The 66,409-nt window shown below is 47.2% G+C and overlaps 2 protein-coding genes and 1 long non-coding RNA gene across 3 annotated transcripts; 1 reads left to right on the top strand and 2 right to left on the bottom strand.

The window, feature by feature from the left end:
- Positions 1 to 33,058: 33,058 nt before the first annotated feature.
- LOC109759941 (uncharacterized) lies at positions 33,059 to 33,842 on the bottom strand. The gene is made up of 2 exons (XM_020318768.4): positions 33,466 to 33,842; positions 33,059 to 33,386 (listed from the first exon to the last, which is right to left on the bottom strand). Exons 1-2 carry the CDS (start codon positions 33,770 to 33,772, stop codon positions 33,346 to 33,348), a joined length of 348 nt encoding a protein of 115 aa, XP_020174357.1. The 5' UTR covers positions 33,773 to 33,842; the 3' UTR covers positions 33,059 to 33,345.
- Positions 33,843 to 35,528: 1,686 nt separating this feature from the next.
- LOC109759936 (uncharacterized) lies at positions 35,529 to 43,347 on the bottom strand. Its single transcript, XM_020318766.4, has 14 exons — positions 43,023 to 43,347; positions 41,350 to 41,795; positions 41,157 to 41,220; positions 40,689 to 41,045; positions 39,280 to 39,404; positions 39,072 to 39,180; positions 38,847 to 38,992; positions 38,694 to 38,767; positions 38,226 to 38,331; positions 38,037 to 38,130; positions 37,883 to 37,958; positions 36,517 to 37,793; positions 36,227 to 36,418; positions 35,529 to 36,138 (listed from the first exon to the last, which is right to left on the bottom strand). The coding sequence occupies exons 1-14, from the start codon at positions 43,029 to 43,031 to the stop codon at positions 35,947 to 35,949; spliced, it is 3,267 nt and encodes a 1,088-aa protein (XP_020174355.1). The 5' UTR covers positions 43,032 to 43,347; the 3' UTR covers positions 35,529 to 35,946.
- Positions 43,348 to 46,674: 3,327 nt separating this feature from the next.
- On the top strand, positions 46,675 to 50,091 carry LOC141023305 (uncharacterized). The gene is made up of 3 exons (XR_012184235.1): positions 46,675 to 47,058; positions 48,450 to 48,521; positions 49,854 to 50,091. It is a non-coding gene; the product is annotated as an uncharacterized lncRNA (long non-coding RNA).
- Positions 50,092 to 66,409: the final 16,318 nt, after the last annotated feature.

Below are 66,409 nucleotides of genomic sequence, written 5' to 3'. Positions count from 1 at the left end.
GCTTTCCTTGATATTTTTTTTGCTCATAAAATGCCTATGCATGGGAATTATGTTAGACTTAGGTGTGTTTATCATGTGTTTTATGATTCTCTCTTTGTGCTCCAATTCTTGTCTTTCATGTGAGCATCATCAAAATTATCAATGCCTGGATAAAAAGGCTTTAAAGAAAAGCGCTTGTTGGGAGGCAACCCAATTTTAGTTTTGTTCCTTGCTTTTTGTTCCTGTTTAGTAATAAATAATTCATCTAGCCTCTGTTTAGATGTGGTTTTATGTTTTAATTAGTGTTTGTGACAAGTAGAACCTTTGGGAAGACTTGGGTGAAGTCTTTGTGATCTTGCTGTAAAAAAACAGAAACTTTAGCGCTCACGAGATTAGCTGCCATTTTTTACTGGAGAGTGATTTTAGGTTGATTCTTTTTGAAGATGATCAATAGATAAATTCCACACATCCACCAATTTATTTCAGAATTTTTGGAGTTCCAGAATTATACGTTTGATACAGATTACTACAGACTGTTCTGTTTTTGACAGATTCTGTTTTTTGTGTGTGTGTTGATTGCTTATTTTGATGAATCTATGGCTAGTATCGGGGGGTATGAACCATAGAGAAGTTGGAATACAGTAGGTTTAACACCAATATAAATAAATAATGAGTTCATTACAGTACCTTAAAGTGGTGGTTTGTTTTATTTCGCTAACGGAGCTCATGAGATTTTCTGTTGAGTTTTGTGTTGTGAAGTTTTCAAATTTTTGGGTAAAGATTTGATGGATTTTAGAACAAGGAGTGGAAAGAGCCTAAGCTTGGGGATGCCCAAGGCACCCCAAGGTAAAATTCAAGGACAACCAAAAGCCTAATCTTGGGGATGCCCCGGAAGGCATCCCCTCTTTCGTCTTCGTCTATCGGTAACTTTACTCGATGCTATATTTTTATTCACCACATGATATGTGTTTTGCTTGGAGCGTCTTGTATTATTTGAGTCTTTGTTTTCTAGTTTACCACAATCATCCTTGCTGTACACACCTTTTGGGATAGACACACATGAATCGGAATTTATGAGAATACTCTATGTGCTTCACTTATATCTTTTGAGCTAGATAATTTTGCTCTAGTGCTTCACTTATACCTTTTTAGAGCACTGTGGTGATTTTATTTTATAGAAATTATTGATCTCTCATGCTTCACTTATATTATTTTGAGAGTCTTTTAGAACAGCATGGTAATTTGCTTTGGCTATAAAATTAATCCTAATATGATAGGCATCCAAGATAGGTATAATAAAAACTTTCATATAGGGTGCATTAAACACTATGATAAATTTGATGCTTGATAATGGTTTTGAGATATAAAGGTGGTAATGTTAGAGTCATGCTAGTTGGGTAATTGTGAAATTGAGAAATGCTTGTGTTAAAGTTGGCAAGTCCCGTAGCATGCACGTATGGTAAACGTTGTGTGAAAAATTTGAAGCATGGGGTGTTCTTTGAGTGCTTTCCTCATGAGTGGCGGTCGGGGACAAGCGATGGTCTTTTCCTACCAATCTATCCCTCTAGGGGCATGCGTAGTAGTACTTTGCTTCGAGGGCTAATAAACTTTTGCAATCAGTATATGAGTTCTTTATGACTAATGTGAGTCCATGGATTATATGCACTCTTACCTTTCCGTATTTTGCTAGCCTCTATGGTACCGTGCATTACCCTTTCTCACCTCGAGAGTTGGTGCAAACTTCGCCGGTGCATCCAAACCCCGTGATACGATATGCTCTATCACACATAAGCCTCCTTATATCTTCCTCAAAACAGCCACCATACCTACCTATTATGGCATTTCCATAGCCATTCCGAGATATATTGCCATGCAACTTTCCACCGTTCCGTTTATTATGACACACTCCATCGTTGTCATATTGCTTTGCATGATCATGTAGTTGACATCGTATTTGTGGCAAAGCCACTTTCATAATTCTTTCATACATGTCGCTCTTGATTCATCGCATATCCCGGTACACCGCCGGAGGCATTCACATAGAGTCATATTTTTGTTCTAGTATCGAGTTGTAACATTGAGTTATGAGTAAATAATAGTGTGATGATCATCATTATTAGAGCATTGTCCCATGTGAGTAAATATGGAGACTATGAAAAAAAAGAGGCCAAAGAAGCCCAAACAAAAAATGAGAGAAAAAGAGAGAAGGGACAATGTTACTATCCTTTTTCCACACTTGTGCTTCAAAATAGCACCATGATCTTCATGATAGAGAGTTTCTTATTTTGTCACTTTCATATACTAGTGGGAATTTTTCATTATAGAACTTGGCTTGTATATTCCAATGATGGGCTTCCTCAAAATTCCCTAGGTCTTCGTGAGCAAGCAAGTTGGATGCACACCCACTTAGTTTCTTTTGCTGAGCTTTTATACACTTATAGCTCTAGTGCATCCGTTGCATGGCAATCCCTACTCCTCGTATTGACATCAATTGATGGGCATCTCCATAGCCCGTTGATTAGCCGCGTCGTGAGACTTTCTCCTTTTTTGTCTTCTCACATAACCCCTATCATCATACTCTATTCCACCCATAGTGCTATATCCATGGCTTGCGCTCATGTATTGCGTAAGAGTTGAAAAGGCTGAAGCGCGTTAAAAAGTATGAAGCAATTGCCTGGCTTGTCATCGGGGTTATGAATGATGGGAGCATTTTGTGTGACGAAAATGAAGCATGGCCAAACTATATGATTTTGTAGGGGTAAGCTTTCTTTGGCTATGTTATTTTGATAAGACAGAATTGCTTGGTTAGTATGCTCGAAGTATTACTATTTTTATGTCAATATTAAACTTTTATCTTGAATCTTTTGGATCTGAATATTCATGCCACAATAAAGAGAATTACATTGAAAATTATGTTAGGTAGCATTCCACATCAAAAATTCTGTTTTTATCGTTTACCTACTCGAGGACGAGCAAGAATTAAGCTTGGGGATGCTTCATACGTCTCCAACGTATCTATAATTTTTGATTGTTCCATGCTATTATATTATCTGTTTTGGATGTTTAATGGGCTTTAATATACCTTTTTATATTATTTATGGGACTAACCTATTAACCGAAAGCCCAGTGCAAATTGCTGGTTTTTTTGCCTATTTCAGTGTTTCGCAGAAAAGGAATATCAAACGGAATCCAAACGGAATGAAACCTTCGCGAGGATCATTTTTGGAACAAACGCAATCCAAGAGACTTGGAGTGGACGTCAAGGAAGCAACGAGGCGGCCACGAGGCAGGGAGGCACGCCCAGGGGGGTAGGCGCGCCCCCACCCTCGTGTCCCCCTCGTAGCTCCACCGACCTACTTCCTTCGCCTATATATACTCTTATACCCTGAAAACATCCAAGAGAGCCACGAAACACTTTTTCCACCACCGCAACCTTCTGTACCCGTGAGATCCCATCTTGGGGCCTTTTCCGGCGCTCCGCCGGAGGGGGAATCGATCACGGAGGGCCTCTACATCAACACCATGGCCTCTCCGATGATGTGTGAGTAGTTTACCACAGACCTTCGGGTCCATAGTTATTAGCTAGATGGATTCTTCTCTCTTTTCGAATCTCAATACAAAGTTCTCCTCGATTCTCTTGGAGATCTATTTGATGTAACTCTTTTTGCGGTGTGTCTGTCGAAATCCGATGAATTGTGGGTTTATGATCAAGATTATCTATGAACAATATTTGATTCTTCTCTTAATTCTTATATGCATGATTTAATATCTTTGCAAGTCTCTTCGAATTATCAGTTTGGTTTGGTCTACTAGATTGATCTTTCTTGCAATGGGAGAAGTGCTTAGCTTTGGGTTCAATCTTGCGGTGTCCTTTCCCAGTGATAACAGGGGCAGCAAGGCACGTATTGTATTGTTGCCATCGAGGATAAAAAGATGGGGTTTATATCATATTGCTTGAGTTTATCCCTCTACATCATGTCATCTTGCCTAATGCGTTACTCTGTTCTTATGAACTTAATACTCTAGATGCATGGTGGATAGCGGTCGATGTGTGGAGTAATAGTAGTAGATGCAGAATCATTTCGGTCTACTTGTCACGGACGTGATGCCTATATACATGATCATGCCTAGATATTCTCATAACTATGCACTTTTCTATCAATTGCTCGACAGTAATTTGTTCACCCATCGTAGAATATTCTATCTTGAGAGAAGCCACTAGTGAAACCTATGGCCCCCGAGTCTATTTTCCATCATATTAATCTCCCGTCAACTAGCTATTTTTGTCACCGTTTATTTTGCAATCTTTAATTTTCAATCTATACAACAAAAATACTAGAAATATTTATCCTATTATCTTTATCAGATCTCACTTTTGCAAGTGGCCGTGAAGGGATTGACAACCCCTTTATCGCGTTGGTTGCAAGGTTCTTATTTGTTTGTGCCGGTACTAGGGATTTGCGTGTAGTCTCCTACTGGATTGATACCTTGGTTCACAAAAACTGAGGGAAATACTTACGGTACTTTGCTGCATCACCCTTTCCTCTTTAAGGGAAAACCAACGCATGCTCAAGAGGTAGCATCCACCTTTTGTGATCTCTCATTGCAGCACCAGCAACACACATAAATAGTGCGGAGATTCCTGGAGGTGATGTGTGAGGGAGTCCTGGACTAAGGGGTCCTCGGGCATCCGGCCTATTATCCATGGGCCGGACTGATGGGCTATGAAGACATGAAGACCGAAGACTATACCCATGTATGGATTGGACTCTACTTGGCGTGGAAGGCAAGCTGGGCGATTGATTATGAAGATTCCCTCTTATGTAACCGACCTCATGTAACCCTAATCTCTCCGGTGTCTATATAAACCGGAGAGCATAGTCCGGATAGGACAGATTCATTAACATATACTCATAGGCTAGACTTCTAGGGTTTAGCCATTACGATCTCTTGGTAGATCAACTCTTGTAACACCCATATTCATCAAGATCAATCAAGCAGGAAGTAGGGTATTACCTCCATAGAGAGGGCCCGAACCTGGGTAAACATCGTGTCCCCCGTCTCCTGTTACCATCGATTCTAGACGCACAGTTCAGGACCCCCTACCCGAGATCCGCCGGTTTTGACACCGACATTGGTGCTTTTATTGAGAGTTCCATTGTGCAGTCGATGAAAGGATTCGATGGCCCCTTCGATCGTCAGTAATGACGCCGTCCAAGGAGAAACCTTCCTCCCCGGACAAATCTTTGTGTTCGGCGGCTTCGTACTGCGGGCCAACTCTCTTGGCCGTCTGGAGCAGGTCGATAGCTACGCCCCTAGCCGTCAGGTCAGATTTGGAAGCTTGAACTACGTCGCGGATATCCGCGAAGACTCGATCTTCGATGGATTTGAGACCGCGGCGATCGCTCCCCTTCTCTTCGATGAACATGACTTAAATCTGTCATCAGGGCACACCCAGGAGATGGATCCTGTTACTGCTACGGCCCCAATACCGAAGCAGATCGTCCCCTCCGAGGCCATAAAGTACACGGTGTTGGAGCCGCACACGGACTCCACATCCTGCAATGCCTGCGTCAACGGAACTCCGGACTTGTCTCCGGCTTCACGTTCCGGATCAAGTGCGCCAACGGACACCGAGCTGGATCGGTTACCAATTTTCGAATTTAGCGCCGCAGACATCTTCCAGCATTCGCCTTTGGGTGACGTACTAATTTCTTTGAAGAACTTGTCCTTGGAGGAAGACTCACAGCCGAACTATGTTCGGTTCGAGCTAGAGGCGGACGATGAGGAATTTTGCTTCCCACCCGCCACCCACTTCATAGCCACCGTCGATGACTTAACCGACGTGCTTGACTATGGCTCCGAAGAAATCGACGGCATGGATGACGATGCCGATAGGGAGCAAGGCCAAGACCCGCCATTCACTAAATGTTGGACGGCCACCTCTTCGTACAATGTGTACATGGTTGATACACCTAAAGGATCTGGCGACGACAAAGAAGAGCCGGATAAGAACAAACCCTCTAAGACGCAGTCCAAGCGCCGGCGTCCCAAACGCCGTTCTAAGCCTCGTTGCTCAAAGGATGGCAACACTGGCACCGGAGAAAATAGTACTCCGGGCGACGCCGAAACCAATCAAGACCCTGTCGGCGCTGCATCCGAATAGGAGGTACATGACAACATGCAAGACAACCCTGATGAACAGGCCATAGAAGATAACTCGAAGGACGATAGTTACCATCCTCCCTACGAAGAGGAGACAAGCCTCGACAACGAAGATTTCATCGTGCCCGAGGACCCTCTGGAGCAGGAATGCTTTAAGCTTCAACTCATAGACACTGCAAGGAGCCTAAAAAAGAAACAGCAGCAGCTTCAAGCTGAACAAGATCTGCTCGTCGACAGATGAACTGACGTCCTGACAGCGGAAGAATACAACCTCAAGTGCCCAGCCAAGAGCTACCCGAAACGCAGACTGCTACCTTAATTTTATGAGGAGGCACCGGAACACATATCTCCCTCGCATAATGAGGAGCGACCACCGCATGGCCTAGACAGGGCGGCCGACCGGCCACCCCGCGGCCGGGACAAAGCGACAACTCAGGCTGAACAGCAGCCTGCCCCACCGCCTCGCAAAAATAGAGACGGAAGAGTTCGGGGTCACACATACGACCTCCGGCAAATCCTGGACGACAGAACAGGACACACAAGATCGATCTACGGATCGCGAGGGCGTGTCTCGAGGCACGAAGAAGGCTACCTATTCGGACGTGATAAATCTAACCACACCCGGGCCGAATACCGCAGACGGACTCCATGAGAGCTACGCCACGACTCGGCCCGATATAGAGGCACCGCACACCCTCTCTGCTTCACAGATGAAGTACTGGACCATGAATTCCCCGAGGGGTTCAAGCCCGTCAATGTCGAATCATACGACGGCACAACGGATCCAGCAGTATGGATCGAGGACTTTATCCTCCATATCCACATGGCTCGAGGAGATGATCTCCACGCCATTAAATACCTCCCACTAAAGCTCAAAGGGCCAGCTCGGCACTGGCTTAACAGTCTGCCTGAAAATTCCATCGGCAGCTGGGAGGACTTGGAAGAGGCTTTCCTCGACAACTTCCAAGGAACCTATGTCCGGCCACCAGACGCCGATGACTTAAGCCACAGAGTTCAACAACCTGGAGAATCAGCCAGAAAATTATGGACTAGATTCCTAACCAAAAAGAACCAGATCATTAACTGTCCGGATGCCGAGGCCCTAGCAGCCTTTAAACGCAGCATCCGTGATGAATGGCTGGCACGCCACCTCGGCCAAGAAAAGCCGAAGTCCATGGCAGCCCTCACAGCACTAATGACCCGCTTTTGCGTGGGAGAGGACAGTTGGCTGGCCCGTAGTAACAACACAGCCAACGAGACAGGCCACTCGGAGGCCAAGAATAGCACTGGCAAGCTCCGGCGCAACAGACACAAACGCCGAAGCACCGACAATAACACCGATGACGCCACAGTCAACGCCGGATTCACTGGCTCCAAGTCCGGCCAGCAGAAGAAGCCCTATAAAAGAAATAATGAAGGACCTTCCAGCCTGGACCGCATACTCGACCGTCCGTGCCAGATACACGGCACCCCGGACAAGCAAGCCAATCATACCAATAGGGATTGTTGGGTTCTCAAGCAGTCTGGCAAGTTAAACGCTGAAAACAAAGAAAAGGGATCACAAAGTGAGGACAAGGACGAAGAGCCCCGGCAGCTGAACACTGGGGGGCAGAAGAAATTTCCCCCTCAGGTCAAAACGGTGAATATGATATACGCTTCACACATCCCCAAAAGGGAGCGTAAGCGTGCACTCAGGGACGTCTACGCGGTAGAGCCAGTCGCCCCCAAATTCAATCCATGGTCGTCATTTCCAATCACCTTCGATCGTGGAGACCACCCAACCGGTATCCATCATGGCGGTTCGGCCGCATTGGTCCTTGACCCAATCATCGACGGATTTCACCTAACACGAGTCCTGATGGACGGTGGTAGCAGCCTCAACCTGCTATATCAAGACACGGTGCGGAAGATGGGCATTGACCCCTCACGAATCAAACCAACAAAGACTACCTTCAAAGGAGTCATACCACACGTCAAGGCCCGCTGTACGGGCTCACGCTGGAAGTAGTCTTCGGTTCTCCGGATAATTTCTGAAGCGAGGAGTTAATCTTCGACATCGCCCCATTCCGCAGCGGCTACCACGCACTGCTCGGACGAACAACGTTTGCTAGATTCAACGCAGTGCCGCACTACGCTTATCTCAAGCTCAAGATGCCCGGCCCACGCGGCGTCATAACAATCAATGGCAACACGGAACGCTCCCTCCGAACAGAGGAGCGCACCGCTGCCCTAGCAGCAGAAGTACAGAGCGGCCTTCTCAAGCAGCACCATAATGCGGCTGCCGAGCCCCTGGACACCATCAAGAAGTTCCAAACTACACTGCAGTAGGACAACAAGGCTCGTCAAGAGCTCGACTAGCAATTTGGCCTCCGTCCCAGTCCCGATGAAGTAGTGGCATTCGTACCACGCGTACATAATTACGCACTCGAAATTCCATGGACGTCGACGGAGGCACAAGCCAATCCAGGATTCACAGTTCGGCTAGACCGACCCCGGACACACTTTTTCCTTTCTGTTTCAGGTTCCTTTTCTCGCGAGCCTGATTGCCAGCCCCTTCGAAGGATCGGCATACAAAGGGGGCACGCAACATAGGTGCGTAGGGTCACCTCCATACGTTCTTCTTGACGGTATTTTTACTTATTTCCCAGGACCCGCACGCTGCCCCTTCTTGATCCCGGCATGTTAAATAGCCCAGGTGCTTATCGCACTATTTGTATAAGATACGCCTTGACATATCCACTCAGTTATAATAAAAATGATTTGCGGCCCAGTTAATGTGGTTTTCGCTTCTTACTTCATTTTATTTCGATCTGCTTATCAGCTACATCGGTACTCTTTTGTATGTTTCATATTCGCCAGGGGCTGTTTATTGCCCCATAACACGGCAACAAAGTCCGAACATTTCTTGTATAAAAGTTCGGCACCCCGAAATTTAGCATTATATGCATTGGCTCCGAATCATGTCTTTGGTCAATAGTTGGGTTGCCCGGCTCCTGTGCTTGCTACCCTACGTTCCGCTATATCGGCTAGGGTAGTAAAGGGAGAACTACTGCGATTGTGCCATGGCCTTGACCGGATGAGCACCTCAGTAGAGAAAGCCGAAAACTGACTGTCCTGATACGGCGAGAGCCGGTCATCTGTTCAAGGGTTACAAAATCGTTGGAGATTATTTTCCGCGTCATGCAAAGGATCGGCACTTCCCGATCAGATGCTGACAGCACCCTGGCTTGGACCAGGGGCTGCGCACTTGCTTAATTATAAAACTCCTATGGCTAAGTGACGGCGTTTAAGACGTATAGTCTGATTGCCTTGTTCGTTGCACTAAACAACTCCTTCAAGGACCATATAATTGGATCAAGATTGTTTAGATCCCATCCCGAACACCTCCGTACTAATTACGTGAGGGCAGAAGCCGTTGACTGGCCAACCCTCAGATTGCATAGAACACGGTCGCATAGGAGGAAACAATTTAAAGCATAACAAAATTACATTACAAAACAAGCTTTGTCTTTATAATACAAGGAAAAGGACAACATGAATGTATTCATTCGAAAATAATGTCCTTCGAACATTGAGCTGCCACAAGTCGAGACCCTTCTAGGACATCCGCAAAATATTTTTCGGGTGTGCGGTGCTCCTTGCCCTCTGGCGGCCCGCTGGCCACTTCAACAGCGGTCATCTTCACCCACCACATCTTGCAGCGAGCGAAGGCCATACGGGCACCTTCAATACATACAGAGCGCTTGATGACGTCTAGCCGAGGACAGGCTTCCACTAGCCGCTTCACAAGTCCGAAGTAGCTGCCAGGCATAGCTTCGGTTGGCCATAGCCAGATTGTTAAATCCCTCATGGCTAGTTCGGCCACCCTGTGCAGCTCCACCAGCTGCTTCAGCTGATCGGTGAAGGACACGGGATGCTCTGGCATCGCATACTGCGTCCAGAATAACTTCTCCGCCGAACCTCCTCCTTTCGCTTGGTAGAACTCTGCAGCATCTGATACGCTACGTGGTAAATCCACAAAAGTCCCTGGGGAACTCCGAACCCGGGTTAGTAAAAGGTATTGCTTCTCCGCACACTTGCTTTGCATCTTAAAAACCTTACCCGCCGTGATCTTCCTAGCCTCCTGGATCTCCTGGAGGGTGGCCCGGGCCTCATTCCGTGTGGTTTCCGCGCTCTGACAAGCCTTGGAGAGTTCGGCCTTTTGAGCCGACACATCATTCTCCAAGATCTCACATTTTTTCACCGCGTCTTGGAGCTCCTGTTGGACCTCCTTGACTCGGGCCTCGAGATTTTTTCGAGCGGCTTGCTGCTCGACGGCCTTCCCCTCGGCTTCGACCAGAGCCTTTTTCAGGGCCTCCACCTCGGTCGGGGCTCCTGCACACATTTTGACATTATGGTCAGTATGCAACACTTGTTCTTTCCGAACACACAGCAAGAGGTTATGTACCTTGTTTCTCCTGAAGCCGCATTGTAACCTCGCCGAGCTCGTTCTCGGTCCGCTCCAGCCTCTGCTTCAGTTCAGAGACTTCGGCAGCATGCGAGGTTGCGGCCAACAGCGATGCCTGCTTATGCATACATCTCACGTTAGTCTCCTGCAATAAAAGATTGATCCTTTGTCCGGTTCTTGTCGCCGAACACCGAAAAGTGTCTTAGGGGCTATGGACTACATGGGGTTTTCTCTTTCTATGTCACTTACCTCGAAACCTGTCAACAGGCTACTGCGGGCTTCGTTCAGTCCACTCTTGGCAGACTGAACCTTCTCGATCACCGTGCCCATAAGGACACGATGCTCTTCCATAACGGAGGCGCCTCGTAACGTCTCCATCAGGTTATCCGGCGCCCCTGGATGGATAGGGACCACCGGTGGAAGCGGTGCACCCCCTCCTTCAAAGGGGGCTGCCCGCCCGACTCCGGAGCCATATGGGCCTCCAGAATCGTATTCGGCTGAGGGCCAAGCTGGATGCGGCCCTCTTTGCCAGTCTCCATGGGGATCGTCCCCTCCATATGTCCGGCAGTGGAGGCTTCGCCTCATAGCGCCTCCCGGACAGCGCCGTGGGTTCCTTCCCGGTTCGGATCGGGCCTCCGGGACAGCACTTCGGTGTCGTCCCCGGCCCCGGGGGAATAAGCGGGTGGTGGCGACTGGCTCACCATCTCCGACGGGGCCAACGAACTTCCAGACGAGGATCGCTGAATCAGGTCGCGGGCCGGACTGCAATGGTACGGTTAACCACATCAAGATAATGGAGAAAAAGGGCTGGATGTGTGCATAAATAAGCCATGTCACTTACGACGTGGCCAGGGGCTTAGTGCGGGGGCGTCGTTCCGGACTGTCAACGTCCCACGTGGTGTTGACCGCGGGAACACCCTTCCCCTTTTTTGACGCCTCCGCCTCCAGATGCGCCGGAGCCGCCCTCTTCTTCTTCCTCTCCTCGGGGGGAGGATTGTTTTCTTCCTCCTTCTCCTCCCCGTCATTGTCCTCAGGGACATAGGAATGAGTTTCGTCGTCCTCGGACGCCATGTCCGAGGTACCCTTACGACGGAGGCCGCTCTTGGCCCCCTTTGCCTTCTTCTTGGCCTTCTTCTCCGGTGCCTTATACGGCGCTGGCACCAGCATCTTCGCTAGGCGCGGGATGACTGGTTCTTCAGGCAGCGGAGCCAGACACTGGATCCGCTTCGCCCTCTCCGCCCAGTCCTGAAAGAGCGATAAGAAAAGCTCAGGCGTCGCCCTAGCATCAAACAGGCAGGGAATACATTAAAAGAGACATACCTCACTGGCAGGATGACCAGCGTCGTGTCCGCGATCTGAATCCGCGGCCGGCGGTTTCTCATTGCCCTTAAAGAGCAACTTCCACGCGTCCTTGTGAGTAGTCTCGAAGAGCCTCACCAAGGTATGGTGATTCTTCGGGTCGAATTCCCACAAGGGGCGGCTTCGGCGTTGGCACGGGAGAATTCGGCGAACTAACATCACCTGGATTACATCTACAAGCTTGACGTTCTTGGCTATCATGCTTTGAACGCGCGTCTGCAGCGCTATTACCTCGTTGGACGAACCCCAATCTGGACTCTTCTCAACCCAAGAGGTGAGCCGCATAGGAGCGCCAGAGCGGAATTCAGTAGCCGCGGCCCAGGAGGTGCCGCGGGGTTCTGCGATATAGAACCATTGTCTCTGCCACTCCTTCACTGTCTCCACACAAATACCTTTCGTCCAGGAGACGTTGGGCAGCTTGCTCACCATGGCTCCTCCACACTCCGCGTGCTGGCCGTCTACCACCTTCGGCTTCACGTTGAAGACTTTGAGCCACAGCCCGAAGTGGGGGTGGATGCGGAGGAAGGCCTCGCACACGACGATGAACGCCGAGATGTTGAGGAAGGAGTTTGGGGACAGATCATGGAAATCCACCCTGTAATAATACATCAGCCCACGGACAAAGGGATGGATTGGGAACCCCAGCCCGCGGAAGAAATGAGGGAGGAATACTACCCTCTCGTTGGGCTCCGGCGTGGGAACGATTTGTCCCTCGGCCGACAAGCGGTGGGCGATTCCCTTCGCCAAGTATCCGGCCGCCCGGAGCTCAGTAATGTCCTCCTCCGTGACGGAGGAGGCCATCCACTTGCCCTAACTACCGGATCCGGACATGGTTGCTGGGGTGGAAAGGAGATTGGAACTTGGGCGTTGGAGCTCGAGATCTGGAAGACGGAGATGGATAGAAAGCGTGAGAAGAGGAAGAGGGATCCTTATCCTCTTATAAAGGCAACAAACATTAAACGCCTCCTCACTCGCCTTAAGATTCACCTATTCCCAATGGCTGTGCAGGTGGCAGGGTTGGGTTACCCACGCCCACATTGATGAGAATCCCGCAATAAGGGAACACGATCTCTGCTTCGACAAGACATGCCAATAGCAACCGCGTCTCGTAACGCGGGGTGGCAGATGAAAAACGGTTCAAGAATATGACCGGACAGACGTAGCGTCATAAAAACTGTCAGCAGATCAGACTCGTGCAAATACTATATTCTCTCTGTGGTTGTGTGTGGAATGCGTTGCAGGTTCGGATACAATCATCGCATACGAAAACTATCTTGGAGTTCGGAAGAAGGGGAACCCGCCTTGCAATGCCGAAGACAATCTGTGCGCCGGACTCCTCATCATTGAAGCCAGGTTCAGGGGCTACTGAGGGAGTCCTGGGCTAAGGGGTCCTCAGGCATCCGGCCTGTTATCCATGGGCCGGACTGATGGGCTATGAAGACATGAAGATCGAAGACTATACCCATGTCCGGATTGGACTCTACTTGGCGTGGAAGGCAAGCTGGGCGATTGATTATGAAGATTCCCTCTTATGTAACCGACCTCATGTAACCCTAGATCTCTCCCGTGTCTATATAAACCGGAGAGCATAGTCCGGATAGGACAGATTCATTACCATATACTCATAGGCTAGACTTCTAGGGTTTAGCCATTACGATCTCATGGTAGATCAACTCTTGTAACACCCATATTCATCAAGATCAATCAAGCAGGAAGTAGGGTATTACCTCCATAGAGAGGGCCCGAACCTGGGTAAACATCGTGTCCCCCGTCTCCTGTTACCATCGATTCTAGATGCACAGTTCGGGACCCCCTACCCGAGATCCGCCGGTTTTGACACCGACAATGTGCAAGGTACTCGACCAATTCATCGCCTGAAGGCGAAGGAACTCGAGTGTGGTACAGTCGTGGAGCAGGCGCTCCATGTCATCCTTTGGGATGCGGACGACGACGAGCTCGAGGTGCTTCAGTCATGGTAGAAAAAGAGCGGGCGCGTCATTAGGGGCGGGATGGCAGTTCATGAACTTAGCGAGGCGCAGCGTGGGCGCGAAGCGGAGCGCGGATGTTGGCAGCAAGCTCATATGCCCATCATTATAACTTAGCTTCTCGAGCTGATCTATGGCGCGGGATCGGAACCACTCGTCAATCTTGGCTCACTCCTTGCCATTGGAACAAAACTTGCCCGCGGTAAGGCCTTTGATTGGACCATGATGACTGCCGAGGATCTGGGAGAACGCATCCAAGCTTTGGTGATAGCCATGGCAGAGCTTGTGGGCGTGGAGGAGGTCGACAGGGGTGCGGAGCCATAGGGTGCGCCACCGCCGGGAAACGGCGGCTGTCCTGGCTCGATTTTGGATTGGGAGGAGGGATATGATGACTATCAACATATCATCGGGGAGGTTGTTGATGAAGTCTAGGCCTGCTGGAGTCACTTGCGGTTCTTTCTCGACCCACCTCCGCTTGTTGGCAGCCTCGTTCTCCACCTCGTTGGCGGGGACGAAAACCTCTGTCTCCATATTCACGCCGTGCTCCGGTGCTTCAGCAGCCCCGGCGTCGCCAGTCCCTCCGGTGGGGCGCTTCGGCGGCATCCTCGTACACTGATGGCTTTGAGGACTTAGAGTGGTGTCGAGGATGCGGGCGGAGAGAGAGGAATTGTGTGTGTGGCGAGGATGGGGGGTGCGGCCGCTCGGCGGCGCCATTAATATAGACCAGTGGGAGCGAGGCGGGCGGCGGTCCAAGGCTGTCTCGCTTCCCGGTGAGAACGACTGCTTAATCTGTAGTATGAATGAAATCTATGCTTAATTACTGAATTTTAGTTGCAAAAAATAGATAGTGATATTGATTTTTAGCTGCATATTTTGACAAATCGCAGTGTCTCTTGGCTTAGCGCCGAAGTCTAGCTTTAATTTGCATACCGTAATCTAAACCGTTTGCATTGAAGAGATGCACAGATCCTACGTTGAACAGCTTGTACGCTTCCCGGTGAGCCTGCGCACCGGACTGCGCTCGCACGCCTCCCGTTCAGTCAAGCAGCTGTCCACACGACACCTCCTATAGCCATTAAAACCAAGACACATGGCGTCACGTGAATGGTTAACCGAACGCACACGGTTTAAATTATACAAACGTTTGAGATATTAAAGTGGCAGCTATTTATTTTCAAAATGCCTTTGTTGGCTGTCATTATTCGAGTGCACGTTCTCTCAAAATGGACACAAAAAATACCACAGCATGTCGGGTGCCCTTCCATGATAGCATGCCAAGTTTCATGAATTTCAGACGAGTTTTAGATTTACTAGAATTTAAAAACAAAGTATCTCAATGTTTTGCCGGCAATCAACGGTGCCCTGGTGTTTGAAATTCATTCTCATTTGTTGCGTGGGACCTAAGCATGCACCCCAGGACACGGATTTGATTTTTCAACCAATTTAAATGCACTGGAGCAAGCGCATGTAGTTCAAATTTGAATTATGCACATAAATGCATTGAAAACTCAGTTAATGCATAAAAATGTCCAAACAAACCCCAAAAAATCACAAAAATTCACACAACACTCCTGTTGTTCTATGTTAACACGAGAAAAAAAATTGAAAGCAATAAGAGGCAATGGATATCGTTTCGTCCCCAAAGGTGGGGCGTTCCCTACCGAAAACCATCATGCTTGTTGTGAGAAGCTCCGGTTTGTGAGAAGCATATACCCAAACCTGCCCCAAATGGGACAAAATTTTTACCACGGCATGTTGATGCCGCTCCATGATAGCATGCCAAGTTTCATGAATTTCAGACGAGTTTTGGATTTACTAGAATTTAAAAACCACGCATCTCAATGTTTTGCCGGCAATCAACGATGCCCTAGTGTTTGAAATTCATTCCCATTTCTTGCATGGGACCTAAGCATGCACCCAAGGACACATATTTCATTTTTCAACCAATTTATATGCGTTGGAGCATGCGCATGTAGTTCAAATTTGAATTATGCACATAAATGCATTGAAAACTCAGATAATGCATAAAAATGTCCAAACGAACCCTGAAAAATCACAAAAGTTCACACAACACTCCTGTTGTTCTATGTTGACACGAGAAAAAAAATTGAAAGCAATAAGAGGCAATGGATATCGTTTCGTCCCCAAAGGTGGGGCGTTCCCTACCGAAAACCATCATGCTTGTTGTGAGAAGCTCCGGTTTGTGAGAAGCATATACCCAAACCTGCCCCAAATGGGATAAAAAATTTACCACGTCATGCTGATGCCGCTCCATGATAGCATGCCAAGTTTCATGAATTTTAGACGAGTTTTGGATTTACTAGAATTTAAAAACCAAGCATCTCAATGTTTTGCCGCCGATCAACGGTGCCATGGTGTTTGAGATTCATTCCCATTTCTTGCATGGGACCTAAGCATGCACCCAAGGACAAAGATTTGATTTTTCAACGAATTTATATGCACTAGAGCATGTGCATGTAGTTCAAATTTGAATTCTGCACATAAATGCATTGAAAACTCACTTAATGCATAAAAATGTCCAAACGAACCCTGAATAATTCCAATTCTTTTATGATCACTGCAGATAAAAGGTCTAGCAATTCAAACACCGTCCATGGCCGCTGTGACCCCATTATGTAATTCAAATCAAGACGAAAAATCAAGTAGACCCCACACAGTTTATTATAACCAACTGTGTGAGATGTAGCACAAAATATCTTTGGACCATGTCTGAATAAGGGACCGTGTCTGATGACACTTTGCGAGCTAGTTTTTTGGCTGAAGCGATTCCAAATTTTCGGCTTCCGCGGAAATATCTAGCTCCCCGCCCCCCCTTACCAAAAGCCACATTCCCCTCTTTCCGCCTTCCTTTCCAAGTTGAAACCTTCACTCTTTGCTTGCAGCGCCGCCGCCTCCTCGCCGGCGACCCTCCTTCACTCTGCTCGGCCTCGCCTATCCAGGCAGGTAATCCACACCTGACCCCATCCTCCTCCTCCTTCCACATCCCACATGCCCCGACCGCGGGCGCGAGCGCGACACCTTCCACCCAAATCACCGACCCTCCACCAAATAAGCGCAGCCCTAAGCCATGGTGCACGCAGTATAGCCAGGACCTCAAGGAGCATTTGGCAACGGAGAAGCAAATCGCGGCCGCACGCGCGGAAGAGGTCGCGATGGCTGCCATTCGTGCCGACCCCCAGATCTTGGAGGAGCACCTCGCCGTCGAGGCCACCGTTGACGCCTCGCGCGCTGACGCCGCGACGCGGTTGGCTGCTTTAAACGACAGTTCGTGGCGTTTTCTCGAGGCCACTGTTGGTGCCTTCGACGAAGACTACGAGGTGTTTTCTCAGTGTGCACGTGCTTACCTCATCTCGAGAGCCAGCAGGTTGGTGCCCGGAGCGGCTCAGGCAACTCACCACTATAACGAGGGCACCCACGATGCGGAGGCCTCGCCTTCTTCCATGTCCAAGGAGCCAATCGTCATCGATATCTCCGACAATGAGGAGTAGCTTGTCTTATTAGCTCACTATAAGGACCCATGTTCAGTTTGCTAGCTACTGCCTTTCCTTAACAAATTCTAGTGAATTGTGCTATCTACTTTTACCATGCAATCTTCTCCTATAGTGTATATGTTCTATATGTCATGCAATGTGGTGTTCAATTAACTGCTTGGTTCAATTCTGCAAATGTGATGTTCAATTCTTCAGGGTGCAATATTTCCAAGTTGTTAAGCATGCTTGGTTTGGTTAATTGTTTGATCTTCTATTAGGAGTAAGTTATATTGTTCAATTGGTGTTTAGTTAACTGCTTGGTTCATTTGTTGTGGCTTGGTTCACTTATTGTGGTGTTTAGTTAACTGCTTGGTTCAATTCTGCAATGCGATGTTCAATTGTTGTTGCTGCATTCTGTTATTGTATACCATGTGAAATTTGGTTGTACTAAATACATGAGAAACAAATACAATTGCTATATTTCCAAGTTGTTAAGCATGCTTGGTTTGCTTAACTGTCTGATCTTCTATTAGGAGTATGTTATATTGTGCAATGTGGTGCTCAGTTAACGTTTGGTTCATTTGTTGTGGTGTTTAGTTAACTGCTTGGTTCAATTCTGCAATGCGATGTTCAATTGTTGTGGCTGCATTCTCTTATTGTATACCATGTGAGGAATAAATCGAATTTGGTTGTACTAAATACATGAGAAACAAATACAATTGCTATATTTCCAAGTTGTTAAGCATGCTTGGTTTGGTTAACTGTCTGATCTTCTATTAGGAGTATGTTATATTGTGCAATGTGGTGCTCAGTTAACGTTTGGTTCATTTGTTGTGGTGTTTATTTAACTGCTTGGTTCAATTCTACAATGCGATGTTCAATTGCTGTGGCTGCATTCTGTTATTGTATACCATGTGAGGAATAAATCGAATTTGGCTGCACTTAATACATGAGAAACATATAAGTGCTATATTTCCTAGTTCTTAATCATGCTTGGTTTGGTAAATGGGTTTTCCATGTGGCTTGAATTAATCTGATGAATCTGCAATGTGCTTATTTATCATCAACATATTTTACTGATAGCATGCGAACCCTTACTTAACTTGATGACTAACTACCTTATATGTGTTGCAGGGAAACAATGGGAAGCACTGAGGTTTACAAGATGGTACTAACTATTATACCTTGCCTTTTTGTATTCCTTTGCCCCATTTCCAATATAGAGAAGATATTTATGCACATCCTTGTTTTCAGGCTTCACTGATGATTACCTCTCAAACCACCTCTGTGGTCAGGAGGCGAGGAAAGTTTTCATACAACACCCACGGTTCAATATTGAAGTGTTCCTGAAGAGGTCGAAGGATGGACGGTCAACCATCCACAGGCACTGGCCTAAAGTTGCAAAGACCTTCAACATGAATGAAGGCTCAATATTCGCCTTCCGCTTCAGCAGTTTTCCAGATGAGATGCATCTCTCTATGTACCGTCTATGATACTAATTTCGAAAGGTTCTAGATGTTGCATGTGAAACTTGGTGTTGGTGCAGTTGTGTAATGGGGTAGCTGAGTGCTGAAGCTATATCATGTTGTACTCCGATGTATTTCAATTATGAAATCCTGCTTCCTTAATATGGAAATGGAATATATTATGTGCTTAATATGAATGTCGATTAGATTAGTAAATGGATTATTAATAATAGGGCAATTAGCCCGCTAATTGGCCAATTAGCTTGCTAATTGGGTTTTCCTATTGCAAACGGTTAATGAGAAACCACCATGGGCGATGATCTCAGGCGACGCACACAGTTTCTAGGAATAAACCGTGTTGGATCAATGAACAATCACACACAACATTCTCTTCAAAACTGTTTGCGTTACGCCACCTTGCGCAAACGTTTTCCTTGTAGTGACTGTGTGGGATGTATATACGAACAGAAACGTTTAGTGGTGACTGACTGTGTGGGATGTACTTACGACCGGAAATGGTTTCACCTGTATAATTGTATTTTTTAGCACTACTGTACGTATTTCTGTATTTGAGTGCTCGCCGGTCGCACACGACCTCATTTTGCCGAGCGTGTGTGCCAGGAGGGCATATCCCCAACGGTTTCTGGGTCGTGTGGGAAGGACCTCCCTATCGCCCACACTCACTTGGCGACGATTCCGAATGCCGTTGCGGAAAGGGGTTAAAAACCGTTTGTTTAGGACCGACGCGTACCAGTGTGGTCACGGCATGGACACATGCATGGAGTGCCATGGCATTTCAATTCCAAAAAATTAAAAAATGGTCAGAAAAGCATGAAACCTTGCTTGACCTAATGTCATGCCACCAAGATGATGTGGTAAAAAAATTGGCCTGTTTGACGGAAGTTTGGACACACACCCCTCACAAACCGGAGCAACTCACTAGAAGGCTCGTGGTTCCGAGAGGGAACAATGCATGTTTGATGACGAGCGGGAGATAGCTTCCTCTTACTGCCTTCAATTTTTTTTCTACGTTTAACGTGCACTAATACAATTGTCATGTGAAAATTTGGAAAATTTCACGAGTCATTTGACCTTTTAAAGACATTTAAGTGATTTTTAGCCATTTAATGACCGTAATTCAAATTTGAACTACATCTACATGCAACGGCCAACCATAATGGTTTGAAAAATCATACTTGTGTGCGAGTTAATTCCATGTGCAGTAAATTAGAAGGAATTTTCAAACATATTGGTCTCACGGCATGGGCACATGCATGGAGTGCCATGGCATTTTAATTCCAAAAAATTAAAAAATGACCAGAAAAACATGAAACCTTGCTTGATGTAATGTCATGCCACTAAGATGATGTGATAAAAAAATTGGCCTGTTTGACGAAAGTTTGGACACACACGCCTCACAAACCGGAACAACTCACTAGAATGCTCGTGGTTCCGAGAGGGAACAATGCATGTTTGATGACGAATAGGAGATAGCTTCCTCTTACGACCTTCAATTTTTTTCTATGTATAACATGCACTACTACAACTGTCATGTGAAAATTTGGAAAATTCTAGGTGTCATTTGACCTTTTAAAGACATTTAAGTGATTTTCTAGCCATTTAATGACCATAATTCAAATTTGAACTACATCTACATGCAACGGCTAACCATAACGGTTTGAAAAATCATATTTTTGTTTACTTGTGTGCGAGTTAAAAAATCATCAGATGATATAAATATCTGGTGTTCAAAAAAAAAATGTAAAGATCTGGCAAGACAACCACCCCGACACGATTGGCACTCTATGTCGCGACTCGAGGTTTGGTAGGTGAGTGGCAGGGATCATTAATCAGACACAGTTCTGTATTGGAAACCGTCAGCTATTATGTTCACACACGGATTTTGCTGTGGGAATCATGTGTAATTCAAACTACAGTACTCGTAAATTCTGGTGACCGACGTGTGTACTGTTCTCGTCGATCTAGATTCCGGCCACCAATAAATACTACCTTGCTCATGTTGTCCCGCCTGCATTCTCATCTACACCCTCCCCTCGCTCGCCTCCTCTCTCTCTCTCTCTCTCTCTCAAATCTCTGCCATGGCGCTGCCGTTCTGCCCACGCGCCAATGAGGAGTCGCCGCCCCCGAGGACGCTCACTCGAATAGCAGCGACGAGGACCCCTACGCGCCACCGGACGAGGTTGCGCCGGACCCCCCAACTTTGGATTGGTTTTGGGGCCAGTACAATCTTTGTCTGTGGAAGTCGCTACCACCGGCTGAGAAAGCCAGGTAAGTGGCGTTCAAGAAGGAGATGGCGGAGGAGGAAGTCAGGTACTAGGGGGCCTGTGAAGCCCGTGATGCCGCCTGGAAAAAGGAGGCGGCGGAGCTTTGGGGGCAGGCGCGTCGTCGTGTGGAGGAGGTGTACGAAGACGGGTACTTCGCAGGGAAGGTCAAAGGCGATGGGCGCCTCGTCGCTGCATGGAGGTGGGCCAATAAGCTCCAGCGTGCCACCGACAAGGAGCTCCGGTGGGTGCCCAACAAAATGGCAAGATCGTTCGCGCTCGTCCGCCAGCAAGAGGCAGATCGGTACGTCAAGCGCTACGAGGCGGAGGAGGCGGAGTACTGCCTCCGCACTGGGAAGACGCCGCGCACCAGGGAGCTACTGGCGAGGGGCTGCCGGAATACTGGCCCTAGGAGGGATTTTTAGTTTTAGTATTGTTCGTTTTCAATTTTATGCATTGTACCTAGTAGTTAAGTATCATCACGTATATGTGATGATATTATACATATATTCTGTGATGAACTAATGAATAATTAATATATATATATATATATATATTATGAATTCCATTTTCTATCTGTTTTTGTATACTAATTTGAATCTAGCTGTTATCATCCACATATACAGAATGGAAAGCGTGTATACACACATTGAAACAGAACATATAAGAACGGAAAACAGAGTACACACATTGAAATAGAGCAATAAACAGAGCAATACTATGATTGTTGTGAATACATAGCGATCCACGTCGAAACGACTCAACAAAATAAAACGTGTCCATGAGACCATGACCAGCAGCCCTTGCCTACGGTAGCTCTTGGCTCTGCCTGAACTCATGCAGGCGTTCGTCCAAGCGGTCGACACTCTCGTGGTACATCTGGAGCGCGATTTCGAGCTCCAAGTTGGCTATTTCATCGGAGATCACTAGCTCGAGGATGCGACGGTCATGTTTCTCTACTGCGCCCAGGTTGACACCTGGGCCAAGGAGGCAGTCGAGCCTATCGACCAGTGCGTTGGCATCGAGCGGGCCGCGGACAAGGCGAACGACGAGACCCATGCGAACGGCGCGGCGGGCGTCCGGTGCAAGTACGGCGCGGCCGGCCTCTGGTGCAAGTACGGCGCAGAGGGCCTCTGCCCACTCTTCGCGAGGAATGGGGGTACTGACGGGACGTGCACCCAGCTGCGATGCCGTGTCGACAGCAGGCAAGCACCGATGGATTCGTTCTTGCTGTGCGGCATGCCGCGCCTCTCGCTCTATGGCGCTCCAACGGTCTCGCCGTGCGGGAGCTGCAGCCTATCAGCGTGGACGCGCCTAGCTTGCTCTGCGGCGCGCCATCGATCATGTTGTGCGGCGAGCTGCAGCCTGTCGGCACTGACATGCCTATCTTGATCCGCGGCGCTCAAGCACCATGGGCCAAAGGTCTGCTCAACCCTGGCGATGACGTGCATCACATCGTCGTCCATCGCGTTGCCGTGGAGCGCCTCGGCCTCGACGGGCCGTGGCGCCTGCTCGTTTTCCTCGTCGACGAGGTTGATGGTAGAGGCGGGCGCTTTGGTGGGTTGGCATGCTTGGAAAAGGTGGATGTGCTACAGGTTGCGCTTGTCGCCTCCATGCATCGCGCGCCGCCTAGGTTTATGCGCAATATCGCTGGGTGGCGGAAAACAGGTGAGGAAATGGCGGGAAACAGTGGCGTGTTCTTAAAATTCCATCAATTAATGGAAACTTAGCATAGAAGGAACATCGAGCTAGCACAAGAAGTAGATGATGATCAGATGAACACGAACCACACTAGGGAACCCGTCGGTGATGAATTCATCAATCGCAAACGGTTGTATACTAGCAAGCGTTTGCCCACAACACACACGGCATATTCCATCACAAACAGGTCGGATGGATCGACCGTATGCCACGTATCGCACATTGTCAAAAAGTAATGTGGTAGACCTTCTCTAACATGTGTTAAAAAAACAAGGACCTCGAGGTTAATTTAACTAATGGGATGGATCATAGAGGTCATTTAATTTGACCTTTATGACCCATCCTATTAGTTAATTTAACATCAAGACAACTTCCCATCCAGTCACTCATCTGATGGCTGCTCTAGCCTGAGCACAGTTAGCTTGAGAGTTCTCTTAGATGAGCTATTGGTGGAACAACTAGTCCTTGCTGATATAGGATGCCTCTTCGCATCCTTATGGCCAATAGATGTTGTGTAGGCAGAGCATATCACATATGTCTTATTAGCAGCAACCGTCTGTGTTATTATCGGTCTTTGCACACATTTCTGATTACAAATTTATTGCGGCGTATCACACACATCTTGTTATATTGAACCATTTCTGTTCTCTTGTCTCAACACAAACAGTTCATCCGAGTGAACCACATGTCGTATATCGCACACACCTTGATCTGGCTGACCGTTTCTTTTGTGTTGCCTAATCACAAATAGTTCATCCGAGTGAACCGTATGCTATATATCGCACACACCTTCATCTGGCTGCCCGTTTCTTTTGTTCCTCCTCATCGCAAACAGTTAATTGAACTGAACCGTATGCCCTGCATCGCACACGCAACTAAAATCTGAACCGTGTTTGATGCATCCGTCATCGCAAATGTTTTGCACCTTTTTTGACAGTTTTTTTACACCACCGTTTGCAATTATTGCATCACACACAGTTTCGTCGAAGGGTCTCTGATCGTAGTCTCGCGTTAGCAGCATCCTGCAGTAGTGTTTTGTGCTTCCAGATGGAAATATTATAGAGAATTCATACCTAGAATCTGCATGTCAAAATTTGATACAAGATAAGAAGTGGAAACCAAATGAAGGCTTCAGCTTGTACATATGGTTGTGTCCAAACGCCCAAACCTCTGAAAAATGCATAATAAAAACTTACACCCACTTTACAGTAGTTATACAATACTTCACTCAACAGTATACAAACAATATCTTATTCGAACCATACTGTACAAACCATATCATCTCCGGGCTCCAGCTAAAAGGAGCAAATACAATTTTTTTAGTTAAACAATGATATAATTTCTCATACGCATCTATACCTTAGTTTCTTGTAGAAAAACAACTTCTAACAAAATAAGCCACATTTCTCATTCATGTAGGAAAACTACTTCTGACCCAAAAAACATTGTCCACAATGCTATGGGGTACTTTTCAGATGAGAAACCGGCCGGTAAACATAATAGAGAACCAGGAAGGTCCATTAGCACATATATGACTAATGACAACAAAGTTAGCTGCAATTGTCATATCATCGCTCCTGCTCCAAACTTTTCTGACGGCCCAACAACAAGGTACAAACTAAAATTAGGATCATGAGGTTAAGATCGTTGATCTTCTCAATGGCCTTCTGACCATTTCCCTGACTTGCCCACTTGCTTCACCTCCATCCGGTTGGTGATGGTCCACCAGGTAAATGTCAACTGCACACAAAATTGCATGAATCACACTTCAGTGAGAGTCCAGTGCCTAAATCTCAAGTACTATTCCAGGAGTATTGGAGGAGTAAGACCGACCTAAGTTAAACATGTTGGGATACAATATGTTGGGTCCCGGAATTGATACAGAACCTGTTGGTGGCGTCGATGAATCCCAACGTGGTGAGGAAATTCATGGCAAGGTGGTTCATGTCCTGCTTGCAGATCTTGACATCGCAGCTTCAGCTCCCACTCGTCGCGTATCATGACCTTCTTTGAAGACATGATAGAGACCAGGGGAGGAACTGACTGCACCATGGTGAGGGAGAATGGGTGCAGTGATGGTGGCGACCCTCATGAGAGGGAGGGACCTTTGGGGGAGGGGCATGGGGCGGGAATTGACAAAATGGCAGATGGCCGGCAGGGGGCACCCTAGCGGCCACCATGAAACACACAACGAGGACGAAAATCCCGTGAAAACCAGGATCAAGCGCAAAATAAATTGACGCCTAAATTAGGATTGAGAGGACCTGGGCATGGGCGAGGCATGCCGTTGTCGGAGGGGCACGCAGCCCACGACGACAAGCTCCATGACGCGGCCATGGCGGCACCTACAGAGAGGAATGACGCGCAGTTCAGAGGAAAGAGATAGGTAGCGGAAAAGAGGAGAAGGGGTGAGGGAGGCATGGCGGCAGGGTCCTGCTGGCTTCTCCTGGCAAGGTCGGGACAGTGTTGGATGGCTTCTCCCGGCGAGGTCGGGATGGCGTTGGCTGGCTTCTCCCGGCTAGGTCGGGAAGGCGCTCGGGCGAGACCAACGAGAAACACGCAGTGGCGGCTAAGGAGGAGGGGCTAGGAACCCTAGCCAGGGTGAGGGAGTCGTGGGTGGGTGGCGATGGATTGTTTTTGTGAGCTGCCTGTAAGCGCACCGACCGTGGGGAGGTAAAAAAACAGACAAAAATAACCAGGGATAGATGCTGGTGGGAGATGGGACGAAAATAAACCTGGAACGTAGACTACCAACTCCTTCATTAGGAGTAGAGATAAAAGCATCTTTGCACTTATCCCAAGATTCGATACTATTGCGAGGCAAAGAGGAAAACCAAATTTCTGCACGATCTCGCAAAGAAAACTTAAATAATTTCAACTTCACAATATCATTGTCCACATCTTTTTTCTTTTGCATATCGCATAATTCTACGAATGTGTTTAGATGGGACGTGGCATCCTCATTAGGAGTACCGTAAAATTGATCTTTCATAACAAGATTCAACAAAGCGGCATTGATATCACAAGATTCCGCACTAGTGGCAGAAAGAGCAATCAGAGTGCTAATAAAATCATTATTATTGGTATTGGAAAAACACACAACTTGGTATTTTCTTGAGACATCATAACTACACAAACAAGATTGCACACAAAAACATATCTGACGAGAAAACGGTGAACGAAAAAGAGGGCGGATAAAATGGCAAATTTTTGTGAAGTGGGGGAGATGAAAATGAGAGGCAAATGGCAAATAATGTAAATTGCAAGGAGATGAGATTTTTGATTAGGAACCTGATAGATGTTGATGATGTCTCCCCGTCAACGGCGCCAGGAATTCCTTTTGATGTGGCTTGAACTACGTCGGTATTTCCCCAAAGAGGAAGGGATGATGCAGTACAACTACGATAGGTATTTTCCCCAGTTATGAAATCAAGGTTATCAATCCAGTAGGAGAACCAAACAACACTATGTAAATGGTACCTGCACACAAAGAACAAATACTTGCAATCTGACGCTTATGAGGGGTTGTCAACCCCTCTTACGGGTAACGGCGTAGGAAATTGTCAAGTTGACGGGATAAAATTGTGATAGATTGGATAAATAGATCTCGATAAAACATGAAATAAAATAAATAATAAAAAGTGCAGCAAGGTATTTTTGGGGTTTTGGAATAATAGATCTAAAAAGAAAAGAAAAGAAAATTAGATCTCAAGGCAAATATGATAAAGAATAGACCCCAGGGCCGTAGATTTCACTAGTCGCTTCTCTCAAGAAATAGCACACGGTGGGTAAACAAATTACTGCTAGGCAATTGATAGAACCTCAAATAATTATGATGATATCCAGGCAATGATAAATATATAGGCATTATGTCCAAGATTAGTAGACTGACTCCTGCCTGCATCTACTACTATTACTCCACACATCGACCGCTATCCAACATGCATCTAGTGTATTAAGTTCATGGAGAAATGGAGTAATGCAATAAGAACGATGGCATGATGTAGACAAGATCTATTCATGTAGGAATAGACCCCATCTTGTCATCCTTAATAGCAATGATCAATACATGTCTTGCTGCCCCTTCTGTCACCGGGAAAGAACACCGCACGATCGAACCCATCACAAAGCAGCTCTTCCCATGGCAAGAAAATCGATCTAGTCAGCCTAACTAAACCAAAGATTCGAAGAAGAAATACGAGGCTATAAATAATCATGCATATAAGAGATCAAAACTCAAATAACTTTCATGGATATATAGATCTGATTATAAACTCAAAGTTCATCGGATCCCAACAAACACACCGCAAAAAAGAGTTACATCAAATAGATCTCCAAGAGACCATTGTATTGAGAATCAAGAGAGAGAGAGAGGAAGACATCTAGCTACTGACTACAGACCCGTAGGTCTACAATGAACTACTCACGCATCATCGGAGATGCAACAATGAGGATGATGAACCCCTCCGTGATGGTGTCTAGATTGGATCTCGTGGTTCTAGAACTTGCAGTGGCTGGAATTGTGTTTCGTCGACTCCCCTAGGGTTTCTGGAATATTTGGGCATTTATAGGGCGAAGAGGCGGTATGGGAGGCCACCGAGGTGGGCACAACCCACCAGGGCACGCCTGGGCCCCCAGGCGCGCCCAGGTGGTTGTGCCCCCCTCGGGGCACCCCTCTGTACTTCTTTGGCCCATATTGTTCCTTCTGGTCCATAAAAATTCTCCAAAAAGTTTTGCTGTGTTTGGACTTCGTTTGGTACTGATATTCTGCGATGTAAAAAACAAGCAAAAAACAGCAACTGGCACTGGGCACTATGTCAATAGGTTAGTCCCCAAAAATGATATAAAGTTGCTATAAAATGATTGTAAAACATCCAAGAATGATAATATAACAGCATGGAACAATCAAAAATTATAGATAGTTGGAGACGTATCAGGACCCATCCAAAAAAACACCATCTCTCTCTCTTGGGCGCCACCATCGCCTAGCCTTCTCCACACCCACATGTATTGAACCCGCCCACCCGCCATCCCCGACCGACCGCATCTGAGAGGGGAGGTTGCTGGGAGGAGGAGGCCGGGGCCCCACTCTTGACACTCTAGGTAGGGAAGTTGGGGGCGAATTCGGTGGATTTGGTGCGGCTTCTCATGTTATGCTCCAACAAGGACACTACGAGAGCGGGCGGCGACACATAGAAGAGGAGTTGCGTAGGCACGGAGAATGGGCCAGAGATGGCGAGGATCGAGGCACTATATCTAAGCCTCTCAGGGAGGAGGGGCTGCACATGTCCAACGCGGCCAGGGGCACTAGGTGCTAGCTAGAAGGGGCACCGATCCTGGCCCACCATGACCACCGTTGTTGGTTAGTGTGTCCTATTAACTCGGAATGTGTTGGCCCCCTAGGTGCAAGGGTTTGTAGCAAGCATCAATTTCCCTCAAGTGACCTCAAGGTTTATCAAACCAATAGGAGCTTAGTAACACAAGCAAACATCAACACTCGCACACACAAATACAAAACTTTGTCGGCCCCGAACTAGACTAGTGGGATTTTTATTCCCACTAGTTGCTAGTTACTAAGGAAATAAAAGCGGCAACAGAAACAAAAAAAGACTTGGACTTAATGGCAAGTTGAGGAGAATGTAAAGGCAAGAAATTAAAAGACGGTTGATTGTGATTGAAATTTATAGGAAGAAAAAGACCAGGTTCATAGGTTCACTAGTGGTTTCTCTCCAAAGAAAGCATTGTATGGTAATAAATTATAGTTGAGCATCAATTAAATTGCAATTTTGTAACTACAACTATCCATGGCATAATCAACATATGAGCATCATGTCCCAATATCTATAGACTATTATCCAACTGCATCTATAGCTAATACTCCACAGAAGACCGCTATCGAGCATGCATCTTAAAGTATTAAGTAAAAATAGAGAGTTGCAATAAGCATGATGACATGAAGTAGATGGTATATTGTATTCACCCTGCTTCAAAGGACAACTACACAACCATATTTTTATCCCTAGTGACAACAATACAATACAATACAATACAAGCCTTTCCACTTTCTGTCACTGCAGTAGATTACTTGCAAGATTGAACCCAAGTATCATACACAACTCCCTCTTTAATATCAAACCCCAATCTTGGTAAAATAAAGAAGAATAGATCAGCGAGCATATATGAATAAGAATTATGTAGCAAAGAGGCAAGTGCTAAAAAATATTCATGCATGAATCTGGTCATAAAGTGACAATTCATCATATCCCAACAAACGCACCAATAGATTATGTCAGATGGATCACAATCATGTATGGTAGCTCATGTTATCTTTGTATTGAGAAGTAAGGAAGAGTGAACCATCTAGCTATGAACTCATAGTCCAAAGGAAACTACTCATGGGCGATCATTATGGCCTTCAAGTTGATGGAGATGGCCACCGTGAAGAATTCCCCTCTGGTAGAGTACCGGAGAAGGCCTCTAGACTAGATCCTCATGAAACATAGGTGTGCAGCGGCGGAAAAATTAGGGCGGAAAATTCCTAGGAGGTTTCAGAGGTATACAAAGGCACATGGACCGAGAGGCGGTCGAATGGAGCCACTTGGGGCCCACGCGGCCCCACCATGCACCCTTGGTCGGGTGAAGGGGCATGTGGGGAATGTGGATGGCCCCCGGCCTATGTCCCTTGCTGGTGGATGCTTCTCGATACAAACCTTCGCTGGCTTTTTTAGCCTGATAAAATTGACTTACCCGAAAAACCAAAAACATGCAGAAAATAGCAACTGACACTGAGCACTGAATTAATAGGTTAGTCCAAAAAAATTATAATAGATGTCAAAACTCAAAACGATATAAACATGGCATGAAGTAATAAAAAATTATAGATACATTTGAGACGTATCAACTACCATGGGCCCGGTGCATGGTGGCATAGCTTGGCACGTTGATGAGCTAGCTCGGCACGTTTGGATGAGCTCGTAAGTTCCGCCGTATAGGCTTCACCTTGTCTTCTCAACTTAACGAGCTTGCATCAATGGAAGTGGGTGACATTGATGATCGGACGCCACCAGGGAAGAGAATTCCACATTTGAAGAGGAGAGAAGGGCTTCACTTAGATTCATTCCGAACTTCTCCAATCTTCATTCCCCTTTTGTTCATTCATCGGCAACATCACCATCGAGAGAGTTGTAACAATTTGTAAGGCTTGGGTTTGGAACTCTATTCTTACTTTCGAGAGACTGAGATCGGATCGATCATTCATATTATTGTGGGTCTTCTACGATACTATCAGTATGATTTATCTTTGTTTAATATTGTGTTTATTGGTTATTCCACTCTCATGCGTGAGTAATTCTCCATAGGCATGTGAGATGTCGGGGTTTGGTGAGATTCATTTATGACCATTCTATATGTCGTTATTTGCAAAACTACTCATATGGCTGATTATTACATTGTTTATCCATGGCGAGCACAATGCATATTGTCCAATTTAAGGGCGCATACAACATGACCTATATACCTACATGAGTAACACATACTGTTAAGTGAATGTGTGATCTCCAGGTGACAGATGTTGATATCCACGAGGAATGAAGATGATACGAGGATAATGGGAATCCACGACAATTAAGCATTGGTTCGATCTCACGACCTTAATTATTGGAACAACCATGCATATAGAACGTTGATGCAGGATAATAGAGGAGACTACATAGACGAGCTCAACTACTCAAGGGTGAACCGCCTATTGAACATATAATTGAAGTGGAATCACATGAAAAGGTAATTAGTCATTGTTGCACTCGCACACTTGATGTACACTATGATCTGAAGTTCCCCTGCGCCTACCCTCTCTACTGCAGTCAAACCAACCTTTTATTTTTCACTCTTTTACGTTTTATGCCCTTTACTTTCTATTGTCTACAATCAACTCCAAATGCCTACATGGCATTTTTTTTGTGTTGGAAACAATAACTAATTCGATACTTATCGAACGATCTTGTGTGTCTTGTGGGCCATCATGGACACAATAGAACTTGGCGGTCACCCCAAGGTCACCGGTGAGCACCCTAGTGCTGCCATTCGACGGCTTCATTGGCGCCAACATCTCCTCTGTGCTCGGTCGTGAGGAAGAAGAACATGAGAGCAAGAGAAGAGAAGTAGTCGTGCCCTCTCTGTTAATGTGTAGTTGACCCACGGACCCCATCTTAATTAAACATAGAATATAACACTTCAAATAATTCATATGGAGGCCATTTAATTCTCATCAATTCGGTCCTCACAAGCATTGCCATGTTTCTTCTGTCTTTTTTCAAGGTACCAGTTGAAGTTCGGAAAAGACTTGATTTCTATCGGTCCCGCTTCTTCTGGCAAAGTGCTAATCTAAAGAGGAAGTATAGACTCACTAAATGGGACATTATTTGTCGACCGAAAGACCAAGGGGGTCTCGGTATCGAAAATCTTGAGGTGAAGAACAAATGTCTTCTCAGCAAGTGGCTGTATAAGCTATCTAGTGAGACCGGGGCTACATGGGCACAGATTCTGCGTAATAAATACCTTCATTCCAAAACTTTATCCCAGGTGACAGTGAGGCCGATGGATTCGCCTTTCTGGAAAGGACCGATGAGAGTTAAATCAGTCTTTTTTAATCGGACAAAGTTTGTTATTGGGAACGGTACTTCTACGAGATTCTGGGAGGATACATGGCTAGGGGATACGCCCCTCGCGCTTCAATATCCTTCTCTCTATAGCATTGTTCAACGAAGAGATGCAACCGTTGAGACAGTATGTTAGTCCACGCCTCTCAATATTCAATTCAGGAGAGCGCTAGCCGAAAACCATTGGGAAGCTTGGCTCCATCTTGTGAGAAGATTGATGGATGTTCAACTAACTCAACGACCCGATCAGTTGTGTTGGAAGCTAACTAGAAATGGAGAGTTTACGGTCAAATCCATGTATTTGGATGTTATTAATTCTAGCTCTATTCCTAATTCGAAGCATGTTTGGCATGTCAAAGTACCCTTGAGAGTTAAAGTGTTTATGTGGTTTGTACACAAACAAGTCATTTTAACTAAGGATAACTTGATAAAACGCAACTGGAATGGATCCACTAGATGTAACTTTTGTGATCGGGATGAATCCATCAAACACCTCTTTCTTGATTGTCCCTTGGCAAAAATTATTTGGCAGTCTGTGCACATAGCCTTTAATATTACTCCTCCGAATAATATCAACACGTTATTTGGGACGTGGCTTAATGGGTTGAGCCCCAAACAGCAAGACACATTCGCGTAGGAGTATGTGCATTATTATGGGCTATCTAGAATTGCAGAAATAATTCGGTCTTTAACAGAACAACAAATACTCTTTTTTGTAGGTTATCTTCCGAGCCACTGCGTTGATCCGTATGTGGCCGCTACTCACTCCGACGGAGGCCAGGGAGCGTTTGGTTATTAGATCTATCCGATGGGAGATGGTAGCACGGGTTATTTTCAACCGGTTTGGATGACGATCATGTAATAGGATAGGCAATTAGTTTTCCTATCTTTCTCTTGCTAGCCGGTTGTGGCTTTATTTTGATCTTTAGCTCTTTGTGAGCATTTTTTGTACTCTGTTGAGACTTTAAGACTACCGTCGAACTGATTTGCTTGGTAATAAAGGTGGCCGTATGCATCGTTCTGATGTAGAGGCCGGGGATACCCCTTTTCAAAAAAAACACTTCAAATAATTTGATCTAGTTCGAGCTGACTGGGTAGTCAAAAGCTGACATGGCGTTGTCCAGTCGGCAACCAAAACTTGTCAACGCAGTCAAAACCAAGTTAAAACCGAGCGAGGATTGATTCTTAAACCAAGTAACAAGTTAAGAATCATCGGTTTTAAAATGGGCAACGATAGGCGCCGGCGCACCGGCCTAAACTTTCGACCGGTCCGCTGCTAGCCATCCGATTTGGAAGTAGTGAACCGTCAGATCTCGCCTCCTCTTCCTTCCCCTTTCCTGTCCTTTCCCACACGCACAAGGAAACAAAACACAAAAAGTGCCATCGATCCATGCCCGTGCGACCTCTATGCCCGCGCGACCTGGAAGCTCCGCTGGTTCCCCAACGCTCGTTGCTTGCCGTCGGCATCGCCGCTCGTCGGTTGCAGCAGAAAAAACAAAGCAATGCCAGCTTGAAAGCAAAACACATGGTTCCAGCAAATAATTAATATGGTTCCAGCAAACAATAATGTCGTTGCAGCAAAAATACTATGATTCCAGCGAAATACATTGATATGGTTCCAGCAAAAAACACACATGGTTCCAACAAAAAATTGATATAGTTCCAGCAAAAATGAAAAATGGTTCCTCAGAAAGAAGAAAAAAGATCAATGCAGCAAAAAAATCACGGCGTTGTCGTCGTAGCCGCCCCAGCACCATCCTTGCCGATTGCAACAAGTCAAAATGCTGGTTCCAGCAAAAAATCTGTGCAGCAAAAATCACGGCACCCGCGGCCATGGTCGCCCGACATTGTCCCCTCCTGTTGCAGCAAATCGAGAAAATGGTTCCAGCAAAATTCGAAAGTAGTTTCAGCAAAAATTAAAAAAAGAACAACTTACCACGACGGCCACCGTTGTCGCCGTCCACCACCATCCTCACCGTTGAAGCAAATCCCGGCGCTGGTTGAAGCAAATCCCCATGCCGGTTCCAACATCCTCCACCACAGTTGCCACCGTGGTTTGCAGCACCCGTCGGCGTGGTCACCGTGCCCATGGTGGGCAGCGCCATGCTCGGCCGGTTGCAGCATCGCTGGATGCCCCCGTCTCCAGCATCCGCTCCGCCACGCCGTCCCAAGGCCGCCGCCATGCAGTGGTTGGCAGCCCCGCTCCCCGTCGAAGCCAGGAGCATGGAGAAGGTGCAGGCCATGTCCTCCCTGATTTGAGATCCATGGGGAAAAGAAGAGGAGGTGAGAAATGAATGGACAGGAAGGCTCGCGAGGGGATAAGGAAAGGAGAAACAGCGGTGCGTGGGCCTGTTTTGACGCGTGGGAGGACGTACTGCGTGACGTGGAGATAGAGACCGGCCAAGCGTTGCGCCGGCGCGCCGATTACAAACATTTCCCTTTTAAAATTGAAGGTTGAATAATAAACGGAGTGGCTAGTTCGGGGCTGTAACGCGAATTTTCTCGTTAGCTACGGGTGACGTCCAATGCGGGGCCGTCGTGAATCCTTTGCAGCGACGAGAGCGCGCCGCCAGTGACGGCCACCCTATCCAAGGACGAGACACGAGAGCGCCCGCACCAGAGTGGAGAGAGGGCCCGAGGTAGGGGAGCGGGTCGGCGTCCCCGGGCTCAGCCGTCAGCCCGCCGCTCTCGCTTTCCACAAGGCGGCGGCCTGACTTTGAGGCACGGCAACGAGTGGATTGTCAATCGAGGCGCTCGTCGTCGTCGTCGTCTCAGGACGACTCCCGACGCCACCGCCGCGTGTGTGCTGCCTGTACGGTGAGAAATCTAGTGCGTAGAACTACAAATTTATTCATGTAGATACGATGCGAATTCAAACATCCCTACAAAATAATGTGGATCCAAAAATACTGTATTTCCTTATTGATCTATTGAAGCAATTTCTAACAAGCCGATCTGTAATCTGCGACCTAATTCTGAAAAAATAGCAAAACAGGACGGTTCAACCGCTCAAAACCATTCTGAAAGAACTGAAAATCCAACCTGGAGGATTATCATCAGCGGTGAAACTACCCATGAACCAAACAGAACGATAGTAACTCCAAATTTCAGCTAAACAACAGCAACTTGCTAATTACACGCTGGAAATGCAACATACAGCAGATCATCGAACAACAGATGACTCTGGTTGAATTCAACCAACCCATTCAAAAGAGAAGAAAGGGACTTCGAGGCATGGCGGCGAGAAATCTTTTTACTTAGTGTAGTCAAAGATCTGAATTTCAAATTTATTTATTGAGATAGAATGCGAATTCAAACATCCCTGTATAATATTGTAGATCCAAAATATTTCCTTATTGACCCATTCAAGAAAGTCCTAACTGGCCGACCTGTAATCCGCAACCTACTTCTGAAAGAACTAGTGAAAGACGCCATGATTTACTAAACAACCAAGAAAACATACAGAAGAATATTCTGCAGATCAAACAATCTTCACAGTATAAGTTTCCATTTCAAATGCTCCTTCCGTTCACAAATATGAGATGTTTTGGATATTTCAATATGAACCATATACGGACTGCAATGAGTGAGCAAACACACTAAAACGGGTCTATATACATCCGATTCACAAAAAAGTTAGAACAACTTATATTTGTAAATGGAGAGAGTAGAACATACTGCTGCACCCATAGATTAATCTACTGTAAGCAATACAGTCAAGCAAAGATAAGTTTAAGCTGGCTGAGACCGAAGAAAGCACATACTTGCCTCTTATTCAACCATTCAAAACAATTCTGAGAGAATTTAAAGTCAGAGAATCCACCCTGAAGGAACAAGCAGTGAAACTTGACCCATGAATTAAATACTAGAACAATAGTAACTCCAAATTTTAGCTAAACAACTGCAGCTTGCCAATTACACTCTGGAAATGCAACATACAGCAGATCATCCAGGTTAATTCAACCAACCCATACAAAAGAGAAGCAAGCACCAGGTATATCAGAAAGCTACAAATTGCAAATCTCCAGCACTGCTCACCCAGAGATATAACTGACAAGGATCCATCTTACTTAGATAGTACTAATACATAGGTTCAGTGAAAGAGCACGATAACAGATAATAAAGGGGGGCTTCACATGGTACCGATGCTGTAAGCTTGCCAAAATCGAAGGGGACGCAGCCCCCCGTCGCAAAGCTTACAGAACCATGACCATCAAGCATCTAGGAAAAGGCATTCCTACGCAAAAAAACATAAGGGAGCAGCAAAGGGCACTCCTCTAAACATGGCCTATTTAGGCGCATCATCCCACAAGCTCAGAACATCGAAGGAGATGGGATCAATGCCTCCTTCAGTCCGTGGGATCGCCTGCCTTATTCTATGTATTACTAGATCAGTCTTCGGTATTAGAGCTAAGCCTTATGGACCAAACTTGAAGTGCTCAATCATGCAGTCACAGACAGTGCACTTCTTGAGCACTGTCACCGAGGCCAGGAGGCAGCCTCGGCAAGCTATGGTGTGCATGCAGGGGGAGCATCTCACAACTGCATCAGCTCCACTGCAGACAACCATCAACTGGCACTTCTGATCCGAGACGCGCCCCATGACTCCCTGCGTGTTCAGCAATTAATCATCAGGCAAATTTGATTTCAGATGTGGTGAAGCGGAGCAAATTTTAGCTGCTGAGAAAATTTGTTACCACGTGTCGGGATTTTGCATCCAGCGCCAGGGCAGACTTGACTCCACTTACAGCAGTGCCACAGGTCATGCATGCCCTGACATTGCACCTCATCATGCAGGCAACACATATCTTATGGAGGCACGGGACAAGCTCCATCGCGGCCTCGCAGGAGCGGCATATGATGCAGTAATCACTCTTGGCATGTGGAGTCTACAGGTGGGAAGAACTGTGTTAGTCAAGAGTCAAGACATGATTCTGAGCCTAACTAACATGGCAAGCAAGGTGAAACAGAAGAAGGGGGAACTTACTAGGTACTTGTCCCACTGTGAGTGGAAGAAGGAAAATCTCATTTCATTGTCGCAGCTGCTTGGAGTGACTGCTGGCCTTTCAACAGGACGATCAACAAAGTGTGTTGTTGGTCTGGGTTGATTCAAATCAATCTTCCTTGCTGGTCCAGGCTCAATCAATTCAGCCTTCCTGGGAGGACTGGACTCAACCAAATGAAGCTTCCCTGCAGGCCCAGGCTGAACCAAATCAGCCTTCCTAGGAGGAGGACTGGACTCAATCAGATCGAGTTTCTTTGTAGGTGCAGACTCGACCAAATCAGGCTTCCTTAACGGTCCTTGTTCGGCTTTTTCAGGAAGAGGTCCAGACACAATCAAATCAGGCTTTCTTGCAGCTGACTCGATCAAATCAGACTTTGGTGTGCTCACAGTAACCTCATCAAGTAAGCTACCATTGGAGGTGGAATCACCATCCGGCAGGCTTTCGCCATTGCTTCTGCTGCACTCATCATCATGCTGGCTCTGGACATTGCTCTCGCTGCATGCATCACCATGTGGACTGTCAGTGCTATAAGGAGCATTCTCAGTGATATTGGCGGTAAGTGGTGATCTTGGAGAGTGATGATCTGACACTGATTCTGGGAGCTCGTCATGATCAAACGAGTAAGGCTCTAGCAAGGGTACATACTTTGGCCTTGAGAGCGGTGGCAGAAGGACCATATGTGTTGCAGGGCCATTTCCTACAGGGACTACACGCATCCTGCAGATGCCAGGGAGGGAGCGGATGAAATCGCTTAGCTTAGGATAGCCAAGGGCAGAATGATCAAGCTCCATTCTGCAACATGATCTGAAATCAGTCTTCACAGAGCATAATGGGTACTTCTCCCCATATCGTTCGGTTGCTTCCATGAGAAATCCTGGCAACCACCTCCTGAATATGAAGAACCAAGATGGGAGGTGCTTCTCTGGCATTGGCCGCCGTTTCCCAAAGTTATATTGCTCAGGTTGTTCATCCTCCAGCTCACTATGAGTCACTCTTGGGGACTCACGTACATGGTGCCTGAAGGAAGTTGCTCTTTCGAGTTCAGGCAGGGACGGTCTAGCAACAGCATCCTTTATCTCCACTCTCTTCCCAAGCACATAGACATGATGAGCTTCCTTTGCACTAATCATATCCTTCTCTCTTTCGAATTTTACAAAGCCAAAGCCTCGGGACTGTATCCTCTCATCTATTTTTAAGGTAATGACTATTGCTTCCTCCACAGGTCCGAATTCACTACTGAAGAATCTGCTAAGGTACGCTGCCAGAAACAAATGCCAAAGAAAGTGTTAGAAGTACATTCATGTTCACTGTGTTGAATATAACTGGTACAGGATTATGAAACTATACCATCGTCTACCGAAAGCGGGAGACCCCCAACAAAGATTTTGCGAGTGTAGTCATGCTTCTCCCAATGATCATTATGCTATAAATAAAATATGTTGTAAGCAGATCATGTAATAAAAATTCACTTGGTAATACAGATAGAGGATGCCTAGATTACCCGAGATAATTTGGGACCTTCTTTTGGGGCACTATTGCCCTTACTTTTAACCCGAAAATCCCGGTGACCTACTGACGCCTTTGGCACAACATAGCTGCAAGGATATTCAAAGCAATATCTTAATTTTAACTTCAAATGAGCAGCACTTTCTCTACATTTCACATAATTGTGTACAGATATAAGAAATACCTTTCATAATAATCGCCGTTGTCATAATCATTGAAATCATCACCCGGAAGCTCTTTGTGCCTTTCTTTTTTCATCGCATGGTTCTTTTCCATTGAGCCATGGTTCACTGAAAAGGAACAAAACTCAGTTCAAAATGCAGTTGGCTTGATATGCATTATTATCAGTAAAACCAAAAGTATCTAACCAATCTTTATGTAATTCAAACAATAAAATTCCTTCCAGTTTTATTCGCAAAAAAAAAATCCTTCCAGTGTAATGAAACAGATCAAACAATAGAACATAGCAGAATGTGATCTTATAGCAGAACATGTGCTTTGGTTGAAGAATCAAACACAAAACTATGGGCAAGTGAAGTGCTTTTATTTACATGAGATACACAAAAGGACAAATGAAGTGCTTGTATTTACCTAAGAGATGTTTTATTTGCGAACTCAGTCAAATATTTAATATCCCAGAAAATCATCTTACTTGGTACAACATTTGCGGAGTTGAGAAGAAACCGCATGTCCTGGGATGTCGCCACGTCTATTGGTCTTTGCTTTCTGTTCAACACCAAAGAATCGCGTCACTGTAAGTCGATCAAATCACTGAATACAAGAATTCTTCAGAAATATTACTCACCGTAGGTTCTGGGCTTTGGGGTTAGCTCCATAACGCAAAAGAAGTCGTACACAGCTCAAAGAACCATTTTTCACTGCAAGGAATAATGGGGTTTCTTTGGTCTTGGAAGGTATATCAACGCAATCTTGTGCATGAAGCAGAAGTGACTTGCAGACCAAAGAAACAAAATACCAATTAGTCACAGTGGTATTATTAAGCACTTGAAAAGGAAGTAACAAAGGCTACCTGAAGAGCCTTGTAATTGCCCTTAGCTGCAGCGCTGTGCACTGGTGTGAGACCTAGTTTGTTCCCCTGGAAAACTCTGGCACCATTCTTCTGCAGGAGCCACACAATCCTGCACAAAGACAGAAGACAATTAAGGACACTTGGAAATAGCGAGAACAACGATCTTACAGTTTAGCTGTTAATGGAGCAGGATTTTGAAGAAGAGCACCTTGGCTCCTGTGTGCTTGAGCTACTACTGAGGCACCAGTGAAGTGCCGTGTTTCCTTCGGGGTCGGTTTCATTGACATGAACATCCCCCATCAGAAGCATCTTTGTGAGATTCATATCTCCGGCCTGCACAAGGAATCAATCATTGCAATTTTTTCATATGTATAAGATGCAGCTTTATAAATTGCAGCTTGTTAGGCGTAGCACGATTAAAGCAATATTGCATCAACTGATTACTCACCTAAAATAAGGTGTGGACCTCAATTACACATATTGATTACTCACTAAACTTCATGGCAGTCCTAGCAACTAATTTCATGTGCAATGCAAATCCAGAAGTGTTAGGGAAAAAGTTTGTGTAGACCACAAAGTAAAGACACCGAACACTCAATCACATTGTAAATTTTTCTATATATATATATAAGTTGCAGTTGCACAATTACAGCAATATTGCATCAACTGAACATAAGAGAATGCAGAGCTGCTTCGCTAATACGTAAAAACAACGTGTAGATTATAATCATAGTAACTCACTTCATGTATTATTTTTGGAGTGTTTCCTAAAATAAGGTGTGAACCTCAATTACACACATTGATTACTCACTTAACTTCATGGCAGTCCTAGCAACTAATTTCAAGTGCAATGGAAATCCAGAAGTGTTTAAAAGGGAAAAGTCTCTGTAGACCATAAAGTAAAGACACTGAACACTCAATCATTGTAAAGTTTTCTATATATAAGTTGCAGTTGCACGATTACAGCAATATCGCATCCACCAAACATAAGAAAATGCAGAGCTGCCTCTAGATAATACGTAAAAACAAAGCGTGTAGATCATAATCATAGTAACTCATTTCATGTAATATTTTAGGAGTCTTTCCTAAAATAAGGTGTGGACCTCAATTACACACAATGATTACTCACTTAACTTCATGGCAGTCGTAGCAACTAATTTCATGTGCGATGCAAATCTAGAAGTGTTTCAAAGGGAAAAAAGTCTGTGTAGACCACAAAGTAAAGATGCTGAACACTCAGTCATTGTAAGTTTTTCCATATATAAGTTGCAGTTGCATGATTACAGCAATATTGCATCAACCAAACATAACAAAATGCAGAGCTGCTTCTTGATCATACAAACAAAGGGTGTAGATCATAACCATAATACTCCATGGATAATCTAAAAAACTTTTTGAAAAATAAGGCGTAGACCTCAGTTACACACACTGATTACTCAATTAAACTTCATAACAGTCATAGCAACTCATTTCATGTGCAATGCAAATCTAGAGGTGTTTTAAAAGGGAAAAAAATCGGTGTAGACCTCAAACTAAAGACACTGAATACTCAATGCATTGCAAAGTTTGGGAATAGTGACAATTTAAGTGTAACATGAAACTAACAGCAATCTGTACCTTTGCAGCCCTAAGTAGAGGGGGCAAGCTTTTCCTGTCAACTTTTCGGTCCCTCCACGATGTGGCCCCAAATTGGTTAAGCAGCTGAATCTCACAGAGCAAGGCTTTCCTCCTCATTTCATTGCCCTCTCTAGCTGAAGCCTCTCCAATCGACAGAACCTCATCCACAACAGAGTTGTAGATTGATCTCTTTGTCCTGACGCCATCAATCACCACGCTCACCATCGCCGATATCCTTTCCTCGGCCACCAGGAGCAGCATTGCGAGTGCAGCGACACGCCCCTCCATGGCGTATCTGTAAGCCACCTCCCCAACCTCCCTGGTCTTCTCTGCCAGAAGCCTCACCGCGTTCAGATCCTACACACACATTCAGGCAAGTTGCAGTTTGGCATGAGAAATTGATCCTATCTAGTATCAACCATGTAAGAGAAGTTTGGAGCTGTGTGTGAGTTTAGTGATGGGGCAAACCTTTTGTTGCAGATAAGCCAGAAGATCCTCGACTGAGTTATCCAGTGACCAATCGACTTGAACCCTGAAGTGAAAGCAGGCAGGGAACAGACAGATGCATTGCTGTCAGTTTGATCTCAAATGGCATCGACCAAATGAACAATCATCAGTACTAGCAAATACTAGTAGCACGCAGTTGGTGCCATTGACGCACCTTCTGCTCATGAGCGCGACCTCGAGCGCGACTAGGTGTGTGCCGTCGAGCAGCCTGACGTCCGTCCGTGCGTTCCTGGAGACTGAGAGGAGCAGCTGGATGCACCTCTTGGAGTGCGCCTCGGCGGCGACGTGGAGCGGCGTCCGCGTGAGCTGGTCCCTGGCGTCGACGGAGGCCGGCGTGATGCCGTACTCCCCGTCGAGGAGGAGCCTGGCGCACTCGGCGGCATCGTGCCTGCAGGCGAGGTGGAGGAGCCTGTTGGACATCTCCTGGTCGAGGATCCTGGCGGCGTCGGAGCCGTTGCGCAGCCGGCCCAGCGCCGCCTTCTTGATGCTGTCCACCGCCGCGAGGAGGAGCGCGGTGTCGTCCTCCACGACGGCGCGGGAGACGTCATTGTCCTGCTTGCCCATCTTGTCCGTCGTCCCGCCACCCTCCTCGCTCAAGCTCTGCACCATCCAAGCACCAACCAAATCGAATCAAAATTTTAAAGTGACAAGTCAAACTTAGTTTTGACACCAGAAAATTGCTCCAAATTTTCTCACGAAAAACGAGACGTAAACCGATCGAAAACAACATGACAAAATTAAATGGGACAATGCAGCCAAGGTAGCATAACGAGAGGGGCAGTCTGCAGGCCCTCAGAGCGCAGGCACGAAACTGGAAACTGGATCGCCTCGAGGAGACGCAACGGAAAAGGAGCGCAAGAAGAGCAAGCAGACGAGACGAAAGCTCGGTCCACTCGAATCATGGAGAAACGCGGCCTGGTCATGTCAGGGCGTCGATCGATCACGGGGCGGAGCGGCACGACGCCCGAGACGAAGCTGGGAAAAGGAACTGCTCCCTGCCCAAAGCGATCGCCGAGGACGAAAAGCTTTCCGGTTATGATCGGAGGCGTGGAATCTCATTTTCTCTCCCTCCACACCGGCAGAGCAAGTGCCTGCCTCGTCAAATCAAATCGTCCCAAAGGAAGAACACGCGCGTTTGCGTTTGCTAATCTGACGCAAAAAACATCGAAGACGAGGGACAAAAAACCCCAAAGCAACACCTAAATGCACTGAGAAGGAAATCGGCCTCAAATTAACTTGCAGCATTTGCAACGACGGATCAAAAACAAACCACCACTGGATGGAAACCAGGGGAAAAACTAGCACAAGCAGGAGGAGCAAAGGGTTCGCAAGGAGTGACGGAACACTTGATCCCCTGAAGCAAACTGAAGAGAATCTCGGTTGAGAGAGTGCAAGCGGCTAATCGACTGAAATGGCGAACTGGAGCGGGGAGCGTGATGAAGGATCACGCAGACGCATGACAACGAAACCCGCGAGAAACCCGGACCAGATCGTCCGGAAACACCGGCCGGGAACAAACCTCTGAAAACCCCAGCGGAGAAGGCAGGAGAAAACCCCAATCCCATGCCCCGAAACGGCGGAACCAACGATCCAACCCAGCAGAACCACCGAAAACGAAGGGCCATTACCACCTCCCTCCCTCCCTCTCGCTCCGGCGGTCGGCGAACCATAGCACCGCCGCAGTCGCGAGAGATCATCGGAGGGCCCCACCCAAAACCGCAAGGCCGAAATCATCTCATCTCATACCCCGAAGAAATCGATCGAATCGAACAAGCGGAAGCAAATCAGCAACACACAACAATGCCGGCGACGCAAGGCCTCGCTCACCTCTCCCATGCGCGCGGCCGGCGTCGCAGAAACCCTCGCCGCGCCTGCACTGCTTGTCCCCGAGAAACCCCTCTCCGCCCTCTCCTCGCTCGCTCACACACACAAACACCCTGCGCCTCCGCTCGATCGCCCCTCTCTTATGTAGACTGCTGCTAGTAGTGGAGCGCTCCTCCCCCCTCCGCCCTCCGGCACCCACACCCACCGCGCACGGCGAACCCAGACTGCAAAAGCCGCACTTATCCTGCACTGGCCTGTCTGCCTGTCCCTCCCTGGTCACTGTCTCTCTAGCACAGCATGTCTCGGTAGTCGGTACCCACCCGTCCGCCTCTGTTGTGGTACCCCTTCACAGCTTTCGTGCCCCCACCCCACCACCTCCTCCTCCCATTAAAAGCTCTGCGCTTTTTGCCGTTCCTGGCATACCCGGGGAGCGCCGTGGGCGGGCCGTAGCACGGAAACGGAAACGGGAGACCCCGTCGCGTTCGACGCGTGGCGCTCCACCACTGGCCACTCCCCCACCCCGGAAGCTGCTTGGAAGGCGGGAGAGGGGCAAGCTCGTCCGGAGGAGAGCTATGGGTGGGCTAGGCAGGGGCCGCGCTCGCTTTGGTCCGCTTTGTCGCCTTCCCTTGGGCCCCCGCTGCCATGTCAGAGCCGAGGGGGCAGCCTCTGCTGCCGCCGCTGCTGTGGGGCGGGGCTCGTCGAGGAGAGAGAGGGAGAGACGGGGTAGCTTCGGGAGTTTTCTGCTGCTGCTCGTTCGGTCGCTGACGGGTGGGGTCGGTGAGCCGTGGCCCCGGCGTGGCAGTGTGCGGTTCTGGGGTTTTGTGGGGAGCTAGGGGTTTGGTTGGTTGGGGAGAAGAAGGTGGCGGTAGCCCGTGCGTGGGAGGTGTTTGGTTGGGGTGGGTGGTAGTATCTTCCTCGGGGCACGCGGAGATAGGCGTGTGTTGGTGGAGTTCGTACCCCTGCTGTACTACGCTGTGGACGAGGACAAAGACGATCGCCAAAGACCCGGAGTGGACTGGGCCGATGGATGAGAAGGGATAATGATTGATGGAGACCATCGCTGCTGTGTGAACCAGCGTGTGGTTTGTTTGTTTGTTTGATCCGTGCGTGCGTGCGTGTGTAATGTGCATGGCACATGGGCATTGGTATGGCTTCCGGTGGTGGGAAAGATTCATTCATTCATTGTATGGCCGGCGGAAGCAAGGAAGGAACTGCTTTGCTTGTCTGTGTTGGTGAGATGGATCCATCGCACACCGTGAACTTGCCGCTGCGGGGGCTCGTGACGGGGCGCGCACGCGCCAAGCTTTCCTTTCCCGGAGGGGGCATCGAATTGGTTGGGCATGCGTCTCAGATCTAGTAGACTCTAGTAGTAGTGTGGGTGAACACGGTGAGAAATTGGAAGATGGTTTGTGTGCATGCGAGAAATGGTGTGAATGTGCTGCGAGGAAGGAATCTGGAGGGTTGGAGACGGGCCAGCGACTATCAAGCGTAGGGTTAGCGTGGATGCGTGCACCGCCCGGGCTCCATGCATGGGGCGCTCGATCAATGGCCGCGCGCGCGCATCTGCCGATCGACACACACACGCTGCTATGCTTTTTCGCTTTGCTGCTTCACTTTGTCGCGTTCGGCGGACCACAGGATCAGGTGACAGAGGCTCTCTGCTACAGGAGTCCGTTTCGTCTCGTCGGAGAGATCACCCGGATGGTCGTTGTATCTCCTGTGCTGTGCGCGCTCGGTCGCCGACGGGTGGGGCTATGATGCGTGAGTGGCCCGCGCGCCAGTGCCATGGGTAGGTTGGAAGAGGGGAGTCTGCGGCTCTGCGCTTGCGACTGCGAGGATATCCTTCTCGGTAGGCGCGCGGGGCTGATGATGATGACGATGACGAAAGCCTGTCATTGCTTTGGCTGGCAACTTGGCATCGCACGCACGGACATGGATGACCGGCAGGGTGCTTGGATGGGTCCATCGGGACAAACTTCGCAGGTGATCATGAGCATGCAGTTTTGTTTTTTATTTGTACTACTATGCCGTTTGGAAAGTCATCTTTTCCTTTCTTTTCCATACTTACAGTGCTCTGCTCCCCCGACCCAGCCGGTTAAGGGTCCACGGGGATTCCAACTGCAGCGGCAGGGCTGCACAATGGCACCTGCGCGCGCGCTGCACAACGACCGGGCATGAGCGCGCCGTGGATGGCCTCCTAGACGGGGCGCCCCCCCCCCCCCCCCCCCCCCCAACGTTGCACACGCGCACGGTGCTACTAGTAGGTACACGACCGGAGCGGCCATCACGTCAACTCCGACGCGCGACTCCATCCAGACCGGGTGCGTCTGTTTGGGGCAAAACGGACAAACCCTACGGCCTAGCGCGCGGGCGTAAACGGACTTTTGTCCACTTTCTGTAAGCTTTCAACCCATGCTTTTGGGGTGAAACGGACAGCGCGTGGACGGGCCGGACGCGCGCGCTTGTCCTCCCCTGCCCCGTCCGTCGGTGGCACAAAGCACCACCCCGGCGCCCCATTTCGCGCTATCCTCCCCCCCCCCAACCCTCCCACGTCCCGCCCACCACCCTCCCCCGTCCATGGCCGACGCCCCGCCGAATTCCGGCGGCCTGGCCTTCGACCCGCCCGGAAAGGTGAAGAAGAAGGCGGCCAAGGGTCCAAGGAACTGCGGTCGGAATGCACGCCGGAGGAGCTCGCAAAGATGGACGCGGAATCAGCGAAGAGGAGGAACCGGAGGGCGGTCGTCAAGGGCAAGAACGCCGTGGCCAAGTTCGCCGACGAGCGCGATGCGGTGGAGGCCGCGCGAAGCAAGGCCGGGGTCGATGAGAAGGAGGACATCGTCAACAAAGTCCACGCCCTCCTCATGCTTGGGCTTTGCCCACCGGCGGGTTTATCTGGAGCGGTCGTCGGCCCGGCGAGCACAGACTCGTCCGTCGCCAGGCCTCAACACTGCCCCTCGCCGATGTCAAGGGCCACGCCTTTGTCGCCCGGTTTTCCCCCGCCAAGGCACGATGGCCAGACCGTTTTTCGGGGTCGCCGGGCGTTGGCGTGATCGCATCATCCACCCCCCACCCCTCGGCCATCATCGACCTTGTGACGCCCGGATAATTAAGCTACAGTAACCTCTACTAATGATGCCACGTCAGAACGGTTACTGTTGATAAACTCGCGTTGATTCAAACCCCGTTCAAAATTCAAAATTTTAAATTAAAGTCAAAGTATTTTTTCTTCAAACTACAAAACAAAAGTGTTCATAATTTGGCAAATGTTCTCTAAGAATTTGTCATGATGAAACCAACCTCTTTTGTATTTCCAAAATGCCCCTGGGATTTAACTTATTGATCCAACAACAATTAAAATTGGCCTTTCCAAATTTCTAAAAATTGGTTAGACAACTCCTTTTGGCCCCAAACTTTTTGTGTCATCTAATATTGTTGTGCCTGATTTATGTGCAAAGTTTCATAAGTAACAAAACTCATTTGCTAGCTAGAATAAATAGAAAACAGTAGCGAGAGTGTAAAATAGTAAAAGAATAAAAATGAATAAAGCCTATTGTGCCACTAGGCCATAAGTGGCCTCAGCACACAAGGCCCAGCCCATCAAGAGCCATCCTCCTCCCTGTTCACAACAAGAGGTCGTGGCACGCATCCGACCACCATGGCCGCGGCTGTGGATGCGTGTTGGACATCCCGCGGCTTACCCCGGCGCCTACTTGACGCCCCGAGCCCCCCTCTCCCTCCCTGGTAACCCTAGTCCACAAATCCACCTCTCCCTCGCTCATATCCGATGAACTGGAAGAGGCTGAGCTCGCGGTCGTCGTCATCATCGTCGATCCCGCGGCCACTGGCCTCCATTCGTCGCGCCAAGACGTCGAGGAACTCCGCCATCGTCGTCTCCGTCGCCCTCGCCTATCGGTTAGAGCTCGGACGGCCTACTACCTCGCCATCACGCGGTCTTCTCTGCCACGGCAGCCGCATCTCGTCGATGAGCGCGATGCGTCCGGCCACCTCGAGTCGTCCTCGGGCCGTCCCTGCAATGGCAGTGAGCTCCTGTTCGATTCCCCTCCTCCCCCTCTCGAATCCATTCCGTAGGCCGTCGTAACCCACTGCCGTCGATCTCGCGCTCACCAACCGTCATCCGTCATGGCTACGAGCTCGTCGTGGCCGTGCCTTCCCCCGCGTCCCTGTCCGCCCCAGTCTGCGCCCTCGCGCGTGCGCATCTGCACGGGGTCGCGCCCCCTGCTCTGCGTGCTTGCCCTGCTGCTGCTCCTCGGCATCGGCTGCGCCGCAGCCTCGCGCTCGGCCATGCCCGTGTCGCCCAAGCTCCGGCCGTTGGCCGCGGTCCGCCCCCGCGCCTCGTGCCACGACGCCCAGTACGCGCTCCCTGGCCACGACAGGCCGCGCACCGGCCGTCCCCTGGCCGCACCCCGCCGCTCCCGTCGTCGTGCGTTGCGCCCGCAACTGCTACTTTTCGCCGCAGCCTGCTGCGCTTAACTGCTTGTGCCGCTGCTCTCTGCTGCTGTTTATTACTGCTGTATCTGCTAGTTGTTGTTACTGCTGCTTTGTGCTTAGGCCGCTGCTACGCTGCTCTGTTGCTGGTACTGCTGCTGCCCACTACCACCGGCTGCTGCTGCTACCGGCCATGGCCAAGTGTGTTGTGTGGTGTGTGTGCAGCGTATGTGTGGCTGGCTTTTGCCACAACCGTGTGTGGCCGGCCCTTTGCTAGCTTACGGGCTAATCCCTAGTTAAACAAGCCCTTTTGTTAGACTAATTTATATTAGACTTAGTTTTAGTTGTACCCTATGACATGTGGGACAGCCCCTGTAAAACAGAAAAAAAGAACGAAAAGAAAATAATAATAATAAAATATATTAAAAATAATTAATTAATTAAAGAATTAATTAACCTAATTAATTTTTGATTAATTAAACTAATCTAATAACTAAACTAATTAAACTGTTAGTTAATTAATTAATCAGTCAATGACAAGTGGGTCCCGCACGTCAGTTTGACCCAGTCAACGCCCTGTTGACTCGTCAGCAGGCACTATTCTGGATAATGTTGAATTAAATAAATTAAATTAATTTTAAAATGATTTAAAATTTTAGAAAATCATATAAAATAAACCGTAGCTCAGATGAAAATACTTTCTACATGAAAGTTGCTCAGAACGACGAGACGAATCCGGATACGCAGCCCGTTCGTCCGCCACACATCCGTAGCATAGCAAACCTGTAACATTTCACCTCCGGTTCATCTGTCCGAAAACGCGAAACACCGGGGATACTTTCCCGGATGTTTCCCCTTCCGCCGGTATCACCTATCCCTATGCTAGGTCACCCCTAGCACAACGTATCGCCGCGTCTTGCTTTGTGTTACTTTTGATTGCTCTGTTATTTATGGTGTTCCCCCTCCTTTACTTCTTTCCGGTAGACCCTGAGACTGCCGGCGACCCCCAGTTCGACTACGGTGTTGACGACCCCTCCTACTTGCCAGAGCAACCAGGCAAGCCCCCCCCCTTGATCACCAGATATCGCCTATTCTTCTCTATACTGCTTGCATTAGAGTAGTGTAGCATATTACTGCTTTCGGTTAATCCTATTCTGATGCATAGCCTATCGTTGTTGCTACAGTTGTTACCCTTACCTGCTATCCTACTACTTAGTATAGGATGCTAGTGTTCCATCAGTGGCCCTACACTCTTGTCCGTCTGCCATGCTATACTACTGGGCCGTGATCACTTCGGGAGGTGATCACGGGTATATACTATATACATTATATACATGACACATGTGGTGACTAAAGTCGGGTCGGCTCGAGGAGTACCCGCAAGTGATCCTGATGAGGGGGCTGAAAGGACAGGTGGCTCCACCCCGGTAGAGGTGGGCCTAGGTTCCCGACGGCCCCCGACTGTTACTTTATGGCGAAGCGACAGGACAGGTTGAGACCACCTAGGAGAGAGGTGGGCCTGGCCCTGGTCGTCGTTCGCAGATACTTAACACGCTTAACGAGATCTTGGTATTTGATCTAAGTCTGGCCATTTGGTCTATACGCACTAACCATCTACGCGGGAGTAGTTATGGGTATCCCGACATCGTGGTATCAGCCAAGCTCTTTTGACGTCAGCGACTGAGTGGCGCGCGCCGCATTGGACCGTAAGCTCGCGCTTGTATTAAGGGGGCTAGGTCTGCTTCCGGCCGCGTACGCAACGTGCAGGTGTGCATAGGGCGATGGGCCCAGACCCCTGCGCGCATAGGTTTAGACCGGCGTGCTGACCTCTCTGTTGAGCCTAGGTGGGGCTGCGACGTGTTGATCTTACGAGGCCGGACATGACCCAGAAAAGTGTGTCCGGCCAAATGGGATCGAGCGTGTTGGGTTATGCGGTGCACCCCTGCAGGGAAGTTTATCTATTCGAATAGCCGTGTCCCTCGGTAAAAGGACGACCCAGAGTTGTACCTTGACCTTATGACAACTAGAACCGGATACTGAATAAAATACACCCTTCCAAGTGCCAGATATAACCCGGTGATCGCTCTCTAACAGGGCGACGAGGAGGGGATCGCCGGGTAGGATTATGCTATACGATGCTACTTGGAGGACTTCAATCTACTCTCTTCTACATGCTGCAAGATGGAGGCTGCCAGAAGCGTAGTCTTCGACAGGACTAGCTATCCCCCTCTTATTCTGGCATTCTGCAGTTCAGTCCACTGATATGGTCCTTTACACATATACCCATGCATATGTAGTGTAGCTCCTTGCTTGCGAGTACTTTGGATGAGTACTCACGGTTGCTTTTCTCCCTCTTTTCCCCTTTCTATACCGGATTGTCGCAACCAGATGCTGGAGTCCAGGAGCTAGAGATCCCGAGGATGATTCTACATGGAGTTCGGCTTCGAGGAGTAGTTAGGAGGTCCCAGGCAGGAGGCCTTGCCTTTTCGATCGTTGCTACTTTTGTGCTAGCCTTCTTAAGGCAAACTTTTTTAACTTATGTCTGTACTCAGATATTGTTGCTTCCACTGACTCGTCTATGATCGAGTAATTGTATTCGAGCCCTCGAGGCCCCTGGCTTGTATTATGATGCTTGTATGACTTATTTATGTTGTAGAGTTGTGTTGTGATATCTTCCCGTGAGTCCCTGATCTTGATCGTACAAATTTGCGTGCATGATTAGCGTACGGTCAAATCGGGGGCGTCACAAGTTGGTATCAGAGCCGATTGCCTGTAGGAGTCCCCTTTCCAACTCCTTGGCCGAAGTCGAGTCTAGTCATTGAAAAACTTTTACTAACATGGCTGTGTGGCTTACGGGCCCACGTCGCCATTGGGTGGTATTAGGATCTTTTACTCCTTGTCTATACTCTGGGACTCTGATCTCTCTTCTATTCGGGTTAATTGAATTTTGCTAAATCTGACATTAGGATCTCGTTGTCACTTTCACCCGGAGAGCCCCTTATTACTGATGATCGTCTGCTGCACGTGAAGACCCTGAAGATACTCTCCGCTGATAACCCGAGAACTTGTGTTCATCGCTTTTGCAATTCCCTTTCATCGATAAACTCTTATGGATAACCACGTATACTCGCCATTCATACATTGTTTCCCAGTTGATCTTGTTATTACAAGATACCCCGAAATTCTCTCTGTTGTTCCGAGAATCCTTTGAGCTTACTACCTTACTGTTCTTTGTCACCTGAATACCCCTACGGATAATCCTCGCACTTACCGAGTATCCGCTCATCCCCAGTTGATTCAAGTATATCACAAAAGTGTTCAGAATAACATTCGATCTTTCGAAAATCCTCAGGAGCCTATTGCTCTTGAAATTCTTGCTTACTAGCATTATGATTAATCCCATAAGTCTCGAAATCTTATTGGCACCCCTTGTCATTATCTTTTTGAGTCCATTGATTCAATATGTTGCGAATGCTCGCAATCCTCAATCAGATCCTAGAATTCATCCTTCCGGCTCAGACCTCATTTTTAACATGAGCTGGATCTCGACCTATCAAATTGCCATCGATTGTACCCCTAAGCCTACTCAACTTATCCATCCTTGATCAGAGCGTTGCTTCTGACCCCCTGATTTGGAAATCATAATTCTTTTGCATTTGAACTTTGAGTTAGTCAGTTGTTTCTATAATCAGATCTCCTTGCATTCTTCTTCCTCTGGTTGAGTACCGATGCTCACATCAGATCCCTTGTGGACCATCGGTTCCTTTGTTGGATTTTATCCGACAGTGTCCTTCCTATTGAATAACCTTGTGAGCCTTTCCATGGGTATATAATGCCTTTGGTAAATTGTATCCTCTGTTTTGTCAACCATGCTCTGTTTTCGAGCTGGTGGTATTTACTATTGAAGCTGGTGGTATATGTTTCCACGATACCCTGACGGGTTGAACCTATGCCTTCCTTAATATGTGTGAACTCAGAAGTTTTCACGAGTCATACTCATCTGGTATTTCACCAGGTAAAACTTTCAACACTAATGCCTTTACCAAAGCGAGGAGTGAATGGAAGGTTATACATTGAAGAAGTGGGAGTCGACCTTGAACCTTGCGTTCATGCCCATGGACACGATGTATAACTTATCATGGAAGCTGCTTGTAAAAATAATTACCCCCCTTGTTATAAGTTCATCTTGTATCCGTGGTTCGATCATTTATGATCGTGGTTTCTGACCATGTTCTCCTTTAAATACCATTTCTCGTGCAAGTTTAAGCACTTGTCATCTGCAGAGTAATACCCCAGTCCAACCTCTACTTTGATTTGTCGTCGAGTATTACCCCCCTGGTATCTCAAGATTATCACGGAACTGCATAACTTCTTATGAGTTCTTCATCAAGTGCTACATTCTCCTGATTCCAATTTTTTCACGGGCTTCGAGTTTTAAAACACTCAAAACCACCGATAACTGAATCGAGTCCGCACTGCGATTAAACAACTCTTAGTAATCTTCTTTACTTATGAGTTTGTACCCGATCACATCATTCCTAGCCTGATTGGCTACATCATTATCGTGCCGATTTTAACTGTGCTACCTGGTCTTTATTCCCGGAGCACCACTTTCGACGATGAGCTAAGCTTACGTCGATTTTCCTCGTCATATCATTTCGCCTTGAACAACAAGCTTGATTTCGAGTTTGTGTCGTACCCTGGTTCCAATAACTTTTTGCTTCATCGTTCCTTTGACTTGATGTCATCGCCGATCGATTACCTCTTCATAAATTCTCGCTACAAATGTGTCGTGAACATCATCAACATTCTGAGCTCTTCCAAGATATCTATCGAATTCTGGATGAGAAATACCATCCTTGCCCTCGATGATTTGTTTTATCATCGACCATTTTATTGCCTTCCATTCAACACAAACTTGTTCGTGTTTTGTGTTGTACCTTGATTTCCTTGCTATCTAGCTTATGATATGTTCTACCTTGGAGTATTACCATCTTTTATGTCAAGAATGTCGTAAGAATTTCACCACCTCGTATGACATCTTGGTACAGTGATACTTCTCCCCATCACCATTCTTTCTTGGTCCCCGTGTAGTTTCTAAACGGAATACCGACAAATGGTTTGTGATGTGTAGATTCTAAACTTCTAGCAACCCTATTGCTTTGAAGTTATTGGTCTATAGTTTCATTCTACGTCTATGGCTTAATGAATCATCATTCGAACATTGATCGTGCTACCTAGCCCATATTTCGAGTGCACATTTCAACCAATGTTTAACTATGTATGTTTTCCTCGAGCATACATCATTAAGTCGATCTAGCTAATGTTATCTGCTTGTTCACATAGTTGTGGAAATCCATCTTTTGGAAGTCTCAATGGATTGTCGCTGAGTCAATCAGTCACCTCCTCACCTCTCCTTGGGTTAATGATGAACTCTTGTTTCGGAACTTGCTTTCATAGTTCATTTCCCGAGAATCTTACAATGTCATCCCATCAATTTGTGTTGCACCTTTCTTCTCAGGCATCCTAAGTCTGAGTTATCCTAACACCAATCAGATCTGAATCTCGGTCAGATATGATGGTTGGAACATATTTCCAAGAGTTATTACATTGGTCTTTATATGGCCCGGTAAGGTGATGTCATGCCTAGCACACCTGGCCGGAGGACCTATTGTTATAGTTTCCTTTTTGGCAAGGTTAGTCATTCTTCCGTGAGGAAATTGTAAGACTTATTCTATAAGTTGTTCCTGATGGATCCTTTTTGTTTCCAAAGTCTGATCTTCACCCGTTGACCATGTCAATGCTATCTCGAAGCATGTCTATGGTACTCCGATTTTCAACAGGAACATTTGAAGCCCAATGCTAAATGTTTCCTGCTCAATTATCCAAACACCGCTGTATGGGTAATGTCATGAAAATTCTCTCCCGTACCTAAAGAGTTTTCTACATTATATCCTGTCATGGATATCATGCTCTGCTTGTCCTTGGGAAGGATATACCCTTGAAATATGTGTTTAAACACATTTTCCTTTCCATTGTTCTGTTTAATCTGATAATCATATTTTCCTTTCCATTGTTTGGTTTAACCTTTCTGGTGATCTATATGATCTAAGCAGTAATATTCTCCTGCTTATGTAAACACCTCGGTGTACAATTCTGTCAGTAAGACCGTGTTACTATTGTCGATGATATTCCGGTAACCACCGATGGACGAGAACTTTGCCTATTGGTCCGCCTCGTTTCGACGAGCAGGAAAATGGTTCTCTTCGTCCCTCGCCCTTGGTACCGATGTTGTTGCCGACATAAAAGACAGGCTATCCTCTGACATGCCTTGCTTACATGATCACGCAAGACGTCTCCGCCCTTCCTACTTTTAACCCACATGGTGGGCCCATAACCCACAGCTCCACAGGATCGAAACCTGATTCTCCTATACTCCCTGTTTCCAAACTTATTCCTCGCTCTTGGCTTCGTATTTAATTCACGGGCCACCTTCCTAGTGCTCTATTCTGGTATCAGACGCAATGCTTACTCTCGCTACTCTGAACCCCTTTCTCATTCTGGTTCAGACTTCGAGCAACTATCTATCCGCTTGGAACCTCTTATTGTACCTTCGTACCTTACTCTCGATGTGTTTCATATGTTCAACTCGAGAGATAATCTTATGCTCATTCATGGGTTAACCCCAGATTGTTTTCCCTCATAAGCATTCTGTCGTAGCCGAGCTGCCCATTACCTATTCGTAAGTACGTTGGAGATCCCGAAGAAAGGATGACGACTTGATCATGGTGACTTGAAGCAGAGAAATGAAGACATCCACGAAACGGATCAACCTCTTCGGAAGAGCAACCAAGACCGAGAAGATTCGTTAGAATTCCGTAACCAGAACTTTCCCCCGTACTCCCCTCTTAAATCTCGGGACGAGATTTCTTGTAGTGGAGGAGAATTGTGACGCCCGGATAATTAAGCTACAGTAACCTCTACTAATGATGCCACGTCAGAACGGTTACTGTTGATAAACTCGCGTTGATTCAAACCCCGTTCAAAATTCAAAATTTTAAATTAAAGTCAAAGTATTTTTTTCTTCAAACTACAAAACAAAAGTGTTCATAATTTGGCAAATGTTCTCTAAGAATTTGTCATGATGAAACCAACCTCTTTTGTATTTCCAAAATGCCCCTGGGATTTAACTTATTGATCCAGCAACAATTAAAATTGGCCTTTCCAAATTTCTAAAAATTGGTTAGACAACTCCTTTTGGCCCCAAACTTTTTGTGTCATCTAATATTGTTGTGCCTGATTTATGTGCAAAGTTTCATAAGTAACAAAACTCATTTGCTAGCTAGAATAAATAGAAAACAGTAGCGAGAGTGTAAAACAGTAAAAGAATAAAAATGAATAAAGCCTATTGTGCCACTAGGCCATAAGTGGCCTCAGCACACAAGGCCCAGCCCACCAAGAGCCATCCTCCTCCCTGTTCACAACAAGAGGTCGTGGCACGCATCCGACCACCATGGCTGCGGCTGTGGATGCGTGTTGGACATCCCGCGGCTTACCCCGGCGCCTACTTGACGCCCCGAGCCTCCCTCTCCCTCCCTGGTAACCCTAGTCCACAAATCCCCCTCTCCCTCGCTCATATCCGATGAACTGGAAGAGGCTGAGCTCGCGGTCGTCGTCATCATCGTCGATCCCGCGGCCACTGGCCTCCATTCGTCGCGCCAAGACGTCGAGGAACTCCGCCATCGTCGTCTCCGTCGCCCTCGCCTATCGGTTAGAGCTCGGACGACCTACTACCTCGCCATCACGCGGTCTTCTCTGCCACGACAGCCGCATCTTGTTGATGAGTGCGATGCGTCCGGCCACCTCGAGTCGTCCTCGCGCCGTCCCTGCAATGGCAGTGAGCTCCTGTTCGAGTCCCCTCCTCCCCCTCTCGAATCCATTCCGTAGGCCGTCGTAAGCCACTGCCGTCGATCTCGCGCTCACCAACCGTCATCCGTCATGGCTACGAGCTCGTCATGGCCGTGCCTTCCCCCGCGTCCCTGTCCGCCCCAGTCTGCGCCCTCGCGCGTGCGCATCTGCACGGGGTCGCGCCCCCTGCTCTGCGTGCTTGCCCTGCTGCTGCTCCTCGGCATCGGCTGCGCCGCAGCCTCGCGCTCGGCCATGCCCGTGTCGCCCAAGCTCCGGCCGTTGGCCGCGGTCCGCCCTCGCGCCTCGTGCCACGACGCCCGGTACGCGCTCCCTGGCCACGACAGGCCGCGCACCGGCCGTCCCCTGGCCGCACCCCGCCGCTCCCGTCGTCGTGCGTTGCGCCCGCAACTGCTACTTTTCGCCGCTGCCTACTGCGCTTAACTGCTTGTGCCGCTGCTCTCTGCTGCTGTTTATTACTGCTGTATCTGCTAGTTGCTGTTACTGCTGCTTCGTGCTTAGGCCACTGCTACGCTGCTCTGTTGCTGGTACTGCTGCTGCCCACTACCACCGGCTGCTGCTGCTACCGGCCATGGCCAAGTGTGTTGTGTGGTGTGTGTGCAGCGTATGTGTGGCTGGCTTTTGCCACAACCGTGTGTGGCCGGCCCTTTGCTAGCTTACGGGGCTAATCCCTAGTTAAACAAGCCCCTTTGTTAGACTAATTTATATTAGACTTAGTTTTAGTTGTACCCTATGACATGTGGGACAGCCCCTGTAAAACAGAAAAAAAGAACGAAAAGAAAATAATAATAATAATAATAATAATAATAAAAATATATATTAAAAATAATTAATTAATTAAAGAATTAATTAACCTAATTAATTTTTGATTGATTAAACTAATCTAATAACTAAACTAATTAAACTGTTAGTTAATTAATTAATCAGTCAATGACAGGTGGGTCCCGCACGTCAGTTTGACCCAGTCAACGCCCTGTTGATTGCTGACGTCATGATGATGTCAGCAGGCACTATTCTGGATAATGTTGAATTAAGTAAATTAAATAAATTTTAAAATGATTTAAAACTTTAGAAAATCATATAAAATAAACCGTAGCTAAGATGAAAATACTTTCTACATGAAAGTTGCTCAGAACGACGAGACGAATCCGGATACGCAGCCCGTTCGTCCGCCACACATCCGTAGCATAGCAAACCTGTAACATTTCACCTCCGGTTCATCTGTCCGAAAACGCGAAACACCGGGGATACTTTCCCGGATGTTTCCCCTTCCGCCGGTATCACCTATCCCTATGTTAGGTCACCCCTAGCACAACGTATCGCCACGTCTTGCTTTGTGTTACTTTTGATTGCTCTGTTATTTATGGTGTTCCCCCTCCTTTACTTCTTTCCGGTAGACCCTGAGACTGCCGGCGACCCCCAGTTCGACTACGGTGTTGACGACCCCTCCTACTTGCCAGAGCAACCAGGCAAGCCCCCCCCTTGATCACCAGATATCGCCTATTCTTCTCTATACTGATTGCATTAGAGTAGTGTAGCATGTTACTGCTTTCGGTTAATCCTATTCTGATGCATAGCCTATCATTGTTGCTACAGTTGTTACCCTTACCTGCTATCCTACTACTTAGTATAGGATGCTAGTGTTCCATCAGTGGCCCTACACTCTTGTCCGTCTGCCATGCTATACTACTGGGCCGTGATCACTTCGGGAGGTGATCACGGGTATATACTATATACATTATATACATGACACATGTGGTGACTAAAGTCGGGTCGGCTCGAGGAGTACCCGCAAGTGATCCTGATGAGGGGGCTGAAAGGACAGGTGGCTCCACCCCGGTAGAGGTGGGCCTGGGTTCCTGACGGCCCCCGACTGTCACTTTATGGCGAAGCGACAGGGCAGGTTGAGACCACCTAGGAGAGAGGTGGGCCTGGCCCTGGTCGTCGTTCGCAAATACTTAACACGCTTAACGAGATCTTGGTATTTGATCTGAGTCTGGCCATTTGGTCTATACGCACTAACCATCTACGCGGGAGTAGTTATGGGTATCCCGACATCGTGGTATCAGCCGAAGCTCTTTTGACGTCAGCGACTGAGTGGCGCGCGCCGCATTGGACCGTAAGCTCGCGCTTGTATTAAGGGGGCTAGGTCTGCTTCCGGCCGCGTACGCAACGTGCAGGTGTGCATAGGGCGATGGGCCCAGACCCCTGCGCGCATAGGTTTAGACCGGCGTGCTGACCTCTCTGTTGAGCCTAGGTGGGGCTGCGACGTGTTGATCTTACGAGGCCGGACATGACCCAGAAAAGTGTGTCCGGCCAAATGGGATCGAGCGTGTTGGGTTATGTGGTGCACCCCTGCAGGGAAGTTTATCTATTCGAATAGCCGTGTCCCTCGGTAAAAGGACGACCCAGAGTTGTACCTTGACCTTATGACAACTAGAACCGGATACTGAATAAAATACACCCTTCCAAGTGCCAGATATAACCCGGTGATCGCTCTCTAACAGGGCGACGAGGAGGGGATCGCCGGGTAGGATTATGCTATACGATGCTACTTGGAGGACTTCAATCTACTCTCTTCTACATGCTGCAAGATGGAGGCTGCCAGAAGTGTAGTCTTCGACAGGACTAGCTATCCCCCTCTTATTCTGGCATTCTGCAGTTCAGTCCACTGATATGGTCCTTTACACATATACCCATGCATATGTAGTGTAGCTCCTTGCTTGCGAGTACTTTGGATGAGTACTCACGGTTGCTTTTCTCCCTCTTTTCCCCTTTCTATACCGGATTGTCGCAACCAGATGCTGGAGTCCAGGAGCTAGAGATCCCGAGGATGATTCTACATGGAGTTCGGCTTCGAGGAGTAGTTAGGAGGTCCCAGGCAGGAGGCCTTGCCTTTTCGATCGTTGCTACTTTTGTGCTAGCCTTCTTAAGGCAAACTTGTTTAACTTATGTCTGTACTCAGATATTGTTGCTTCCGCCGACTCGTCTATGATCGAGCAATTGTATTCGAGCCCTCGAGGCCCCTGGCTTGTATTATGATGCTTGTATGACTTATTTATGTTGTAGAGTTGTGTTGTGATATCTTCCCGTGAGTCCCTGATCTTGATCGTACACATTTGCGTGCATGATTAGTGTACGGTCAAATCGGGGGTGTCACAGACCTCAACGTCATGCCAGGGTCTAGCAGAGGCGGCCGGCCATCCGTCGAGATGTAAAGAAAGCAAGCACGGCCGCCGTCTACGGGCGCCATGCCGTCGCCCCGCGTCCTGTTCGACGTAATGCCAACGCCAACGCCAACGGTCGACGACCCCTTCTACAGCCATTTCATGGAGAATGTGATCTACGAGGGTGGGCATGGCTGCGCCTACGATCCCGGGGAGACCCAAAGTCAGGATGGCTGCGCCCAGTACGTTGCCGATGAAGACAATGAGTCCCATGACCATGCTGACTACGACCATGGTGACTCGTGGCATGAAGATGATGACATCTATTGCAAAGGTGATGGTGATGAAGAAGAAGGCGTTGATATTGGGGGGAGCCATTGTTCATCGACGAGCTCACCCAAAGAGCGGAAGCACAAAAGAGGAAGAAGAGCATTCGTACGGGTTCATACTCACAAGAAGAGGACAAGTTGATTTGCCAATGTTGGATGGATATTAGTCAAGATCCGAGGATCGGTGCGCAACAAAAGGGACTTATTTTTTGGACAAGAGTTCACAAAACATTCCATGAAAGAAAGTTGTTTGCGCCCTACCAATTTACGAGCGACCGTGGCATCACCTCCATTTAAAAGAGGTGGTTGTTCATCCAACAAGAACGCAACAAGTATTGTGTCGCACTTGAGAGCATTGAAGCACGGCCCGTGAGTGGTCTCGGCATTGGGGACATGGTATGCTCTCCTCATCCTAGTTCTTTCGTTGCTACGGCCACGACACTTCGGCCTTCTATACGTTTACATGTTCAATTATTGTTGGTCTTGTAGGCATTTCAATCTTTGGAAGCGTTCAAGGCCAAGCTTCACTCTTACGCATTGTTGGACGATCATCAACAATTGCCCAAAGTTCAAAGATCAATACCGTGAACTTCAAAGGAAGAGAGGCAAGAAGACGGCTGCCTTGGCCGGAGGTGGAGATGGTGAGGCGTTGAGGAGGCCGAGGGGCAAGACCAACTCCAAGGTGTAAGACATACGTGATGCATCATCCATGGCCTTGCATGAGAATTTGCATGGCATGATGCCTCAAAAGGATCTGAGGGACGAGAAAAAGCGACAAAGCAAGGACAAGCAAATGAAGCAATACCTAGAGCTTCAGAGGAAAGCTTGAGACGGAGGAGGCGGCCAAGAAGAGGAAGATCAACATGGAGGAGGCGTCCCGGGACAGGCAGCTCGACATCGAGGCCGCCAATGTCACGGCCAAGCAGAGGCAACTTGACATCGAGGCCACCAGTGCCACAACCAAAAGCAAAGGAGGTGGCCCTTGCGATCATGAACGTCGACTTGACCAAGATGAGCGAGAAGACGAGGAGCTGGTGAAGGAAATATGCCCTAGAGGCAATAATAAAGATGTTATTTATATTTCCTTATATCATGATAAATGTTTATTATTCATGCTAGAATTGTATTAATCGGAAACTTAGTACATGTGTGAATACATAGACAAACAGAGTGTCACTAGTATGCCTCTACTTGACTAGCTCGTTGAATAAAAGATGGTTATGTTTCCTAACCATAGACATGAGTTGTCATTTGATCAACGGGATCATATAATTAGAGAATAATGTGATTGACTTGACCCATTCCGTTAGCTTAGCACTTGATCGTTTAGTATATTGCTATTGCTTTCTTCATGACTTATACATGTTCCTATGACTATGAGATTATGCAACTCCAGAATACCGGAGGAACACTTTGTGTGCTACCAAACGTCACAACGTAACTGGGTCATCATAAAGGTGCTCTACAGGTGTCTTCGATGGTACTTGTTGTGTCGACATAGATCGAGATTAGGATTTGTCACTCCGATTGTCGGAGAGGTATCTCTGGGCCCTCTCGGTAATGCACATCACTAAAAGCCTTGCAAGCAATGTAACTAATGAGTTAATTGCGGGATGACGCATTACGGAACGAGTAAAGAGACTTGCCGGTAACGAGATTGAACTAGGTATTGAGATACCGACGATCGAATCTCAGGCAAGTAACATACCGATGACAAAGGGAACAACGTATGTTGTTATGCGGTTTGACCGATAAAGATCTTCGTAGAATATGTAGGAACCAATATGAGCATCCAGGTTCCGCTATTGGTTATTGACTGGAGATGAGTCTCGGTCATGTCTACATAGTTCTCGAACCTGTAGGGTCCGCATGCTTAACGTTAGGTGACGATCGGTATTATGAGTTTATGTGTTTTGATGTACCGAAGATAGTTCGGAGTCCCGGATATGATCACGGACATGACGAGGAGTCTCAAAATGGTCGAGACATAAAGATCGATATATTGGACGACTATATTTGGACATCAGAATGGTTCCGGGTGAGATCGGGCATATATCGGAGTACCGGGAGGTTACCGGAAACCCCCGGGAGGTATATGGGCCTTATTGGGCCATAGTGGGAGAGAGGAGAATGAAGCAAAGGAGGGGGCGCCCCCCAAGCCCAATACGAATTGGGAAGGGGGCCGCCCCCCTTCCTTCCTCCTTCCTCCCCCTTCCTTCCACTCCTAGTCCAACTAGGGAAGGGGCGGAATCCTACTCCCGGTGGGAGTAGGACTCCCCATGGGGCGCGCCATAGGAGGGCCGACCCTTCCCCTCCTCCACTCCTTTATATACGGGGGAGGGGGGCACCCCATAGACACACAAGTTGACCCTTGATCTCTTAGCCGTGTGCGGTGCCCCCCTCCACCATAATCCACCTCGGTCATATCGTCGTAGTGCTTAGGTGAAGCCCTGCGCCAGTAGCTTCATCATCACCATCATCACGCCGTCATGCTAACGAAGCTCTTCCCCGACACTCTACTGGATCGTGAGTTCATGGGATGTCACCGAGCCGAACGTGTGCAGATCGCGGAGGTGTCGTACCTTCGGTGCTAGGATCGGTCGATCGTAAATACGTACGACTACATCAATCGCGTTGTCATAACGCTTCCGCTTACGGTCTAAGAGGGTACGTACACAACACTCTCCCCCTTGTTGCTATGCATCACCATGATCTTGCATGTGCGTAGATTTTTTTTTGAAATTACTACGTTCCCCGACAGTGGCATCCGAGCCAGGTTTATGCGTAGATGTTATATGCATGAGTAGAACACAAGTGAGTTGTGGGCGATAATAGTCATACTGCTTACCAGCATGTCATACTTTGATTCGGCGGTACTGTTGGATGAAGTAGCCCGGACCGACATTACGCGTACGCTTACGCGAGACTGGTTATACCGACGTGCTTCGCACACAGGTGGCTGGCGGGTGTCGGTTTCTCCAATTTTAGTTGAATCGAGTGTGGCTCCGCCTGGTCCTTGTGAAGGTTAAAACATCACATACTTGGCGAAAAATCGTTGTGGTTTTGATGCGTAGGTAAGAACGGTTCTTGCTCAGCCCGTAGCAGCCACGTAAAACTTGCAACAACAAAGTAGAGGACGTCTAACTTGTTTTTGCAGGGCATGTTGTGATGTGATATGGTCAAGACATGAGGCTAAATTTTATTGTATGAGATAATGATGTTTTGTAACAGAGTTATCGGCAGCTGGCAGGAGCCATATGGTTGTCGCTTTATTGTATGAAATGCAATCGCCATGTAATTGCTTTACTTTATCACTAAGCGGTAGCGATAGTCGTAGAAGCAATAGTTGGCGAGACGACAACGATGCTACGATGGAGATCAAGGTGTCGCGCCGGTGACGATGGTGATCATGACGGTGCCTTGGAGATGGAGATCAAAGGCACAAGATGATGATGGCCATATCATATCACTTATATTGATTGCATGTGATGTTTATCCTTTATGCATCTTATTTTGCTTAGTTCAACGGTAGCATTATAAGATGATCTCTCACTAAATTTCAAGGTACAAGTGTTCTCCCTGAGTATGCACCGTTCCGAAAGTTCGTCGTGCCGAGACTCCACGTGATGATCGGGTGTGATAAGCTCTACGTTCACATACAACGGGTGCAAGCCAGTTTTGCACGTGCAAAATACTCGGCTTAAACTTGACGAGCCTAGCATATGCAGATATGGCCTCAGAACACTAAAACCGAAAGGTCGAGCGTGAATCATATAGTAGATATGATCAACATAGTGATGTTCACCATTGAAAACTACTCCATCTCACGTGATGATCGGACATGGTTTAGTTGATTTGGATCACGTGATCACTTAGATGATTAGAGGGATGTCTATCTAAGTGGGAGTTCTTAAGTAATTTGATTAATTGAACTTTAATTTATCATGAACTTAGTACCTGATAGTATTTTGCATGTCTATGTTGTTGTAGATAGATGGCCCGTGCTGTTGTTCCGTTGAATTTTAATGCGTTCCTAGAGAAAGCAAAGTTGAAAGATGATGGTAGCAACTACATGGACTGGGTCCGTAACTTTATGATTTTCCTCATTGTTGCACAGAAGAATACATCCTGGAAGCACCGCTAGGTGCCAAATCCGCTGCAGGAGCAACGCCAGATGTTATGAACGTCTGGCAGAGCAAAGCTGATGACTACTCGATAGTTCAGTGTGCCATGCTTTACGGCTTAGAACCGGGAGTTCAACGACATCTTGAACGTCATGGTGCATATGAGATGTTCCTGGAGTTGAAGTTAATATTTCAAGCAAATGCCCGGATTGAGAGATATGACGTCTGCAATAAGTTCTATAGCTGCAAGATGGAGGAGAATAGTTCTGTAAGTGAGCATATACTCAAAATGTCTGGATATAACAATCACTTGATTCAACTGTGAGTTAATCTTCCGGATGATAGTGTCATTGACAGAATTCTTCAATCACTGCCACCAAGCTACAAGAGCTTCGTGATGAACTATAACATGCAAGGGATGGATAAGACAATTCCCGAGCTCTTCACAATGCTAAAGCCTGCGGAGGTAGAAATCAAGAAGGAGCATCAAGTGTTGATGGTCAACAAGACCACCAGTTTTAAGAAAAATGGTAAAGAGAAGAAGGGGAACTTCAAGAAGAACAACAAGCAAGTTGCTGCTCAAGTGAAGAAGCCCAAGTCTGGACCTAAGCCTGAGACTGAGTGCTTCTACTGCAAGGGACTGGTCACTAGAAGCGGAACTACCCCAAGTATTTGGCGGATAAGAAGGATGGCAAGGTGAACAAAGGTATATGTGATATACATGTTATTGATGTGTACCTTACTAATGCTCGCAGTAGTGCCTGGGTATTTGATACTGGTTCTGTTGCTAATATTTGCAACTCGAAACAAGGACTACGGATTAAGCGAAGATTGGCTAAGGACGAGGTGACGATGCGCGTGGGAAATGGTTCCAAAGTCGATGTGATCGCGGTCGGCACGCTACCTCTACATCTACCTTCGGGATTAGTTTTAGACCTGAATAATTGTTATTTGGTGCCAGCGTTGAGCATGAACATTATATCTGGATCTTGTTTGATGCGAGAAGGTTATTCGTTTAAATCCGAGAATAATAGTTGTACTATTTATATGAGTAATATCTTTTATGGTCATGCACCCTTGAAGAGTGGTCTATTTATATTGAATCTTGATAGTAGTGATACACATATTCATAATATTGAAGCCAAAAGATGCAGACTTGATAATGATAGTGTGATACGTCTCCAATGTATCTATAATTTTTGATTGCTCCATGCTATATTTTATTCTGTTTTGGACATTATTGGGCTTTATTATACACTTTTCTATTATTTTTGGGACTAACCTATTAACCGGAGGCCCAGCCCAGAATTGCTGTTTTTTGCCTATTTCAGAGTTTCGCAGAAAAAGAATATCAAACGGAGTCCAAACGGAATGAAACCTTCGGGAACGTGATTTTCGGAACGAACATGATCCAGAGGACTTGGACCCTACGTCAAGACATCGACCAGGAAGGAACGAGGTAGGGGGGCGCGCTTACCCCCCTGGGCGCGCCCTCCACCCTTGTGGGACCCCTGTTGCTCCACCCACGTACTCCTTCCTCCTATATATACCTACGTACCCCCAAACTACCAGATACAGAGCCAAAAACCTAATTCCACGCCGCAACCTTCTGTACCCGTGAGATCCCATCTTGGGGCCTGTTCCGGAGCTCCGCCGGAGGGGGCATCGATCACGGAGGGCTTCTACATCAACACCATAGCCTCTCCGATGATGTGTGAGTAGTTTACCTCAGACCTTCGGGTCCATAGTTATTAGCTAGATGGCTTCTTCTCTCTTTTTGGATCTCAATACAATGTTCTCCCCCTCTCTCGTGGAGATCTATTCGATGTAATCTTCTTTTGCGGTGTGTTTGTTAAGACTGATGAATTGTGGGTTTATGATCAAGTTTATCTATGAACAATATTTGAATCTTCTCTGGATTCTTTTATGTATGATTGGTTATCTTTGCAAGTCTCTTCGAATTATCAGTTTGGTTTGGCCTACTAGATTGATCTTTCTTGCAATGGGAGAAGTGCTTAGCTTTGGGTTCAATCTTGCGGTGTCCTTTCCCAGTGACAGTTGGGGCAGCAAGGCACGTATTGTATTGTTGCCATCGAGGATAACAAGATGGGGTTTATATCATATTGCATGAGTTTATCCCTCTACATCATGTCATCTTGCTTAAAGCATTACTCTGTTCTTATGAACTTAATACTCTAGATGCATGCTGGATAACGGTCGACGTGTGGAGTAATAGTAGTAGATGCAGGCAGGAGTCGGTCTACTTGTCTCGGACGTGATGCCTATATACATGATCATACCTAGATATTCTCATAACTATGCTCAATTCTGTCAATTGCTCAACAGTAATTCGTTCACCCACCGTAAATACTTATGCTCTTGAGAGAAGCCACTAGTGAAACCTATGGCCCGCGGGTCTATTTTCCATCATATTAATCTCCCGACAACAAGCTATTTCTGGCGCCATTTTTTATTTTGCGTTCTTTACTTTGCATCTTTATCATAAAAATACCAAAAATATTATCTTATCATATCTATCAGATCTCACTCTCGTAAGTGACCGTGTAGGGATTGACAACCCCTTATCGCGTTGGTTGCGAGGATTTATTTGTTTGTGTAGGTGCGAGGGACTCGTGCGTGGCCTCCTAGTGGATTGATACCTTGGTTCTCAAAAACTGAGGGAAATACTTACGCTACTTTGCTGCATCACCCTTTTCTCTTCAAGGGAAAACCAACGCAGTGCTCAAGAGGTAGCAAGAAGGATTTCTGGCGCCGTTGCCGGGGAGTCTACGTAAAAGTCAACATACCAAGTACCCATCACAAACCCTTATGTCCCGCATTAGATTATTTGCCATTTTCCTCTCGTTTTCCTCTCCCCCACTTCACCATTGCCGTTTTATTCACCCTCTCTTTTCCGTTCGCCTCTTTTTGTTCGCTTCTTGTTTGCTCGTGTGTTGGATTGCTTGCTTGTCACGATGGCTCTGCCTAAATTTGGTGATCTTCACCTTCAAAGGTTGGAAGAGATCGAAGGCAATGTCAGGAGTTTTATGGTCTTACAATTTGAGCATAATAATTTCTTTAGAAACGAGCTTAAGGAACAAAAAAGCTTTATGAGTTATATGAATAAAGAGCTCGATGATATGTCTAAAGAATTTGATGGTTTGAGATCCCAAATTGCTCATCTTGAGAAATTAATAGCTGAAATATCGGATAAGCAGGCCACCTTAGTTAATAAGATGGCCGCTAAGCCGAAAACTTTGAAAATAAAGATGAAGATCTAAAAGTTATTGATGTGTCCCCTATTAAATCTTTGTTTTGCAATATGAATCTTCATAATGATGGGACTGATTATGATCCACCTTTACCTAGAAGGCGTTCCAGAAATTCAGAGTTTTTAG

The sequence above is a fragment of the Aegilops tauschii genome, chromosome 5, assembly GCF_002575655.3.
Source record: "Aegilops tauschii subsp. strangulata cultivar AL8/78 chromosome 5, Aet v6.0, whole genome shotgun sequence".
NCBI lineage: Eukaryota > Viridiplantae > Streptophyta > Magnoliopsida > Poales > Poaceae > Aegilops > Aegilops tauschii.
Note: the sequence above shows the minus strand (reverse complement) of the source record. Positions and strands in the feature narration are given on the sequence as shown.

Excerpts from the sequence above, each read along its gene's own strand:
- LOC109759936 (XM_020318766.4), bottom strand. Across the intron at positions 41,221-41,349 it reads GTCGCGCTCATGAGCAGAAG|GGTTCAAGTCGATTGGTCAC; the intron begins GTGCGTCAATGG and ends CTTTCACTTCAG. Across the intron at positions 37,794-37,882 it reads CCCGCTTTCGGTAGACGATG|CGTACCTTAGCAGATTCTTC; the intron begins GTATAGTTTCAT and ends TGTTTCTGGCAG.
- LOC109759941 (XM_020318768.4), bottom strand. The coding sequence starts at position 33,772 with ATGGCCTGCACCTTCTCCATGCTCCTGGCTTCGACGGGGAGCGGGGCT. Across the intron at positions 33,387-33,465 it reads CGACAACGGTGGCCGTCGTG|GAGGGGACAATGTCGGGCGA; the intron begins GTAAGTTGTTCT and ends TTGCTGCAACAG.